At 43.4% G+C, this 72,089-nt stretch overlaps 1 long non-coding RNA gene across 1 annotated transcript; it reads left to right on the top strand.

Annotated features, from left to right (window-relative positions):
- Nucleotides 1–13,380: 13,380 nt before the first annotated feature.
- LOC110340286 lies at nucleotides 13,381–28,965 on the top strand. Its single transcript, XR_002382067.2, has 3 exons — nucleotides 13,381–13,488; nucleotides 25,201–25,281; nucleotides 28,361–28,965. It is a non-coding gene; the product is annotated as an uncharacterized LOC110340286 (long non-coding RNA).
- The last annotated feature ends 43,124 nt before the right edge of the window (nucleotides 28,966–72,089 follow it).

Consider the following 72,089-nt stretch of genomic DNA (forward strand, 5'->3'; position numbering starts at 1 on the left):
TCATACACTAGGAGTTCCACGTCTGGGCCTTAACTTGCAGAAGGGAAATACGAACACTGGCAGTATGCCTTTTCTCTGTCAGATAGTTAAAATGAGTAAAATCTGGTTCCAGTAGGAATGGCAATCTTAAAAGGCAACTATTTGATAAATGTTGTTATGTTCATCTACTTTTAAGGCCCCTCCCTGGGACCGGGAATATATTTTTGAATGAATTATAAGGAAAGAAGGGGCGGCTACTGTGGCGTCTGAGAAAATCATTGGGGCATCTGGAAAGCATTCTAGGTGCCCCAATGGCAACCCCATCCCCTCTGCTGCCAACACTTGAAAGGAATTTCAAGTGAGCGAAGCAAAATGTTCTATGTGAATCCCATGGTGAAGGCTACAGAAGCCTACTGTATTAGGGTTTCTGTTGCTGAGATAAAACACCATGACCAAAAGTGGTTGGGGAGGAAAGGGTTTGTTTGACTTACACTCATGTTCATCATGAAAGAAAGTCAGGATAGGAACTTAAATGGGGCAGGAACCTAGAGGCAGGAGCTGATGCAGAGGCCATGGAGGAGTGTTTCTTATTGGCTTGCTCTGCATGTCTTGCTCAACCTGCTTTCTTAAAGAACCCAGGACCAGCAGCCCAGGGACAGCACCTCCTACAATGGCTGGGCCCTCCGCCATCAATCACTAATTAAGAAAATGCACTACAGGCTTGCCCACAGCCCGATCTTGTGGAGACCTTTTCTCAATTGAGGCTCCCTCCACATTAACACAGAACTACCTGTCACACCCACCTGTGGATTGCTTAAGGGAACTGTAACATCTCAGATATTCTGAAAACCTCCAGCACTTTTTAGGACTGCAGGGAAATGGGGTTCAGAATGCCCATGGCCTTTGCAACACATGCCTACCCCGAAGTCTGTCTCCATCTTGACTTCTTTGATCTTCTGCATCTGCTCTTGTTTTGCAGGCTGAGCATCTGCAATGAGAAAGCCTCAGCGCTGAAGAACCCCTGTTATAATTTGGATCTGGAGTGTCTCCCAACACCCCACATGCTGTGTCTCCCGTGTGCAGGGCTATTAGAAGGCAGTGGAACCTTTCAGGGGGGTAAGGCCTACTGGAAGGAAGTTAGGTAACTGGAGGTATGCTTTTGAAAAAGATGTTGGGACCCTGGCTCCTTTTACTCTTTCTCTGCTTCCTGGAGATTATGGGGTGAACAAAACTCCGTTACCAGTCTCTCCTGCCAACATACACCATGACACCACAGTCCCAACCTGTCAGGGTCAAGCAACCATGGACTGAAAATTTTAAAACCATGAGCCAAAATAAGTCTTTCTTCTTTATAGGTTAATTACTGAAGGTATTGGAAATCTGACTAGCCTAGCTCCATATTATGCAATTTCTTGAGAACCAACATGACACCACAAATAGAAGATCTCAGTAAGTGGGGTATCTATAACACCCTGTATGAGGCTCACGGATCGTTGCAGAAGGAATTGGGGAGCTAGAGGAAGGGGAGGAGTGCTGGGAAAAGTTGTCTCTAGATGGATGTAGCTATTGCATCCAGAAATTCACAACCGAAGTGGTAACCTGTTCAGGTCTGGACAAGTCAACATTATATCGTAGATGGAGGAAGGACTGGCCAAGCTCCACCCCTTCCTGGGGAGCCATTGGCAGTTAACTATTTCTGGGGGAGGAGATGTCATATTCTTCAGTGTTGCAGACAATGGGTAAGTTGCCTTTGTTCAAGTAACTACCACCCTCACCCATTCTCATGCGAGTAACCTTAATTAAACACAGCAGGGGCACAGAAAAAAAAAGAGAAGAAGATGTTAAAAGAAAAAAGGGTTTGGGGGAGATAAGACAGGATAATGGGAGGGGAAAATTATCAAAGTTTTATATATAATTATAAATTAAATGCATAAACTTATAAAGGAATACTTTTTTTAAAAATTCAAATTTTGAACTACTCCAGGTTTCTCAAACATTTCAGATGAAAGACATTCAGCCTAAAGTCGCTTTCCTCATGTGTGGGCATATCCTTCCTTGTTCAGCAGCGACCACCACCAGCCCAATGTGATCTGTACCACAGAGAGAGTAACACTTGGTATAAGATGAGGCCAATACGGTGCAGCGTGAGCTGGCATATAATTGAGGCTATCTTCAGACTTCTGACCAGAAGGAAATAGCCAGAAATATAATGGTCTTTGGCTACCTACAGTTGCTAGTGGTTGGGGACACTCTCATCATGGTTCTAAAACTTGCTTTAGCTTCTCCTTTTGTTCCCTATTTTAGGATCTGTGTTCACTCTTGAGCCTTAAAAGTAAATAACCACTTTCTGTTTTAGACTTGTCTTGCTAATTTGACTGGTCCGCTTTCAGAAGGGAGCCTAGCTGAAGCTCTACGATAGAAAGGGGTTTTCTTCTCATCTTTGTAATCGAGTTGCACTTTTCTCTCACCTGTCCCTTTATATTTGTGTGGCATGTTGTCATCTTCATAGTGATTGTACTTAGTGACTCAGGTAGAAAAGTAGAACCAGCCAGCCCACACACCCCCTACCTAGGCAGGTCTGAGGAGTCTTCAGGCATCTAAACACTGTCCTTACCTCTCCAGGGACACAGAAGGCACGTTATAAGCATGGTTTATCTTGGGTTAATAGGAAGGTTGATGTGAGCCTGGGCTTCTGAGGTTTAAAGGCTGTTGATGCTCTGCTCAGGAGGGGCTTAGAAGCTGCTATAGAAGATGCCTGGTTGGGTAATGCAGTCCCCTCTGTTCTTCCATCGGCGTCCCTCTCCTTGTTTACAACTCTTCCGTCTCACCTGCTTGCTGTATTCTCTTAAGACTTGGCCTCTAATCACTATTAGGTCTCCTGGCACTTGGCTTTCTGCTCTCGTTGATTCAGTGCACCAAGCTGGTACCACCCCAGTTCAGTCCTCGGACTCATTCCATATCAGACCCAGACACCCTAAGTTGTAAGCAAATGATCTTCAAAGGCATCTGAGCATTTGTGGATCACCCCTTCATCAACCTAAGTGTTTTGGGAGCATTTGGGGATCATTTCTGTGTAGATGGAGTTCTGGAAATACTGCAATATTCATCCTGCATCTCATAGGATGGTGACCGTTATCTGCTGTAGAGCTGCTCCTTGCTTCTACATCCCGAAAGAATCACTTATAGCTGAAAATGTGTTAATGGTCCAGCGAGGCCAAAAGCAATGTTTGTAACAATTTCTAGATAAGTGGCAATAGGGAAGATCCACCTCTCAGGAAACCAGCTTGACGCTTCCAGATCAGTCTCTAAGATCAGAGAGTAGATAACCCACTTACTCTTAATTTCATTTTCTTTCTAAAAATTAGTGCAATGAAAACCAGAAAAATCACTTATACCTATTTTCTCAAGAGAACTGAAATTAGCTTACTTCTGGTTTCAAGCCCCTTCCTTTTCTCCAGTAATGCATAGTTTTAGACCCTTTATTCCTGTATTAACACAGGGAACATGAAGCCCATTATGACATTTAGCAGACGTAATTTTAGGCAAGTACAACTTCTTATCGAATAAGCCTGCAATAAGAATTTGATGAACAGTGTTCTCCAATATAACTTCCAACACTAATTTAATGAGAACTATCAAATGAATTTTTTTATTCTGATATCACCCATGAGACAAATGATACTTCACAGACCTATTTTTAACAAATGAATTATTGACTTAAACTGGCACAATTAATCACAATATAATGGGGCTGAGGGGATCTTAGAGGCTCATTCATCACAGCTGGTGATGAGCACTGAGTCTTCCGAGAAATGAAACTCTTTAATCACTCCTAGATTAACAGTTACACACTTTCAAATTTCAATCATAGGAAGCAGGCAATGTGTTAGGAGAAACCAGTGCTAGAGGAGAAAGTGAGAGGGGAGTGTGTGGTCCGCTGTCTACATTCAAGAATCCAGCTCTTGCCTGTAGTCCTGGCCAACGACAGAAACAGGATTCGTCAGAAATGCGTGTATGGTAATAATTGAGAACATGGCTAGCAATGAAAAACCTTAAAATCCAGGCTTATATCCTTCATTCAAAGTTTGTGGGGCCCCAGACAGTTTGTTGGAGACTTCTCTGAACGTCATCTGAAAGACAGTTATGGTACAGTCTCACAAATAAACCTCTTGTGAAGATGAGAGGAGGTGAAGCGTGCCCTCCTGCTTTGAACAATTAGCAGAGTTCATTTTCATGCAATCCTTGTAACTCTTCAGAGGATGTTTGTTTTCTGCCACCACAACTGATACCTGTTAGGCACTTTGGACTAATTGGGGGGGAAAGATACATAATGAAATGTGAAAGGCAAGTAAGGAATTATGAAGATGTTCTCTTTGCTAATTAAACAATTGTGCTGTGTCTGTCTTATGCCCCACTGGCATAAACAGATGACTGAAACAGGACTCTGCCTCTAAGGCATTTAGAAACATACTGGGTAAGGTAGTGACATCATTTATTGGGGAGATGGGTAAAGCAGTGACATCATTTGTTGGGGAGATGGGTAAGGCGGTGACATCATTTGTTGGGGAGATGGATAAGGCAATGATACCATTTGAACAAAGAAAGAAGAGCTAAGGTAATGTGAATGGTTGTTTTCTTTCTTTCTGAGTCACATCAGTGGGAATACATAGGGGAAAGTCACAGATACAGAAATTCTGAGCTCTGTCCCCCTCCTGTATGGCCACTGAAATTATCTGCATGTTGTTGCCTCCAAGACTCATGTGAGAGTCAAGTTCTGTACCTCCTTGCAGGATCGCTGCCGATCCTGAGGCATGATTTTTAGGTTGTCTTCATTAAAATATAGTTATGTATTTAATTACAGTTGAAATAGACATGTGTGGATGGCATAGTGATGGGAGGTCAGACTTCCCATCGTTGGTCATCGTTTTCCTTACCATTCCCAACTCCTCATTTGAGTTAATGATGGAAAAGTGGTCTTTCCGTGAAATTCGGAACTTGAAAGTTTGTGGTAGTTCATAAGGGCAGTTTCTGGGAGGCCAACTTGCCTTTGAGTCCTTCTATTTCATGTCTAGCTTTTCCTGTCCACTCCCTGTCTATGTCCAGCTTCCACTGGCTCATAGCTAGACTTGTGACTCAGGGTACAGATGTGATCCATGTGTTCTTCTCCTGGTAGCCACACACAGTGATGTCTCTGACATTCTAAGTCTTCAGGACTACAGTCCCCAGCTTTCCCCACAGAAGAGGAACATCTGATAGTAAAAATAAAGCCATATTTGTAACTCACAGATATCCTGCTTATCTGATTGACACAGACAATGGGTTTTAGAAAATGGAGAAGAAATGAACAGAATTGGAATGGTAGTAGAAGCCTCAAACACACACTTCTACATCTGTTGTAGATCAAATAGAAAAATAAACCAATTATGAAACTGCTGAATAATATAATTAATAAAGCTCTATGTGCAAATGTGTATGTATTGATCTTTTTATTCTATAGAGAATATCCTTTATTTTCACCATCGATAAAACATTTATGAAATATTGATCTACATTATGTCCCAAAGATAAATTTAAAAATAATTTTAAAAAGCATGAAACTGGATCAATGGATAATCCATGAGTATTTGTAATAAATATCACAGCTTATGATATTTTATACCAGAGAAGATATAAAAGACAGAAATTAGTATGACAAAATAAGCACTTGTTTAATGCTATGACCTAGGTATTGTGCTAGGAGGAAGGGTCTTGGGAAGGTAAATATGGAGTGACCATATTTCCCTGAAGCTTACATTCTAACACTGGAGAACAGGCGACTCATCAGCGTAGTCTATAAAGCACAGAGGTGTGTTGGAGTTGAAGACAAGCATTGCCTATCCCCATTCACAGTACCGGCTGGTGAAGATGGCTTAAAGAGAATGATGGGAATAAGATCACTTCCATGTGAAGGAACTTGATAGTGAGAAGCCTGAAAGTGATGGAATTGTGTCCAGCTCAAAATGGGGGCTGTTATGGCTTTGAGACATTTAGCAACAGATAGGGCAGACTGGGGTGGGTAGCAGGGCTGCAAGTATTTTAGAACATGCGGTTTCACTACAGAGAACAGCAGGGTTAGGTTAGCAGCAGCAGAAGCAGAAAGGTCAGTATGCAAGCACTATTTCCAAACCTGGAACCTCTTTGAGATGGAGGGAGGGATCCAACGAACAGCAATTTAAGACCTAGATGACAGTTAGAAGTTTCTGCATTGACAGAAATGGGTTATGTAGTGTTTTATAGTTTCTAAAGTATGGTTTTTAACTTTCAAGCAAGATGGAAACTTAAAGACATGCATGTAACCTCCAGAGATACAGCTCAGGAGCAGAACTTTCAATGTGAAATGTCCTGGATTCTGTCTCCAGCACTGCAGAATGATAACTGGATAAAATATATTAAAATGAAACAGGAAAAACTCAGAAAAAGTGAGACCTATAGACTAACCTTGAATAAGCAAACTATGACATTATAGAGGACCACATTAAAGAATTTTCAAACATAAAATACTTCTAATCTAGACACCATGTAGGCCGCCAGAGGAGTAAGAGATCTGTACACTTTTCTCTGGTAAGAGAAATACTTAGATGAACAATTATGGATTAAATACTTAAGTCAGAGATAGCCATTAAGAAACCAAGCAAACAGCTAACAGCTTTATAATTAATATAGTATCCTGTGTGTTATTCGGGGGGTTCAGACAGGTGACTGGCGGGGGGGGGGGACACTACACTACATATGGTGTCAGGAGTGAGATATGAATTTCCACATAGAAGGACAAAAGCTTAAAAAGGATTTTAGAAACAAAAGATCAGAGAGAAGCACGCCTTCTTGGTAGCAGCATTTTTCTCAGGTGGGCTCTGTTTTGCTAGAGGCAAGCAGAGACTCTCCTGGTTCACTTAAGAGAGTCTTCCTGACTCAGTATAAGCAAAAAAAAAAAAAAGGTTCTTTTAAGAGGCCCTGCTAACAATTGAATGGTATGCATGAGCATTTGGTGGTGGCAGTGACCACATCTTGCCGGCACCATGCTGCTGGATGTCGGCAGCGAGCTGGAGTCAAACTTATGCCTGCCATATTGGAAAGCCAGCAGCTGTTTCCGCTTTAATTTTAGCAATGTTCTTTAGTCTACATAAGACATGTGGCCAGAAAAACATAAAGTTTTACAGTAAAGTCAGATTCAGATGAAGAAAAATATAGGTAGACTAGGGAGAGTAAAAGAAACAAAATATTGGAAAAAATAAAAATAAAGTAGCTGCCTTTAATCCCAGCACTGGGGAGGAAAACATAAGCAAAGAGAGTAGTGGCACACGCCTTTAATCCCAGCACTCCAGGGCAGAGGCAGGTAGATTTCCAAAGAGATACCCTGTCTCAGAGAAAAAATAAAAAGTAAAAGAAATAGAGTAATATAAACCACATGAATATGGAAAATACACAAAAAGTCTGGATACTATATACATATTGTGTTTTTCATTGTTCAGTGGCTAAGGAAGGAACAACTGCAGAAATATGCTTGATTGTAAATGCTGCTGAATTAATCCAACTTATATATCTCAAAAATGCTTTGACTTCTAACTTTAAATATAAGGGCAGGTTACTTGGGAAAAGAGTTTTTGTTTATGTTCCACAGAAAATGAAAAGCCGTGGATTTCTTCCAGGCTTCTGTGGTTTCATGAATCAAGCCCCCACCCCCAAGAAGTGGGCCAGATGTTCTAACATCTAAGGCAGCTGAGATGATACAACCTTAAGGACTCCAAAAAAAAAAGGACTTAGCCATGATTCTGAGTTTTGTCATGAACCCATGGTATGGACAGCACCCCCTATCAGCAGGAAGCAGTTTGGAATGAGCGACGTCCAAATTCCCAAATATTATTTATAAATCTTTGTTTTCATTTATATGGGGTTGCTTATAATTGGCTAATGATCACAACCAATCTCTTTTTAAAGGTGAAAGGGGAATATGGTATGGAAATGAATACTTTGTATTGGTATGGTTTTTCATTTATTGATACAAATTCAAGGTCAATTTTGTGATATGTGTATTTCTCCTCTTGTTTATGCATTATGTTTTAAAATGTAATGCATAATTAAATACAGATTATAGATAGTTATTTATAGTAGAATTTATAGTTAGGTGAGTTAGGTTTTCTATATATAGAGATATATTTGAGATAGATAGTCTTCAAACCTTTCAAAGACCTTCAGAAAATTGCATTTAAAATGGTTTAGGGTTTTTCTTGACAATGAAAAATGTCTGCTCCTGGCAGCACCAATTACGTCTGAGAAGAAGATTGGCATCGAAGAGACTCGTTATGAAGTTTGCTTTCAACATGGCGAGATTAGCCATTTGGGCAAGAAATTGCTCTTGGCTAGACTGTTTGACTGTTGCTGTATAAACTGGACATTCAGGACCCACAGGAAAGTGACTGCTGAACTCAAAAAGTCCTACAGGGTCCTTGCTTCGTGGAAGAATCTGCCAGACTTTGTGCAGAACACAGAAAAATGACTGACAGACTGCCAAAGCAGACAGACAGTTTGAAATTCTTGCTTTGCTGAGAAGTCTTCCAGACACACTTACTAAATGTTAATGAACTAAATACTGTAACTATAATTCTTACTTGATAACTGTTCTGTTATATATAATTTGGCTATGTTAAAGTTAAAACCTTTCTTTTATTTTAGACAGAAAAGAGGAGATATTGGGAGATGGCGTTCTGTAAATATGTGTCTGATTGGTCTGAATAAAGCACTGTTGACCAATATGGAAGCAAGATAGGTGGGACTAGAAGTTGAGAAGGATTCTGGGAAAGAGAAACACAGGCAGACACCATGTAGGCCGCCAGAGGAGTAAGAGGTCCGTACCCTCTTTTCTGGTAAGAGAAATACTTAGATTAATAATTATGGGTTAAATACTTAAGTCAGAGCTAGTCAGTAAGAAACCAAGCAAACGGCCAACAGCTTTATAATTTAAAAAAAAAACTTCCAATCTATATTTATCCAAAAACCACACGCAAATTTAAAAGTTTATTCTAAGTTGGAGAATTACTTGCACCACGTAGATAGACAAAGCTTTAACTGTATAAACGCAAACTATAAATGTACTTGAACAATCCAGAAGAAAAAAATAAATTTCATAAGGAAAAGATGAGCAGCATAACCAACAAGCATTTTCAACACAGAAATGTAGTGATCCCTAGATACATGCAGAGAGAGACAGTCTAATTGCTGTATCTATTGCATGCCATCTTGGCTGCTTAAAACAACAGACATGCCTTCTCTCACAGCTCTGGAGTCCAAGTTCAGAATCAGTTTCATTGGCCAACATCAAGGTGGAGACGGGGTCAACACTCCCCTGAAGGCTTGGGAAAAGACTCTTCTTCGGATGCCTCTGGAATATGGTGACTTCGGCCCTCTCAACTACTGGTCACATCACCTCCATCTCTCTGCCTCTGTGTGTGTCTATTATTCTCTGCCTCTCCCTTGTAAGGATGCCTGTGATCAACTTTCTCTTCACCCCTAAGTCCTTCACAATTATACCTGCAAAGTCCATTTTCCAAATAAGACAACATTTCAATGTTTTTGGGGTTGTGACAGACATTTGAAGGGGTCATTATACAGTAATCACAATTAGTAATCAGGTAGATTTTAAACTATTGAGTGTTATTTTCTTTATTGAGAGATTATAGATAACCAAACCAGCGTTTTCAGGAACTAATTGGTGGACTGTTTGAATTATTTTTAGAAAGTAATTTGACAGCACACATCAAACTGCTTGGAATTTGTTCAAGCTTTTTTGCTGTTTACATGTTTTCCAAATGGAGGTGATTAAAGCTGTGAGGAATATAAGAATCATGATATTGCTATAGTACCATGTGTAATAAACACTGCAAGTAACCTGAAGACATGGAATTTCTTTAAAGACACAGTGTACCAATCGTATATTAAAATCATCTCTGAGGGAGGAGTAAACGGTTGTAGCCTAACCTGGTCTTCTAGCAAGTTCCCAGTCAGCCAGGGCTACATAGTGGAACCATGTCTCAAAGAGAAAAGGAAAATCATCTCAGAAAAACTGCCAAATAATAATTAAAAGTCCATGTGAAGAAACACTAGGCATGCAAACAAAAATGTTAAAACACAACTCCAATCTTACTCATTAGGTTTAAAAACAAGTAAATGCCCCCTCAGACATGAAATAGGAAAAACAGACTCCTTCAAATTAGGAGACGCTGGGGGCTGGAGGGATGACTCGGCAGTTAAGAGCACCAGCTGCTTGTGCAAAGGATCCAGGTTCAGTTCTCAGCTCCCACAAGCAGCTCACAACCATCTGTAACTCCAGCTCCAGAGGATTCAATACACTCTTCTGGCCTCCTCGGACACCATGCATACAGGTAATGAACACGCATACCTGAGTGCAAAACCCTGACAGACAACATAAAACAGGCAGATCTTGGTGAGACTTTATTTAAAAGGGTTAGTCGTAGTGGTTCCGGCTTACAAAGCTCTAAGTGATGTTAATTTTCCTCCCTGAAAAGTGTTTCTCGTCCATTCATATCTCTGCAGTGAGCTTCTCTTGCTGCCCCTTAATCCTTGTGTTCTTGCTTTGTTGAGGTTTTTATGATCTGTTCTCCAAGTCACTTGACCAAAGAAGAATTTGCAACGTGGGCAGCCTTGAGAGAATAGAGAACACATGGTCACTAGTATTTTCTCTAAAGTTGTGATGGGACATAAGCATTGGATTTTCTAAACTGCGGGGTCTTGGTAATAGAGTAAATAAACACAACCATGTCTGCAGCTGTACTTGGTAAAACCCTCCATGAGCCTTCTTAGCTTTCTGGCATTGTGGGAAACAAACCCAACAGCTGTTTCTTCAGACTGCTATTCAATGTCTTTCTTGATTCCTCATCCCATGTGTGCTATGAACACTGCCATAACTCATGCCTGAGATGTGGCATTAATATATTCAGATATATATTGCCTAGTAAACAAAATACTTCAAATTATCACTCTGTTTATATTTCCATTTGTTCTTTTGAATTTCGTAGAATTCCCAGGGAGTGCAACCTTTCGCTACCACCTGTCCCTCAATAGTAGAAACTAAATGTCGGAGCCCTCTGTACTTTTTATCTCTTTTAGCATGAAGAGACATACTCAAGTATGACCTCATGTCAGTGAAGAGCACAGTATAAGAAGTGGTCATCCCAAGAGCCATGGGCCACAGAAATCTGAACTACTAGGTTGGAGAGAGACTTGCATTTGGCCTCCAGGAACCCAAGTCTTCCTTCTCTCCTAAATGAAACACCGACTGGACTACAGTTATTCTGCAATAACTGCCACATGGACTATTGTCCTGGGGTGTGCAGGGGCGGGGGTAACAAGCATATAGAAGGTAGCAGATGCCTGAGGACCTGGGGCTGAGGAGGTAGCACAGCACCAAAAAGATAACTCCCACAGAAATTCTTAGCAGCCAAAAGGAATTGGAAAGAGCAGAATTCGAAATGAAGCTAGGAGAATGAGACAGAAACCTAAAGATACATGTGGATAGAGATTTGCTTAACATACCAAGCATTGACCAGGAGCAAAGCAAAGAGAGAATGGGCAGTTCCATGGGTGCTCCTCTACCGGAGAACATCAGGGTCCAAATGTACCAGGATCCAGATGTCTCAGTATTGTCTGGTCTCCATATTGCTTGATTTTGATATTGGTGTCCCTCATTTCTGGATACCGCCTTGAACTTTGGTGAAGCCCTAGACAGAACAGGGGCAGGAAGGTTGACATGACATAACTCACATTGAGTTTCTGCCTTCCTAGTGGAAAAGAAACTTGATTGCTCTCCAACTAAATGTATGGGCTGGAGCCATCCTTGATAAAGCAATACTGAATGGGTGTGTCCATCTGCTGGGCCGCTTCCCATGGTAAGGAGGACAGAGCAGCTGGGGAGAAGGCAGTGGGGTGGGCCTGGGAGGAGTGACCGTGCCGTCTTCCTGAGCACTGCTTGGTGTTCATTGCTGTCTGCCCACCCTGCGGAGGAAGGAGAGCCATGGGCATTGCTGTTGATGCTCAAGCGGCAACGCTTAGCCTTTGACTCTGGCATTGAGCCTCGTCCTGAATAATTCAGAAGAATCTCGTAGCCAAAACGGCTTTTAGTTATGGACACATGAGAAAGTCGGACTGGAAGGGTGAGGCCTGGATTTGCAGAGAAGGAGGAATCCAGAGACTCCAGTGTGGAGCCAGCTTGTGTTTTTCTTCACTGGCCCTATTTAACAGCTCCTCTCAGCATATGTAGCTTACATTACGGGATCCGGCGCATGTAGACTTTGGCTGGGATTTATCCTCCTGGGATCACAGTTTACGGTTGTGCAAATAGACGTGGAAAGGAAGAGCAGACATATAGGCATAGCAAGAGAAAGAAGCCTTTATTGCATTTCTTCTGGGTCATCTTAACTCTGTCCTCTTTGTCTCAAGGAGGAGGCTAAGCAGGAAGAGACGGCATGAGATTCTGCTCTGGAGGAGGGAAACAGCTCCTCAGTGTGCACTGGGAGCTCCCGGGATGCTAAGAGAGAATGGAGGCTATGGGTCCCTTTCTGGCTCTAAGATGCTATCATACCTAGGCAAGAAATACACCACGGTCCATAAATGAGCCCTTCCTCTAAAATGATTTTTTTGTGGCCAAACTCAAAAATGCTCCTTTCCACTCAACAGAACATAGATTTGGGTATGGGCTATGAACATGTTCGATTTTGCTAGTGACCACTGTAAAGAAAATATGTTTAGGGATGGGTTTAGTTACTGTGAAATGATTGGTAGTATGAAATGTTCTAAGTAAACCCAGACTGAGGAAAAATAAAATGGAAATAGCAACAGGATACTGTGAGTTGTTATTTTCAACACTCACTTGGACAGCACATGCAAATTAAGTTACGGATACGTGCAGTTTCCTCCTGTGTGTCTGGTTTTTATTCCATCAACATGTAATAGTGTGGACATACTATCCATCGTACAATATCTGTGTCCCTTCTGCATTTTTCACCATTGGAAAAAAGAAGAGGCAACGGTGATTAATGTTTAATTTTACTACCTGTCATTGGCCACAAACTGTCTAATCTCTGGGGCATCCCCACTTTACAGAGGAGGACAGTGAAGGCAAGCATCTCCCCCAAGGTCACATATGAGAAGAGAGCTTGGGCCTGAGTGACAGCCTCTGATCCCTGTGGTAGTTTGAATATAATTGGCCCCCATAATCTCATAGGGAATGGCACTATTAGGAGGTGTGGCTTTGTAGGAGCAGGTATGGCCTTGTTGGAGGAAGTATGTCACTGTGGGAATGGGCTTTGAGGTTTCCTATGCTCGGGATACTGCCAGGTGTCTCAGTTGATTTCCTGTTGCCTACAAGATATAGGATTCTCAGCTGCTCCTCCATCACCTCGTCTGCCTGCATGCCGCCATGCTCCAGCCATAAACGACAATGGCTAAACCCCTGAAACTGTAAGTGAGCACCCTCCACTAAGAGTTGTCATGGTGTCTCTTCACAGCGACATTAACCCAAACTAACTAACTAACTAACTAACTAACTAACTAACTAACTAACTAAGACAGGTCCCATCTCATCAACTCCACCGAGCTCCCTGCTTGCCTCTTCAGTGTATCGCTGCTGGTGGAGTCACCAAAAGTACCTTTGAAATTTGCTCAGTCTGTCTGTGGGATTGCATGCTGTTGACCTTTCACCCCTTTCCTCAGCCCCTTTCTTCCTGAGGCAGTGACTCTTCTGAAGGTGTGCCAGTTCTGACTTCATTCCACCTAACAGGGTAGAACAAATAATGATCTCGTTAGCATTTTGCGAGGCGTTTCCTCCATCCCAAGGCCTGGATGTTGGCTTCCATTTAGAATCTGAAGCTTCTTCTGCGGGTATCACTGTTAACTCTTCCATTTAAAATCTGAAGCTTCTTCTGCGGGTATCACTGTTAACTCTAAGTGGCAGGTGAGAAAGCTAATGCTTGAATTCATTTACTGAATGGAATAAAGTGACAGCCACCAAACCGCATGGGCACTTGAAATACAGAAGTCTGTCGGGTTCAGGTGCACACTGCTGAAGCCCAGCCATGGGGCATCCTTCAGTCTCCTACACTCTGAGAACATTCCTTGAATAGCTTTATTCCAAGTCTTGCATTCATCTACCTCTAGAACCCAGGTGATTTCTGGGTCCCTCTTTAGCTGTAGATCATTATGTTCAGCTGAGGCTTTCCCATCCCTGGTCTCTTTCCTGCTTTACACAGTGTATTACCTTCAAGCCTACTTTATGCATCTCATAACAGCTGAAGGATTCACTTCATTTCTCCCCTCTTGTTCCCTTCCTCCTCTTCCTCTTCCTCCTTTCCTCTGCTCTCTGTAGTATTGATGATGAAATCCAGGACCTTACACATCCTAGGCAAGTCTTGAATTGAGCTATAGTCTTAGCCCTTGCTGTGTAGTCAGGACCTCAACCTGATGGGCCTCTTTTCTCAGCTTTCCCTGTTCTAGGTATGTGCCACTAAGACCAGCAGGGTTCTTCTTCCTCAAAAATATCTCTTATGTCCCCATCCCAAGTCTCACAGTGTGGCCTGAGTCTATGTTCTCTGAGCCACTCCTTTGAATATAGAATCTATTGTCCAGTCAGTTGACTTGGGAATGGGCACCAAAGGAACCACATGAAGACTGGGCATCTGCCACATGAGAGTCTCGGTCTACTTGAGGACCATTCTTGGAACAGTGTATGCTGACTTTTTTACTATAAAACATTTCTATCTGCAATATATGGATGGTCCATGTGGGATGCTACCCAGGGCCTCCACACCAGCAACCATCTCACTTCAACAACTGCATCTCTAAATCGACTACACACTTTGCCTGAACTGGGGGTTTCATTAGAAATGAAACCCGTGCTTCCAATGAAAACCTTGGGTCAACACTGTTTAGTTTCTGTTGGAACAATTGCATGCATTTTTCGAACATGAAAACAGAAATAACATTTGTATCCAAGACCTCATTTCACAGAAGGACTCACAAAAAACTCATGGCTATCCATGTTACAGTTCATCAGCTGTCACTTTGGAACAGAAGCTTTGTTGGAAGTTAACTTCTGAAGGTATTTTAGTAGTTTTGATTTAAGACCAAGAACTATGGGAATGAAACAGGTTTAAGGAAGGTTTGCACATTCCTGAGAAAGAGAAATAAATTTATGTGCCTATTCTAGCCAGGCAGTATGTTAGGCGTCTCACATTTTCTTTATCTTGTCTAATTCTGACAACAGCTTTCCAAGGTATTTTATTCTTACTTTGCAAATGAGAAATTAGAGGCTTAAAGTCACACAGCAAGTTAGAAAAGAGCCAGTTTTGAAACAAAGTGCTGTCAAATTATAAAGTTATTTCTTCTGCATACGGATGCCTTCCTTCTCCAGCTACTTCTTATAATGAACATTGCTTTTCCATAAATGCATGTAATGTTTAAACAAGCTCTCTGTGGTGTCTATAAGTCATCCTTGAACAAGATGATCTTGCCACATGGTATGACCCAGACACCCCTGGATGAGTTTCCATCGTCTTGGTGGAAGTAGAGTGTGTTGCCATCATACTTATTTTGCTCATGGCTCTGACAAAAATCAGCTTAAATGAGGGATTTATTTTGTCTCAAAGTTTGAGAGTGCAATCCCCATGACAGGGTAGGCATGGCAGTGAAAATATGAGGTAGCAGGTCACATTGCGTACAGAATCAAGAAGCACAAAGAGATGATTGACAGCATCTGTCACATCTCTCTTTTCAGTCAGTCTAAACCCCGTCCCACGATATGGTGTTGCCTGCATTTAGGGTGGGTCTTCCCACTGCAATTAGCCCAGAAACTCCCTCACAGATATATCCAGAGTTTGGTTTCCATGACAACTCTAAATCCATCAAGTTGATATAGGCATCTTAACTGCCTTTGCTTTTAGAATTCCCCAGTCTGCCAGGTAAATTATGTAAGCACCTCTCCAAACTTTTAGACCACCCAATTCAGAACTTCCTGGCAGGACAGTGGTTCTCAACCTTCCTGATGCTGTAACCCTCTAATACAGTTCCTCATGTTGTGGTGACCCCCCCATTATAAAATTATTTTCGTTGCTACTTCATAACTGTAATTTTGCTACTGTTATGAATTGTAATGTAAATGTTTGTGTTTCCCAATTGTCTTTGGTGACCCCTGTGAAAGGGTCATGATCCGGAAGCTGAGAACCACTGCTCCAGAAGCAATTGTTCTCCAGCTTCAATCCGATCTTTGCAGGCTTTATTCGTTGAAACAATTGAAAATATAATAACGTGGAGCAAATTAAACTGAAAGGAAGGGTAACTCTCGTGTGCACACTAAGAACCTCGAGAACTTTAAACCACAAAGTAGGACCTGGGCCGCCTCGTTGCTTTCGGGAGTTCTTCATGTGACACACTTTCATCCCGATGTCCCCATTCTCTGTCACTCGGCTTAAGCTCTCAGCTTCTGGAGCCATCTTGGTCTTCAGAGATGTAAAAGGAAAATCCAAATGGGGTCCTTACACCATAGACTCAGCAAGACAATAAAAGTTGATCTGAGTTCAGTGAACAGATTGGCTGAACATTTTTCCAGTTGTTCCTTTGGAGAACTCGATTTAAACTGTGTTGTGCTAGACACACTGATATGAGATACACATATCTTTTTAAAATGTGTGAATATATAAATTGTGTATATATACCACACACATTGTGTGTGTGTGTGTGTGTGTGTGTGTGTGTGTGTGTGTGTATACAGGCACATGTGCACACACCCACACAAACAGATCATGGTGAAAAGCAGTTCTCTTGTAATGCTGGAAGTTGGCAGGCAAAGCTTCTGTGCATTTCAAATAAGAAAGAAGTTGATTCTCTAAGCTCCAAACAAAATTAACATGCCTTATATCCATATGTATGTGTGTGTATGTATATATGTATGCATGCATGTATGTATATATATTCATAGTGATCCATGAACTTCCCTTTGATGACAAAACATTTTCCCATTTAGGATGCTCCAGGAGTGATGACAGAAAGGCTAACCTGTCTTTTGCTTTAGTAAGCCTGACCACCACGAAAACACAAATCTGGAGATAAAGGCTCCAAATATGGGCTAAGCAATGCCCCGAAGCCACCCCATCCTTCCCTGTCACTGGCTCGCCTTATAAAGGCAGACATTCCTCATCTGTGTGTAATGTTCTCATGAGAGTCCACTTCCTGTGCTGCACTTGCTAATTGAATTCCCCAGTGGGATGAACGCATTTCTTTGCCAGCTTGAGAACGCATAAACTGTAAATATTGATGACAACAGACTCTCATTCCTCCTGTTGTTATTTACTTTAAGATGTTTGCTAGGGCAGTAGTTTTGCATTTGACATTTATATAGGTCACAATGAGCTAATAGCCACCTGCCATTTGGGATGCCTTTATAATGAACGTTATTGAAGTTTGTGGAGAAATTCTCTGGCATTTCTGATTTGCATACTAGCTGGGACAGGGTTGGTTTTCACAATAGTGAAGCTATTTCAGTTTACATTAGTTATATTGTAAAACTAAGTGCTTGATCAGATTCACACGAGGACCCAGTGGCCAGGACCTTGGCTGGGCTGAGCTAAAGCTAATGTCTTCATCACCCTCAGATATACCCTCGGATACATCATCAGGCACTGAAGATGAGCCCTAACCTTTAAGTCAGGGCTTCTAGGAATCTCAGCGTGAATGGCATCTAGGCACAGTAGTAGGATTTCCATGAACACTAACAACCATGTAACAGTTTATTTTCAATTGTTCTCCAAATATCTATGAGTTAAAGGTTTGGTCACCAGCCTGTGACACTATTGGGATGTTGTGGAACCTTTATGAAGTAGGGTATAGTAGGAGAAAGGGAGATCACTTGAGTATATGCCCTCAAAGGGACATTGGCAGCCTACTAGTTCCATATCTCTTCCTACCTCTCAGTCACCTTGAGTGAACACCGTGTTCTACTGCACACTTGCTGCCCCACTACGAGGTGCTGCCCCAATACGCACCAACTGACTGTGATCTGAAACTATGATCCCAGCTAACCCTTCCCTCCTCACAACTGACCACCTCAGATATTTTGTCATATTAACAGAAAGCTAACTGTTTACCATATGTGTTCATTTATTAAAGATTTTTTGATATTTTTAAATTATGTATAGGTGGGGGTGTACATGCATGCAGGAGCCCACAGAGGCTAGGAGAGGGTAAAGGATGTCTTTGACCTAGAGCTAGTTATAAGTAGCAGTGAGCTGCCAGATGTGGATGCAGAGAGCCTGGTCCCACCGGAAAAGCACATACTATCTGTCTGGATGAGCCCATTCAAATCTAGGCTTGCAGATGAATCCTGCATCGTCATATTTTTAAACCTATGAAATGGAAATAAGATATTTGTTATACAAGTCCCATGCATTTATAAATATGTAAGGTCTGATACAACACTTTAAATACCATCTCTCCAAAATTGTTCACTTTACTTCCATGTTTCTTTATTAGCTACTGAAATTAGCTGTAAGGCGTAAAAATGAGGCCAGCACCAGGGTGATGCTTTTTGAGTATAACTTCCCATGTAGTTGATTTTCGGGTAATACTGTGTGGTGTTGACTTTGGTTTAGAGGAGGGCTCTTGATGGTTGGGCAGACTGTCCTGTAACGTATTTGCCTTAAACTCATGATCCTGAAACTGGGATTATAGACATGTTCCACCATGCCAGGTGAGTCACATTTTTTCTGTAGTTTTAAAAATGAAAAGCTAAGAAAGATGAGTGTAAGGAATAACACTATTTAGAAACATCAGAATACACTATTTTGTTTCAGTAGAGTTTTTTTTTATTTTTATTTTCCAGTTTAAATTTAGATAAGAAGCAAGGTTGCTTCACAAGTCAGTTCCAGGTCCCTCTCCCATTCCCTCCCTTCCTCCCGTGCCCTCCCCCCCCCGTTATCCCCTCATTTCCCCAGGGAGGGTGAGGCCCTCCATGGGGGTGTGCATAGTCTGTCATTTCATATAGGGCAGGGCCTAGACCCTTCCCCAAGAGTTCAGGGTGAGAGTGCACCTCACATTGTTCTATGGGAGTCCAAAGTCCGTGTGTATACTTGGGATGGGTACTGATCTGCTGCCCAAGGCTCAATAGATTCCCTAGGCCTCTTCACTGACACCCAGATTCAGGGGGTCTTGATCAGTCCCATGCTGGATTCCCAGGCTAATGCCTGGGATTCAAGAGTTAACCTTTGTCTGGTCAGCTGTTTCTGGGGGTTAAACCAGCCCAGTCTTAATCCCTTTGATCACCAGTCCTCCCTCTCTGTTACTGGCTTTCTTGAGTTCAGCTCAGTACTTAACCAAGGGAGTGTGCCTCTTCTTCGATCAGCCACTAAATAAAGTTTCTGTTTCCCAGACTCTCTAGCCATAGGATTGTAGGCTGGCACTCCCCAGATCTATGTCTAAAATCCATATATGAGAGAGTACATGCCATGTTTCTCTTTTTGTGACTGGGTTACCTCACTCAGGATGGTTTCTTCTAGTGTCATCCATTTGCCTGCAAATCTCAGGATTCCATTATTTTTTTCTGCTGAATAGTACTCCATTGTGTAGATGTACCACATTTTCTCTATCCACTCTTCAGGTGAGGGACATCTAGGTTGCTTCCAAGTTCTGGCAATTACAAATAAAGCTGCTATGAACATAGTGGAACAGACATCTTTGTTGTATGAATGGGCATCTTTTGGATATATGCCTAAGAGTGGAGTTGCTGGGTCTTGTGGTAGGTTTATTCCCATTTTTCTGAGGAATCTCCATACTGATTTCCAAAGTGGCTGAACCAGTTGGCACTCCCACCAGCAATGGAGGAGTGTCCCCCTTTCACCACATCCTCTCCAGCATAAATTGTCATTGGTGTTTTTGATTTTAGCCATTCTGACAGGAGTGAGATGGTATCTGAGAGTTGTTTTGATTTGCATTTCCCGGATGGCTAAGGATGTTGAGCACTTTCTCAAGTGCCTCTCAGCCATTTTAGACTCCTCTATTGAAAACTCTCTATTTAGTTCTGCAGCCCACTTTTTAATAGGGTCCTTTGGTGTTTTGGAGACTTGCTTCTTGAGTTCTTTGTAAATTTTGGAGATCAACCCTCTGTCAGATGTGGGATTAGTGAATATTTTTTCCCATTCTGTGGGCTGCCTTTTTGTCTTGCTGACTGTGTCCTTTGCCTTACAGAAGCTTCTCAGTTTCAGTAGGTCCCATTTATTAATTGTTGATCTCACTGTCTGTGCTACTGGTGTTATGTTCAGGAAGCTGTCTCCTGTACCAATTCGTTCAAGGGTACCACCCACTTTCTCTTCTAAGAGGTTCAGTGTGGCTTCCAAGCCACACAAAGATGCAACTAAGAAAGAGAACTTCAGACCAATATCCCTCATGAACATTGATGCAAAAATACTCAATAAAATACTGGCAAATCGGATCCAAGAACACATCAAAACAATCATTCACCACAATCAAGTAGGTTTCATCCCAGGGATGCAGGGATGGTTCAACATACGAAAATCCATCAACGTAATCCACCATATAAACAAGCTGAAAAACAAAAATCACATGATCATCTCACTAGATGCTGAAAAAGCCTTTGACAAAATCCAACACCCCTTCATGATAAAGGTCTTGGAGAGATCTGGGATAACAGGGACATACTTAAACATAATAAAAGCTATATACAGTAAACCAACAGCCAACATCAAACTAAATGGACAGAAACTCAACGCAATTCCTTTAAAATCAGGAACAAAACAAGGCTGTCCACTCTCTCCATACCTTTTCAACATGGTACTTGAAGTTCTAGCTATTGCCATACTACAACAAAGGGGGATCAAGGGGATACAAATTGGGAAGGAAGAGGTCAAACTTTCACTGTTTGCAGACGATATGATAGTTTACATCAATGACCTAAAGAACTCTACCAGGGAACTCTTACAGCTGATTAACACCTTCAGCAAAGTGGCAGGCTACAAGATCAACTCAAGAAAATCAGTAGAGTTTTATACCCACATCAAAGGGAAGAATAACACCACTAGATAATTTTACAACATAGCTCTGTGACAGTGTGTACTGTCTGAAGAAAAAAAATGCAAGTTTTACTCATGTCTGTCACTTTTTATAATAATATTATTGTAGCCACTTCTAAATTTCCTTTTTGTGAATTTTTTGGCTTGAGAAAACTAGCACATCATTTGATTTTTTGTGGGCTATGGTTCTCACTCTGAAAGTAGAAAGATACATATATTAAGTAAGAAAAGCCAGAAGTATCACTGAGGACTGAGACTAAAGGTGTATAATCCACTGAAACAGATTATTGCAAAAATACTGTGTTGATCAAGTCTACCTCCCCAGAGTCCATTAACTCTGAACCATCATAACAACAGAAAACATCAGGACCTTGGTTTCTTAAAAATATCCCTTCATGTGAAAATACACAAACATACACACACACACACACACACACACACACACACACACACACACACACCAAGAGTAACCAAGAAAAAACTGATTTTAGGAGTATGACAAAATGGAAGGAAACCCTGGAACATTTTTTTGTACTTCTGAAACAGACATTTTTTTTATTTAAATTAGAAACAAACTTGCTTCACAGGTCAATTCTAGCTCCCTCTCCCTCCCCTCCTCCCCTGCCCCCTCTAACTTCCCAACTCCCCACCCCATCACCCCTCCACTCCCCAGGGAGGGCGAGGCCCTCCATGGGGGATCTCCAAAGTCTGTCATCTCATCCCAGGCAGGGCCTAGACCCTCACTCATGTGTCCAGGCTGAGAGAGCATCCTTCCATGTGGAATGAACTCCCAAAGTCCATTCGTACACCAGGGATAAATACTGATCTACTACCTGAGGTCCCACAGATTGCCAAGGCCTCCTCACTGACACACAGGGGTGTCTCGATCAGTCCCATGCTGGCCTCTTAGTCACCAGTCTGGGGTCCATGAGCTTCCCCTTGTTCAGGTCAGCTGTTTCAGTGAGTTTCTCCAGACTGGTATTGACCCCTTTGCTCATCACTCCTCCCTCTCTGCAACTGGGTTCCAGGAGTTCAGTTCAGTGTTTAGCTGTGGATGTCTGTCTCTGCTTCCATCAGACACTGGGTGAAGGCTCTAGGATGGCATATAAGGTAGTCATCAATCTCATTATCAGGGGAGAGCATTTAAGGTAGCCTCTCCAATATTTGTTAGATTACCAGTTGGTGTCATCATTGTAGATCTCTGAAAATCTCACTAGTGCCAGATCTTTCCTCAAACCTATTATGATATCTCTCATCCTGCCCTCCTCTATTCTTCCCCTGATTCAACCTTCCTGCCCCCCATGTCCTCCTCTCCCCTCCACTTCTCCCCCTCTCTTTCTCCCAGATCCCTCTTCCCTCCCCCCATACCCCTAATCCACTCAGGAGATCCTGTCCCATTCCCCTTCTCTGGGGTACCACACAAATCTCTCTTAGGGTCCTCTCTGTTTCCCAGACTCTCTGGCAGTGGGATTGTAGGCTGGCAATCCCCTGTTCCATGTCTAAAATCCACATATGAATGGGTATATACCATATTTGGGGGGGGTTGTGTGTGTAACTGGGTTACCTGACTCAGGATGGTTTCTTCTAGTGCAGTCCATTTGCTTGCAAATTTCAAGATTCCATTGTTTTTTCCCACTAGTAGTAGTCCATTGTGTAAATGTACCACATTTTCTCTATCCACTCTTAAGCTGAGGGGCATCTAGGTTGATTCCATGTCCTGGTTATTAAAAATAATGCTGCTATGAACATAGTTGAATAGATGTCATTGTTGTATGCATGCACATCTTTTGGGTATAAGCCTAAGAGTGGAATTGCTGGACATTGTGGTAGACTGATTTCCATTTTCCTGAGGAATCTCCATACTGATTTCCAAACTGGCTGTACAAGTTGGCACTCCCACCAGCAGTGGAGGGGTGTTCCCCTTTCTGCACATCCTCTCCATCATAAACTGTCACAAAAATAGACAGGTAGATCAATGGAATCTAATTGAAGACCCTGATATTAACCCACACACCTATAAGCACCTGATCTTTGACAAAGAAGCTAAAACTATACAATGGAAAAAAGAAGGCATCTTCAACAAATGGTGATGGCATAACTGGATGCTGGCATGTAGAAGACTGCAGATAGATCCATGTCTATCACCATGCACAAAATTTAAGTCCAAATGGATCAAAGACCTCAACATAAATCCAGCCATACTGAACCTCTTAGAAGAGAAAGTGGGAAGTACCCTTGAAAAAATTGGTACAGGGGATGGCTTCCTGAACATAACACCAGTAGCATAGATACTGAGATTGACAATTAATAAATGGGACCTCCTGAAACTGAGAAGCTTCTGTAAGACAAAGGACACAGTCAACAAGACAAAAAGGCAGCCCACAGGATAGGAAAAGATATTCACTAACCCCATATCTGACTGAGGGCTGATCTCCAAAATTTACAAAGAACTCAAGAAGCAAGTCTCCAAAACACCAAATAATCCAAGTAAAAAGTGGGGTACAGAACTAATAGAGAATTATCAATAGAGGAGTCTAAAATGGCTGAGAGACACTTGAGAAAGTCAACATCCTTAGTGATCAGGAAACTGCAAATCAAAACAACTCTGAGATACCACTTACTCCTGTCAGAATGGCTAAAATCAAAAACCCTGGAACATCTTAAGCTACCAAAAAGTGAGAAATAACTTGTCAAAGTGCCAGAAGACAAAGGAGAACGTGAGGGCATATTTCCAGTCAACTCTAAGACATCTTGAACAACAAGCAAGGATATCTGAGTTCGATTCCCAGCACCATTGTAAGAGCAGAGCACTGTGGGGCATGCTTGCAATCCTACAGTCTCAGTGCTCAGGAGAGAGACAGGAGGATCCCCAGATCTCACTGTTCAGACCATGCAGCTAAGTCGTTTTGCTCCAGGTTCAGGGAGAGACTCACTCAAAAAGATAAGATAGTCTGATGTTGACTTCTGACCTCACGGGCTGGTGCTCTCCCACATACACACTAACCCAGGGGATAAAAGGGAAAATTCACTGGCTACTAAATCTCTATGTTCCTTGTAAATTACTCACTAATTACAAAAGGAAAGACAGTGATAATAAGGCAGAAAAGCCACAAGTCAGAATTACCAACATCACTAAGGGCAAGGAGTCTTCCTGCATCCCAGAAGTGGTACCCTAAGAACACAACACCTCTCAGACTGTGATTCAGCTAAAGATGCACAGCCTCCATCCTGCTGCCTGAAAACACCAGGCCAATAAAACAGGAGAGCCGTTTAGCTTATCCTGTTGTCTGAGGTTGGGTCTGAGATCATCCAGCAATGGCTAGATTCTGTCGAGCTAATGCGTAGCCATCATAATGATCTTGAACTCCTGACCCTCCTGCCTCCACCTTCCGTGTCCTGAGATTCTGTGTCCTGTGCCATGTTACTCTGTGGAGTGCCACAGAGGGGCGTCATTTTGTAAAAGCTAAACATGAGCTGTGTATTAGAAAGAAGTCAGCAAAAATGTAAACTTTCCTGGATTTGCAGAAGTAAGCAGAGACAGATTCAAAGAAATCTATTCACTTCACATAAGGCTAAAAGTCATGGTATATGTGTGTATACATGCAGATACAGAGAGATCATAAATATGGCAAATATTCAAACACTTATTAATGTAGGGGGTAGGGTATAACTCAGTGACAGAAAGCTTGCTGGACAGATGCAAGGATGCCACTACCGGTACCCTTCTCCCCCCCCCCCAAAAAATCCAAACAACCAAAACTAAATAAAAGCAACCAAAAGAAAAAAATATTCGAATCCACAAAAAAAGAGGAAGGATGAAGGGTGAGTCTTTGTGCTATCCCTATGTCTCTATGAATATGAAAGTATTTCCAAATAGAACATTAAAAAGGTCAGACTTTCCTTGTGGGGAGTTGCCAGAAGGCAGTGCAAATACCGGGCCGTTTTTAATCCCACTGAGAGCCACCTTGAGCCTTCTTTCTCGCAGCTTGCATTATTTACCCTGTGCCAGGGACTGGTCCCAGATCTACTGACTGCTGCTTCATACCTGTTCCACCCAGTACAGTCAAAATGACACAGAACAATTCTTACCTCCTTTTAGAGGCCAAGATGTCCCCGCAACACACCCTCCTCGTTTATATAATGTACACAATGAACTAGATGACTCCGAGCTCTAACATAGGTGAGTGCCTCTTACTCTTATTGTTTTCTTTTCTTGGGGTTTGCTTTTTCTGGAACGCTCTATGTCTTGACTGGAACTGCATGAACACATTCTGGGTACTTCTACAGTGAAATCGAAGAGGCAAACACTGGCTTCTAACGTATAAAGATAGCTGGTATCTGTTCAAAGAGGTTTAGGCTGACAAAGTCCCCGTCCTATGGCTAAACTGTTGTTTCTCTGAGCATCCTATGCCTCTGCAGGTAGCAGTCTCCTGACTACAGGCCAGACTTGTTATTTTTAGGCATTGGGATTCTATGCTTCTGATTGCCCATGCTTGTTCCAGGTTTGGGGAACTGAACTTCTCAGGTCATGCTAAGAATCACACCTCTTTACCACTGCAGGTAGGGAGCTGGGACCCAGGAGCTCTGGAATATTTTCCAGGCTTGTAATGAAAATGACAAAATAAAACCAAAACAACCCTACCCAGAAAGAAATTGGCATATTCAATTTTATTTCTTTTATTCTAATTTTAAGAGTTGATTGCTGTTTTTGATGAAGAAAAAGGGCTTTAAGGAGAAACATGGCAGACAGTCTTCATGACTGGTGACAAAAGTCCCTAGGTTTCAGAGGCCAGCAATGACTCGTGCTAGAACCCTCCACCAGCTTCTTTCTGCTTTATGCAAGGAATAGAGGCCTCAAACCTTAAATATAAATTAGCTGGCCATATTGAGTCTGAGATGAGACATTCTTTTCCTAGGCTTGACAGTCAACCTGGGCTTGATTAGCACTCCACATACAAGTACAGGGGGGCGATAGAACCAGGTAAGTTTCTGGAGATGGGAAATGATTGTGGATGGAGACTCTCTGACCAGTTTGTGGAGATCAGCAGAGATCTGGGAAATGGTTGTGGATGGAGGACAGCTAGCCAGCTTGTGGGGACCAGCAGGGTAAAGTTAGGACTTACAGCATGATGCTATCATTCATTCATTTTACATTTTAAATGTTCATTGAGAACCTTCTACATCTCACATGTGGTTTCCGGGGTTAGGGACACAGTGGTCAAATAAGACCCCAAGCAATCTATGGGACAGGCTGTCAAATAGTCAGGTAACAATCATGCGGTGGGTGTCTCTTTGAAGTCCGGTGGAAATGCAGCAAAGAAAGAAATCACCTTTAGTGAAGCTGGGACTTGGTGAGGTGACAATCTTTGTTAGGGGGATAATGGTACCGGATCTAAAAAGACAAGTACACACTTATAGGAAGAAGGAGAAAGGACATTTCAAGTGGGCGTAAAGTTAGCATGAAACACAGTGCATATATTCAACTGGTCTGAATTATATAGGATTTGATGCAATGAGGTTACATTGTGATATAGGAAATGGGGATTGAATCATGATTTCAGATGTCCTCATGTACTGTGTTAAGGAGTCAGTCCTAATCGTCCTCAAAAGTGATGGGATACTTGGAAGGATATAAACTGGGAAGCTATGAAGTCAACTGTGCAGGGACCTTGAAGGAGTGGGTTATAGAGGCTGTAAAGAGAAGGTATGAGGTTCTAAATGAGTGCAGTTTACCTGGGAAGGGAAACATTGTTGTTTAAATATGTACAACTAGTGATGAATTAGACATTAAAGAAAGCACAGGGAGCCTAGCATGGCTTCATAGTTTTTTGTTGTTGTTGTTGTTGTTGTTATTTTTGTTTTTTGTTTTTGTTTTTTTTTGGTTTTTACGAGACAGGGTTTCTCTGTATTGTTTTGGAGGCTGTCGGTCCAGCCTGGCCTCGAACTCACAGAGATCCGCCTGCCTCTGCCTCCTAAGTGCTGGGATTAAAGGCGTGCGCCACCACCGCCTGGTGGCTTCATAGTTTATATTTCAGTTTCCACACGGGGGTTGAGGCACTCCATAGAGACAGAGAAGGTTGGATGGAACCAGCTTGGAAGACAGAATGGGAAACTTGTTAACACAATACAGGGAAAACCCAAAGACCTCAGCTATGGCATGGAGGCAGAAAACACCATACAGTATCCCTCTCCCTGTCATTCATGGGGTATGTGTTCCAAGAGGATGCTGAACCCTGTGTGTGCTTGTTTATTCCATCCATTCAGAGGTATGTTTGGCTTATAAATTAATAAAAGGCTAATTTTAAAACTACTAACATAAAAGTAATAAAATGGAACCATTATAACAATGTACTGTAACAAGAATTAGTTGATAGCAACATCTTTTTTAAATTGTATTATTGTACTTCCAACTTTTCAATTAAAAGAATCATTTTATAGATTCTCCCAAATTCCTAGTATCACTACACCTTTTGGGACCACCTACTAGGCAAAATAAGGGTTATTTGAACACAATCATATGCCATCCTGATTCAGTCTAGTAACTGAAAGGGCCACTAAGTTACATGGATACTCTGGACAAAGAGATGATTTCATGTTGAAGGAAAAATAATGCAACAATACACAATAGCATCGTGTTACTCAGCACATCCAACAAACGTTAAAGGTACTATTTCCTTTTAGAGTTTACCACATAAGGCTTTGGAACAGTACTTGGCTCTGTGTAACAGAAACTGCAGAGAGCAAAACTGTGGGTCAGGATCTGTGTGCACGTGCCTGTGGCCAGAGGTGAGTCAGCTATTGGTCCCAGCTCTTCCTTTCATTAGGACTTCATAGGGTCACTTCAGAGATCAGAGGAAAAATGACTGTAAAACAGATTGCTCCTCATCCCTGCAATTCTGAACCCGTGGTACCCAATCCAATGGTTCCAGAACACTGTAGCTGGTCCAAAGCATCTAGCCCACCCTAGATGGCCACAGGAGCAGCTTCCACAACATCCTTTCCCACCCTGGGATGGGAAGGGCTTTGGAAGAGTTCAGAAATCGGTTTCTACCCCAATGTGTTCGCCCCAGAATCTCTCTGTTGACCTTGCTTAGCGCCGATGCACTGAGATTTCACAGTCTGTAAGGAATGACCTCCACTTAGACAAACCAAAACAGGCATGCTCAAAAGCCAAGATGGTGTGAAAGCTGTTCATTTCGCATCGTAAGTGATTTCCCACACGTTGCCTATAAATTGCTTCTTGTGCCTTATTTTTGAAGGAGGCGGCCACTGTCTGCAGATCTGGCTTCCAGATTATTCACCATGTGGCGACACACCTCGGCCCTCACAAACGCCGATTTCCCTGCCCTGACGACGACCCTCGGGGAGGCATCCAAATGCAGGAACACGGTGCAGCGACTTTAGGCTCAAAGAACCGTTTGTATCTTGAAGATCCTTCTATGGTTGTAAAGCACCGCGCACATCTGTTTCGTGACCTCTCCCTGAGGCCCTTGTGCTGTGCACTGCCAACCATTTCCACATCTGCCCTTCCTGTACTGCAAGGTCCTTTACCATAATTTCTTCTTGTCCGAGCACTAGCTGATGTCATGACTTTTTACACACTGGATTTTCATCAAGTGGGACTCATTTAAACTGAGATGATTCTCCTCCAGTAAACTCCGGAACACCACAGAAAGGTACTTGGTCGCTTCTGTTGCCCAGTGGGCATGGAAGCCAGGACACACAAGAAAAAGCCCTCAGATACTGAGCTTCCTACAGCCTAGTGAGTGTTTACACTGAGTAGAGTTCAGAAAATTGCTTTGTGTAATTTGGTCTTCCAACTCCTTTATTTTATTTCTAAATTATATTCTTAGTATGAAAACAATACATGGCCATGATAACTGTGATCCCTCTGTAGGTTACTATCCAGAGGTCAGTACTGCCAAACCTTTTCTATACCCTTTCAGAAATGGATTTAAATAAGTATATATGCCATAAAAAGTAGATTTTATTGCACACATCCAGAGGCAGTATGCTTTCCCTCCTTGGACCACATGCCCTTATGCCTTTCGCCTTGCTAGAGATGGATACCGTAGGAGGTTGCTCCTCTGTTGTGAACATCTCAAGCCGTCACTTCAGTGGCGCACATGTGTAGACACCACTAGCGCTCTGGGTCAGGAAGGAGTGTGGCGGAAGCGGGGAGATATGCCTGGAACTGAGGTGGGCTTTGGAAGGTCCATGTGAGAATGAGACAGGCAGCTCTGCAGGATTCCTTCCTGATGTTCCTTGCCCTCTGAAAGATCAATGTTAGGCAATGGGGCAATCTACGTACCCAAACCACTACCAACTCTTTGCCATCCTGGCTATCAGAAAACACTGGTAGAAGGCCAGCCACATTCGCTGGGCTGTGTATGCAGAATCTCAAGTGCCACAAGGTAGCAGTCACATTTCACAAAGATGGAACTCAGAGAGGTTAGGCGATTGGCCTGAAGGCTTGATTCCCATCCCAGACAAAGCCTGAATCAAACACCCTCTAGAATCCATCTCTTTTGTGCCGTACTACTTCAGCTTCCTTACTGGCAGCACGCTTTTTAAATTAAAATTGGAAACTTTGCAAGGACATAAATATGCAGAGAAAAAAAGAAGGAAAAGCACTATTAGAAATGTCTGGGCATGGTGGTACACACCTTTAACCCAACATTCAGGGGCAGAGGCAGGCAGATCTTTGTGAGTTTGAGGCCAATCTGGTCTACAGAGCTAGTTCCAAGACAGCCAGGACTGTTAAACAGAGAAACCCTGTCTCAAAACAAAGGAAGGGAGGGAGGAAGGGAGGGAGGAAGGGTGGGAGGAAGGGAGGGAGGGAGGGAGGGAGGGAGGGAGGGAGGGAGGGAGGGAGGGAGGGAGGGAAGGAAGGAAAAAAGAAAAGAAACCTCAGCTAAGAATGACACTTTATCAGGGCTTTGAAGCCCAGTCAGATGATTGCTAGCTTTTCGTGTGCAGGGGCTTTAACAATCTAAGACATGAAGGCAGAGACGCGATCACACAAGCCCACTGCAGAAAGGAAGTCTAGAAGCCTCGCTATGTGGAGTTTTAGTTTTAGCATGTCTTGGAAGGTTTGTTTTAATAGAAGACTCTTGAGACGCGATTCAGATTAAAATGGAGATTGGTAAACACAAGAGTCTCATCTTCCCAATCTATGCAATTTGACATTCTCCTGTCCGGGTTTTGATTTATCCCATTTCAGCGCATCCTTAGCATTTAACTGCTGGAGTTGTTTGTCAAGAGGATGTGGTCATATTTTAATATCTAAGGGAAACACATGCTGCTTTAATGTCATAACTCATGAAACAGCCCAGGAGATTTTTTTCTCGAGAAAGCAATATGTACATATGCACACAATCTCCGTGGCCAGGTTGATTTGTGCAAGTATAGCCCCGCTGAGTGGAGATGGCACATCTTCGCTTCTGCTGTGTGGTGGCTCTGCTTCCTGAGGCCCTAGTGGAATGATGGGGACTCCCGACAGTCAGTGTTAGTGCACAGATTTCAGAGATCAAGTGAGTACACTCACAACAAGGAGGGCATTTGGCTGGAGCACCTGACATTTCTCAGCAGCTCCAGTATGATAATGGGCTAGCCCAACAGTGAATAAGCTAATCAAGCCATTAAAGGCAACAGAAGCCCTCTGCCCTGTTTGATTTCTTCCTATAATGATATAAAGTGCAAGTTTAATGAAGTCAATGGGTCCTGAACCTCTCAGCGTGTCCAGGCCTTTGGAGGCAGCAGTATTGAGTCTGTTCATGGTATTCATTATCCAGTTACTGCTGTCCACCCTGGCCAGTGGACCCTGCTTGCAAACGACATTGTAACTGGGACTTTATGGGGGCAGTTCTGGTTGCTATGGCCCCGCCTGCATTTTGTCTACATAAATTAGACCTTGTGTAGCATATTGGCCTGTCAGGGGACTAGGAGGAAGCTGTATATTGTTTCTGGCATCCCTGAGCCCTTCTGCCCCTGACATCTGCTGTGCCTGTGACAGGGAATACATTCTTGACTCATTATCCGAGCAAGTGGAATCCCACCCTGACAGGACCATTAATCAGAATCAAGCAGTCCAGAGAGAGAGAGAGAGAGAGAGAGAGAGAGAGAGAGAGAGAGAGAGAGAGAGAGAGAGAGAGAGAGAGAGAGAGAGGGAGAGAGAGAGAGAGAACATGCAAAGAAGTGAGGCACTTTCTAACTTTGGCTTTTGGTGTCATTCATGGTCTGGACAACTAACAATCCATCTTTCTGAGTGACAGCCCTGATGGATGGCATTATTTGTGCTTTTGTGTATTAAAAGACAGCTCTGGCACCGGCTTGTCATTTTCCCAGAGGTTTACAAAAAGTTGAAATTTAATTTGGAAGGAAAGGAGGGCAGAGATCAGAGGAGGCTGGTGAGCTGACAGTCCCCGGAGACAAGAGAGGGACCAATGGCATATGAGTGAGAGGGTCTACGGGGTTGAGGGTGGATGCTGCACTCTGGGAAGGTGTGGGGGGCAGCTGCTGCTGTTTCTCATGTGCGTGGCTACATTAGGGATGCTTGAGGCTTCCATATTAAATTAAGTATGTGTTGATCACTGTATTGAGATGGGTTGTTGAAGAAGAGATGAAAATTAAAAATGTGTTGGAGTGTTTAGGACCAAGATGCTACACGGGTGTGAAGGAACAATAAGTGGTTATTTCCATGACCAGAGCATTGCCTGAAATTGCAATTTTGTAAGTGTAACTGGCGGTGCTGTTGCCTAGTACATGTCAAGTATTAAACAACAAGTGAAGGTAACATTTCTTCACATTGATTAAACTGTTGCTATGGGCTTGTGAACGTGTGTGGCATGACCAAGAGTATTAGGTAAGAAAGAGATGGGAATACATAGCAAACATTTCTCGTGCTCTGTCCCTCCGACCTAGAGTAGGACACAGGAGGGAGAGGGATAAAGTAAACAACTAAGATACAGCAGCAATGCACATTTATAACCTTTATTCATAACTCTACGCTTTTGAATGAACTTACACTTCTACAGACATCTGCTTCCGGGCCCAACAGCCAAAATGCATCATTTGCTTTAAATTAATAACACAGAGAAAAAGAAACCCTTCTTACCCTTGCTTTGCTCTCTTCTATCCTGGCCGTGCTGATGTAATCACACCTTCTCCCCAAGGGTGTGCCCTCCTTGAGCACCCTGGGCTGCTGGAGCACTGTGCCATTCCCTGGCAAGACAGCAGAGCCAAGGCCCTCTCTTGCTCATCAGCTATGGAGGGGATCTAGCCTGCTGCTCATGTGGACATCAAGCCCAATATGCATTCCTATTCCTTTCTGGGACTCTCCCCCTTTCTTGGAAAGGGTATATTGAATTTTACTTAGCAGTCTGTTTTTCTGCAGCCCCATAGGTAGTATTAGCTCTAGATCACGACCTTGGAAGATGGTAAGGAGGCAAGATGAACATTAATCAAACCCAAGAATCCGCATGTGGCATGGCACCAGACTGCAATTATCCAATAGCATACTCTATTCTAAGTCAGGGTGAGATTAGTCTTAAAGAGAGCTGCTAGACTAGGATAACCAAGCATTTATGATGGCGTCACATTCTCCTCACCAGAATGCATCCAATGTCTAGATAATCAACAGTGACCAGGAAGTAGCCAAGTTACGAGGTTGATGCCAGCTGCCAAGTGAAGCAGAATAAGTGTGACAAAGAATTCTCTTGGAGGCGCTGGTGGGTTTTCTTGGCTGGAGTTTAGACCTCCTAAGCTACCCCATCTACTCGCTTTGTTGTCAGCACTGGGCTTTAATGTCAGCTCCATTTCTTGTAGCTTTTCAAGTGTCGGTGTTCTTATCAATTAAAAAAGGATAGTTATAATTACTCATTCGAGTTGTGAAGATTAAATGTGATGACATATGTAAATTACATCATGAAAATTCTGGCACATAGAGATACTCAAAGAACATCTCAACCTTATAGGATCCACGGCTTTAAAAAAAATCCCTGCTAGGGTTTTTCAAAAATATCATTAGTTCTCTGTGCCTACCCAAGAAATAAGACCTTTGAAAAGATCCTTGATCTTTCATTTATCTGCCTAGAGTATCATGTGGCGTTATAGACCACATCTCAGTTTAAGACTAGAAGATCAAGTATTGGAAGAACTGAGAAAAAGGAAGGTCCTTCAGGAAGATATGAAAACCAAAGACACAGTGGAGGCTTTTCCTCCATCAGAAAGCCTCTACTCTTATTATTCATTAGGTCAAACAAGGGGGGAGGGCATGAGATAGGACAGAGTGGCTGAGAATGGGGCATGGTTTTCTGTCTCCTGCAGGAGATTGAAAGCCAGCCCTTCTCTCTAGGACAGCAAATGCTGTAGGGGTGCCCTGCAGATGTTTAGGTGTGACTGTCCCAGGCACCTCAGTTTCCTCCTAACTGGAGGTGATCATATCTCCTTCAGAGGGCCATCAGATTCCAGATCTCACATGGAAGGTGCCTAATCCAGAATGGTGCCTGGAGAGCAGGACGTCTACTGTTAGTGGCATAATCTGGTGCTTGGGAAACATGTTTGCACAAATGGATGCAACACTGACTGGGTGGGGGTTGGCGGATCTACCCAAATGTCCTGTAAGAAAATCCTGGTTCAGGTTGGATTTACTCTCCCATACTTTCTCTGCATCAGGGTGTTCTCATTTGAGTGTACTGAGAGTTTCAGTCACTCTGAACAAAGATTTTCAAAGAAAGAGGAAAGTGCTGGTTTGAGAGGGGGAAATAGTGGACATAAAGTAGAACAGATAATAGTGAACATAAGTAGAGCAGATAATAGTAAGATTTGCATAGCACTGCTTTACAAGAAAAGGGAACAGAGACAGACCAACTTGGCCCTGGCGCACATTCTTGTGCTCGTGGCAAAGAGGGAGGTAGGACTTGAGAAAGGGCAGGATCAGGTCATCATGTTCTGCTAAAGACTTGTATGAACTCACCTAGGGTGGGGCAAGGCTGCAGTGAGTGAGTGGCCTAGAAAGCCTCAGTTGTTCCAGTGCAGGAGTCCAAGTTCTGCTTCATCTCTAACTCCATGGTGGGGCTCACAGGGAGGGAGGGGCCCAGGAGTAGACAGCCAGTCACTGAGTCACCCTAGTCTGTATTTGGACATCTGGATGGAAGAACAGTCACAGAGAGGGGTAAAGGGAGAACCTCTCTTGGTGTCCACATTAGAAGATGGTGATTAGGAGGCATTTGTATGTATCTCGGTGTAGCTGAGAAGGCTAAAGACAATCCAGCATGGTGGAGAGGGGCAGCTCGGGTAAATTCCACTGTAGAGCGGTCAATTGTAATATTTAAGCATCTGCAAATGGCTTTTCAATAATCTCTTTAGAGAACTGTCTTCATTATTTTAGCAAATCCAAAACTTCACTTAGAGCTCTCTATTTATGCTTTGTCCCTCTTATTTAATCTTCCTTGTGATATTTTTCACCTCTCATTTGTAAATTCTTCTACTATGTGGATATTTTGGTTTGAGTGGGAAATATTATAGACATCTATCTTTGTTTTTTCCTGGTAGACTAAGTGAGTATCTTCCTGTTAGCCATGTGACCCCATTGTTGGTGAACTAGACAGCTGTGTTACCAGCTAGCCTCTATTCTGTTTCTGGATCTTCTCTGGTCCACTCCTAGTATCCCAAACATGGCTGGTAAGTTCCTTACCCCTGAAGCATCCGGATATGGGGCTGGGGTATAGCTCAGTAGTAGAATGTTTTAGACTCTTTAGACTCAATCCCCAGAACCACAAAGAAAGAAAGGAAAGAAAGGAGGAAGAGAGGGAGGTAGGGAGAAATAAAGAGAGGGAGGAAGGGAAGGAAGGAAAGAAGGAAGGTGAAGGGAAATTTTCAAGTCCTCGTATATGTTGAAAATGTATGTAAAGTGACAGTCATAAATGACAATACATTCCTGTGGGAGCATTGATCCAGTACAAGGAGAGCAAGGTCTAAAGTGGTTACACAGTGCTTGATGAAAAGTGAGAGAAAAATCCACATGATGCTGGAAAATGAAGCCAACCAACTCAGGAAGACATTCTACCAGAAGGTATGCCCAGACAACAGCTACCTCCTTTCTTGACAAGCTCTAGAGATAAAGGCGATAAGAAACACCTTGGTCCCACCCTCCAGCAAAGAAAGATGCATGCAGAACCCAGGTGTTGGTGCAGACACAAGAGAAAAGAGTCTACAAAAGGCCGCTCCATAGGAAACCTCTTGTGTCTCTTAGCTGCCCCCATGTGGCCAGCTCTCTGGACAACTACGAGAGTCACAGGCCTTTGCCATCAAAGGAACCCTGCTTTCAGTTCAAATACTCTATATCCTTGGTGGCCCCCTAGGACCAACCTCAATTAGGCAAGCAGTTTGTTTCTGGGTCCCTGAAGTTCATTTGGTGGACTCAGCTGTTTATTGAACCTCGGGGAGTTATTCAGTAACATCAGTAAGAAATGCCTGACAAACATCTGGCTTGTTGGGGGTTGGGCTTGGTTAATTCTACTTGGAACAGCACCAATATTAGTTCTGCTTGGATTAGCACCAGCACTAATGATGACATAAGACATTTACTTCATTAGCCTGATGAAGGGAAAATTTTGCATGTTCAGCCTAAGCCAAAAAATAGAGCCCCGGTCCAACATTCAGGAACTGAACCTATGGAGTGAATCAAGCTAACTGTACAGAGGTGACCCAAAGCGGGGGTAGACTGCAATGGTGTGCCACAAGGAGGACTCCGAGATGAGACAGGTGAGGACTACACCTACGTGTTCCTGGAGGTTGAAGGGGGGAAAGCTGCTGTTTTGTCCTAAAGGGCAATTAAAACAACTAGAGAAATGTTTCCACATTAATACTGCAATTTCTCAAAAGCCTGATGGAAGCATGGGGTGATGTCTCAGAAGTTAAGAGAACTTGCTGCTCTTTCAGAGGACCTGGGTTCAATTTCTAGTACCCACGTGGTGGTCCACAGCTGTCTGTAACCCCAATTTCAGGGATACAACACTCTCTCCTGGTCTCTGTGGATACCAGGCATACAAGTGGTACACAGACATGCATGCATGCCAAGCAAAATACCACTATGTGCAAAATGCCAGTAAATGCAAAATTTAAAATGAGTAATCTTAAAGTATATTATAATAAAGAGTTAGCTAGTACCTAATGTGGAATTTTCACCAGAGAATACTGCTTGGGCATGGGTTTAAGTCAACAAAAAGTCTTTATTAGCCAGCCTAAACTACACTGATACTTCCATTATGGAGTCAGTTGTGCTAAGGTAGGGGCTCTGTTACAGGACCCAGAGAATGAAACTACCTGTCTCTGATATGGAGTGTCTTCCCTTCTCAATTCCTATCATTGGCCTCAAGCACACATATGTTAGTTCTCTGTTGCCTACCCAGACTGCAAATACTTGTACTAAAAGGTACCAGGATACAGCAGAGGATAGATAAGCATGATTTCTGAGTTTCACAGTCTCTCTGACAAAAGCAAGTTGGAGGATGGGATACAGATGGAATTGCACTTCCTTCAGAAGTTGCGAGGGAAACTGGGTAGGCAAGAAGACCCTCATGGTTGGATGAGCAGTAGTGGGTAGTAGATTGAGTCTGAGGGGAGATGGGCTCTGGTGGAAAGCATAGCTACTCAAGAGCCTTTGGGAGAGAAGGCCCAGAAGACGAAGCAGCTGGAGATCACCAGTTCCAATGAAAACTAGAATATAGAAAGCATAGAGCAACAGGAAGAGCCTCAGTTTGTGCCAACTGTGGGGAGGAGTTTGATGGTATAATGGTTCTTGAATTGTCTAACCTAGAATCATGGACCAGAAGTTCACAACAGGCAAAACAATGGGATGTCCTACGGGTCAACATGTCCCCACCCCTCCTCCGGTGTTAAAGATGCTTCATTAAGCTTGTGTCTCTGTGGCCTTTCAGATTCCTCTGCACGTCCCTGTTCCTTTCCACAAGCATTGACAGCAGTGATTATGTTTCTCCCCTCATTCTGACTGGTACATGTCTAGGACACCAGTCAGTGGCTGTCACTCCAAGAAGGCCACCAGTCCAGAGAGCACCTTTGGGTTAGGAAATCCTGAGAAGAGACAAGGGGATCACTAGAAACAAAGCTTCTTTTTTCTTTTGATTTCATCTAATCCTCAACTACCCATCGCTGCCCAAGGCAGCCCCAGTGCAATGCTCTTTCATCTCAGCTATTTGAGAAAAGCTGAGGTCTCCGTTGCGTGTTTATGTAAATATACATGTGTCTGTTTAGGCACAGCCTGCACCAACAAACTTGCTCTATCTTGTTGGATGCCTTTAAGAATGCCACCACCTTTGCCTCAGAAGGTGTTTGCCCTGGTGTTTACTTATGGGATTAGGCCAGAACTGGTGATAAATGCATGCATGGGCCCCACCCAGGCAGCATCACTCCAGATCTCTAGCATCTAGTGGAACTCGTTAGAATAGTAAGACTCTACAGTCTTATTCCAAAACCAAACCTCTGATGAGGCAGGCTTTGAAGGCTACAACTTAATTTCCATAAATAAACAGAAAATAACCCACTGGTGTAACACGGTTGAATTTATTACAATTGACAATATTAAAATTAAAAGAAAAAAACTGTTCTCCTCTGGTCCTGCTCTTCAGTGACCTAATGAGATGGAAAGGGACAGTTGGCAAAACCAGTGATCTTGCTGTGTTTTTCTCTTCGTGCTGGAAGCTGAGCTTAGAGGCCCACTGTGGCCTGTTAGCTCTGCTTGTTCCTTGGCAGCAAGAAAGGTTGGCGGGAGGGGTGGGCAGAGCAGCCACAGGGTAAATTCTGGGCTCTTAAGTTTCCCCATTTTCCCTGCTTCTGCTATGCCAGCAGTCCCTAACAGGATGTGTGAGCTCCCTGTTTGAATGGCTACTGGCTTTCTGCAAATATAAAAGTTTGATAGAAACATTAAATGGAGAGGGTATGTGATCCGGTGTTAAATCTGGGATTTCTTGGCAGCCAGAAAAATATGTTCTGTGAGGTGTAGTTCATGATGCGAACGGTAAGCTCAGATCTGCATCAGGAGCAAGAGGTTTGAAGGAAGTGCTTGCAGATGACTAAAGCCAGCAGAGTCGATTCTGAGTTCTTCATCATGGAAGACCATCCTGGGATCAGATGCACTCTGCAGGATATCCATGCCAATATGACTGCTCTCAGTGGGCTTTAGCATTGATCGGGCGTCTCGATATTGAATGGACTGAATCATTCATTCACTTAGTTCCCACACTGTAGGGTACTCGCCAGCTCTTCTTGAGGAAGGGGAAAATGCTAACAAGAGAGTGAGTGTCAAGTTGCTCCAGGGTAGGATTCCGTCTGAATCCTGGGCTTGCTCACTTTCTACTCAGTATCCCCAAGAACACAGGCAAGCAAACTTGGAGAACACTTGTCTCCCATGTAATCTGTGAAAAATGACTCATGTTATTTTTGAGCACAATGTCAAAGCATCAACCTTACAGTCTCTTCCACTAGATCACTTGTTTTGAATAGAACTCCCTCCCCACAGTCCCTGTCATACCCCTACTCTACAAGCTATGGAGGGTTAATACCCTTCCTATTGTAGACACTTCCTCAACCACCCTGGAGTGCGTTCATACACATACACACCCATACTAGATGGCTCAGGTGTTTTTCACTCAGAGATACCGGCCTCAGTGTAGCACAGAGGTGGACTTAGGATGGGACTCAGGAATTGAAGGCCTGATAGACAGATGTTCACGCTTCCTTTTGTGTAGGAAACAGTCAAGCTTCACTGTTCAGGTCCTAGATGTCTGACTTGAACATGTCCTGAGCTTCCAGGGGATGAGACAGAAGAATGCACACTCCTCCCCCAAGGATAAATGCATCGCCTGATTGAGTTTTAAATGCTCTCTCTCTCTCTCTCTCTCACACACACACACACACACACACACACACACACACCTTCCTACCGACCCTTAACACTATGCCTCCTTTGGAAATCATTAATCCTAGTGTTTACTGTCTTACTGTGAATCTGATATCTTTCCTTTTCTGTCCAGCCTTGTTGCTGCACAAGAGAAAATACAAACTTCTGTGTCTAAGACAGATGGAAGTGGAGTAGGGCAGAGGATCTTTTTCTAGATTGTAGTTCATTTTAACCTCGTGTGTGTGTGTGTGTGTGTGTGTGTGTGTGTGTGTGTATTAGTTGAGTCTCATTGTGCAAGGATAAGTCCACTGCCAAAAGAACTTTGTTACGTCTGCATAAAGTAAGTCTCCTTCTTACTCATTTAATTTTGACCTTATTGTGCTAAAAGCACAGTTATCTGCAAGCCTTGCTATACACTGCATATTGCATTTCAAATTCCCTTTTTGCTAATCTGCATTGTTCAGGTTCCTGCACATCTCTCCTAGTTGCTGAAGGGTATGTAATATCAGAGGCTGCATGTGGATGTACGTTCCTACCTGAAGGAGGAGGGCAGGGCTGTGGAGACCAGAGTTTCATTATATTCAAAGCCTCCAGAGCGTTGTGGTTACTTGGTAGTCCATTGTTAACTGTCGCAGCTTCCAAACAGACCTGGAACTGCTCTACCCTCCCTTACAATTTCACTGTGCGGCCCAACTTGAAATCGTCGTCTGAGTCTGATGTCCATTTGGTCTTGCATCCTGGATGGTCTTGCTCCCTCCGCAACCTGGACACTGGCAAGGCTAGGGTTCCCAGGGTTTGTTCATCAGCTAACTATCAGCTCTGACTTAAAGTCAGCTGCCTATAGTTGATGTGCAAATGATAACCTTGGTAGCTTGAAACACCAGATATGTATTCTCTCAGAATGCTGAAGGCCAGAAGTCAGTGCTTCGGGAGTCTGGCTTTGCCCCACCCTATCGGTTCTAAGGAAGAGGCCATCCGGTGTCTCCTCCAGCTTCTGGGAGCTGCCATCTTGGCTGGGCTCGCCACCCTTGTGTCCCTTCTTCTTCACATTGCTCTCTCTTCTGAGCACCTGTCTCAGAACTGCCGGGCTCTTGCTTACACATACGTTTACATTTAGGGAATCCCCAAATAACCCAGGACACCGTTTCCTAACAAGATCCTTGAATGAGAGGACTATTTAACAGGTTCTGAGGATTAGGACCTAGTGGGGCCACCATTCAGTCACGATCCCATCTCTGCTTGCCCTGCGTTATCCATCCATGCCTCTGTTTCCATCCCCCTAGTAAGACTTGCTGTTTCTTCTTGATTGAATCACTAAAGGAACTTGTGATTTTTCTGTTGCCAACGTATCTTTAGCTACAATTGATTCCACACATTTGCCTGACAGTAGCTGTGTTCCCCACCCCCCCCTCTGCTAGTCAAACAGCTACTGGATTCCAATGAAGAATATTAGAGCTTTTTAAATGTGTGGCTTTTTAAAAAGCTTTTTCAGTCTTGTGGCTCTGACATCCTCTTAGGATGTTGTTCTATCCACTCCAGCCTTGTGGGCAAAAGAGAGTCTAGAGTCACGTGGGCGGTTAGAGGCTGGTCCTAGAAGTAGTGTGCAAGCCTTCTGCCTACACCTAATGGCCTGAACTCAATCCATGGCCCTACTTGGCTTTCAGACAAGTGGGAGATGCAACCTAGCCGTATAGTCAGCATGCAAATGAAAAGCTTACACGTGGGTGAGCTGCAGCAACCCTGTCAAAACAGAATCCTTTGGGTTGATTTAGAGGCATTTAAACTGGGATCAATTTTCCTTGGTTCATAGCCAGAGACAAAGGACTAAATCTAAGAGATATTAGGCATTACTCAAAGTAAGTGTGTAAGTGTGTATGTGTGTGTGTGTGTGAATGTGTGTGTTTGAGAGTATGTAAGTGTGTGACTGTGTATGACTCTTTCTGTGTGTGTGTGTGTGTGTGTGTGTGTACATGCCTTATGAATGAGTGAGGTCCTTAAGTTTTAGGTGTGACTCAGTTTTGGGGTTTTCTTGTTTGGTGGATTGGCTTGGGGGGGGTTCCTGGAGTTTAAATGCATTTCTTACAAAACCATAGGCAGCTCTTGAAGGGCTAAGAGGCCCAAATGTTAATGACAGGTCTTACCCTTCCAGGTTCCCTCTCCCTTCATACAAACTATTAGATTACATTTCTAAAGCTAGCCTCCAAGATCCATTCCCTTATTTGGCCACTGACTCATTCCTGAGACCAAACACCAATGTCCAACAATCAAAAGTCACTATTTGGCTACTCTGTCCAATCAGGTCTCACCCTAGCACAGACTTCCCCTTTTCTCCTTGAAAACCCACTCCTACAGAAATACCTGTGGTGAGAACTTTGTGTCTGAGTCAGTCCTGAACTGACTCTGATGGACCCCACCCCCAAGCCCTTACAAGTGTAAGCACAGTAATTCAGACACAAAGCTTGAAGTCATCTGGGGGTAGTATAACCCTCAACTCATCGTTTGCAGGCTCACCAGCCTTGAGAAAGCTACTTCAACCACTGATTTTCAAAATTTTGAATAAGAAAATATGCACGACAAAAACCATAATTTGTATACATGTTGATGTGTTTATAAGTATACACCATGTATATACATGCATGTGCATATATGTGTTCCATATACATAGACAGATTGAGAGCAACTTAATTTTCTACCCAGTAAGAGGCCATGGCCTTCAGTTTGCAATCATTGACTTAAGCTCTCTGTGGTCTGTTTCCTCAAAAGAAAAACAGGCTTATTGTAAGGATCAATTAAACTAATTTGCATAAAACCACCTGTGCACTGACTATCTCATGCATGTTAGTTATTAATAATGTCAATGTTATTGTTATAATGCAATTTAAAACCATGACTTGTAAAATTTTCACAGTTAGTAAGACACAGAGATAAAATTCAAACAAGGGATTATTCTTTCCATCTTCACACAGTAGGATCATTTCGATATATAATTAACGTTCTTTCTTCACTCAATCACATAAGAGACATTTAAGTGGGAAAACGTGTGGCAGGCACTGTGCCGGCACTGGGGATACAGGCTGAATGAATTAGGCTGTCGTCTTCATGCGGCTTGATTATATAGAACTGAGCTTGCAATCCATGTGTGGCCATCTGAACTTACATTTGAAATTATTAAAATGAAATAAAAGTTAAAATTTACATTTTCTATCACGCTAGTTCAACAGCCACAGATGTAGCTCAGATGTGGAACTTTTCTATAAGCATAGAAAGTTCTAGAGCAAAAAGAAAAAAAAGACCTTTATAGGATGGATACTTGTGCTTAAAATCTAGTTGAAGATGAGAGGAACTCAGATAAGGTGGTCTCCCCATTTGGAATAGTATTTCACGTACTTAAGCAATGTCACCCACTGGCCTAGCTAAAAACTTTTTCCTTCCTTCACACACAGGTAGGGATCCATTGGCATCCCAATCTCTTCTTGTGTTTTTGGTTGTGAGCCTAGCCTTTAACACACGAGACATCTCTGCAGCCCACCCCTACCTATTCTTTATGCTAAAGTATCCTTTACCATTCTAAGTAACTATAGAGATATCGGGGGGGGGGGAGGACAGAATGTAATATGTATTCACAAGGAAACTAAGGAAGAACTGACTCCAAAGGCAGACTTCAGCCCCGTCTGACCCTTGCATTCCCTTTCTACAAAACCAGTGGAGGTAAGACATGACAGGTCCCTGGGGTATTTTGTCACAGGAGTGGAGTCTGGGCAGCAGTGTCTACAGGAAAAGTGGTAGTGTCCCACTGGGGGAGCCTGGCCCTAACCTGTTGAGCTACAGTCTTCTTTTCCCCTGATGGGCTTATATTTTCAGCAGACAGTTGAGATGTAAGGGAATGTGGAAGGCCTGCTTGGAGGAAGTAGATTGCTGTAGTTGTCCCTGGAAGCTCTATTTTACCCTCGCTCCTTCCTGTTACTCCCTTTCTGCTGTTACCTGCTCCCGTGACCTGAGATTCTCCATCATACTACTTCTGTCGTGGGGGGGGGGGGGGTAAAACCCTCTGCAGCCACCAACTGAAACAATCCTTCCTCACATGGCTCATCTCAGTTATCTCAGGCAGCGTGGAGTCTTCTCAAACAGTGTAAAGCGTAGAGTCTCACACTCTCGCCTTGGCCACCTTCCCATCTAAAGCTGCCCTCCGTGGGGACTTCCTCCTGCCCGTGATCTTCAGAGAACAAGGGGAAATGTCCAAAGGAAGACTGACGCTAGGCCCAGTTGAGAAGGGATTGATGTAGCATTCTCTGGTTGAGTTGGATGGAAGCCTTGAACTGGGTTAAGATAGATGGTGCTTTTCATCCCTAAGGGTAAAAACAAGCTCCATGGGACTGGGGGAGAAGGGCTTTTTTCCTGGGGAAGCAGATTGTGGGAAAGGAGCAGTAAACCATTATACAGACTTCTTGATTACAACCCTGTATAGAGCCTCTGTGCAGACATGAAGAGCAGCGTGAACTCCGTTCTGAGTGGCAAATGTGGGAGGATTATCATCAGATGCGTTCCTGGGGTCACACTGGCCCTTGTTTAGGTTTTCATACCCCCCCAAGCCATCTAATATTGACATAAGCTACTCCAGGAGTGCTCTCCCCTCCCTCCTCCCCATTGCTACAGAACAATCCTTTTCTACACTATGAATATGCATGACTCTCATTAGTTAATAAAAAGCTGACAGGCCAGTGGCTAGGCAGGAAGTTAGGTGGTAAAGGCAAACTGAGGAAGATGGGAAGGAGGGCAGAGTCAGGGGAAACACCAGCCAGCCACTTGGGAAGCAAGACATGCCAGAGGACAGGTAAAACCATGGGCTGCATGCCAATACATAGAAATGGGTTAATTTAAATGTAAGAGTTAACTAGTAAAAAGCCTGAGCTATCAGCCGAGCATTTATAATTAATATAAGCTTCTGTGTCATGATTTGGGAAGCAGCTGCCAGGTATTTGGGATCAGGCAATCGGGACAGGAAACCTCCATTTATACCCTCCAGCTTCTGGTCAGTTCCTACTAAACAGTCATTTCTCAACTGTCAGTGTGGCCATCCCTGACATCCCAATATAAGCCTTGTCCCTTGTCCATTCTTATTTGTTACTATATGTTCCTCAGTCATAACTCTTAGCAATATGGAGTTGTGAGTAAACATTTCCTTGAATGTTTGCTTATGAATATTGTCTCCCGAAGAAGACTACAAACTCCTTGAGGGAAGCAACCAGGACCAATGTTTTTCCTCCAGTGCATAACATCAAACCCAGTACCACTGGCATTGGTTGTTTCCTGGAATTGTAGCCCTTGATAGCAGCCAGGCTGTGGTCCAGATGTACATTTTCCCCCCACTCACATTCTTCTGGACCTAGCTCAATAAATCTTTGTTGACAGAATGGCAAGGGTTTAGATAGCATCAAATTAAAACAAAAGTAGGAATTAACAGCACAGAAGCAGCCAACAGGATAACAAGGAAAGAATTAAAGATTAAAGATTAGATTCTTCCCAGACTAAGAATCTGTGACGTTTCCAGCTATGCTTTATATTTCTACAAACAGTGTTGCAGGGAGAAAGACCCTGGGCAATCAAGACACACCCCCTCCCAGGTAAAGGAGGAACTGCAAAATGGGAGGTGTCTTCCACTAAGTGGGGGAACCCTATGTAGGTGTAACTCTGGCTCAATTACCCCAGTCCATTATGAGGGACAAGAACAGACTTCACTGGGCGTAAGGAAGGATGCAATGGAAGTATAGGAGATATGTCTGAAGATAAATGTTCTAACCCCTTCTCCCCAGAGACATTTACTTGGTATTAGCATGTCCAGAGATGTTCTTGTTCTGCAGAAAGTATGAAGAAAGTGACATTTAAAATGTGTAACTGCCAAATTCCCCTTAAAACTCCTTTGAGACACAAAGAAGAAAACTTCTCCCTCGTCCTTCAAAACCCATTTCGACTCCTTGGCCCTCTTCTCAAAGTACACTAAATAAGGTGCTCTCCTCTCCTTTGACCTCTTGAGTCCTCATTGGCTCTTAGTTACACATGACCTTAGGACGTTGCTCTTGCCTGGGTTGAGTAGCACTGGCCACGGTACATGCCTCTTGAGACAAACGCCCCAGATAATCCCAAAAAGTGCTCCTTGAATGACATCCAGGTCATTATCCCTAGTACCTGAGCACCCGTGGCCTGACAATTATGTCAGGGGTCTAGAGAGGGGAACTTATCTATCCTATGTAGTTTAGCTGGCCTTGATACAGTCACACAGGCCAACGATCAATGTAAGGAGGGAAAGTGTGGCAATGGAAGAAGATGTTGAAAATGTGCTTGAATGATTGAGAAGGGTGCTAGTACATGTTGGAAGCTTCTAGAAGCTGGAAAAGGTAAGAAACACATAGTCCCTAGAACTTCCAGTTTTTCAATCACCCAAGTTATAGCCCACGTGACTCACTGTGGATTTCTGACCTCTAAGAGTGTAAAGCTGAGAAAAAAGGTTTCCTGTTTTATGTTAAGCCATGTCAGTTGTGGGTAGTTTTATAGCCACAAGAAGCAACTGATTAGACATGTTCAGAAAAAATCTTTTGTCTGTGTGAAGGTTTGGTGGTACATTCTGCAGGCTGATAGAATTTTGATCCTGTATGGAACAAAATGGCCATGGGAAAGGGATAGTTAGATGAGGGCAGGCCTAGAGTCTGGGGACACAATCCCAGCCCTCCCTAAAGCTAAGGAAGAGGTGTCAGTTCTCCTCCTACTGCCAGGGAGATGTATTCACCCTTGGCAGGGTGATTCTCAGAGAGCCTCTCTGGCTGCCAGGTTTTCTTCAAGTGCACTGTTTTTAATTAGGCTTAACTTGGGCACAGTTTCTGCTGCTGACCTCGCGTGGTCCTGCCCTACCAAGCATAGCAATGCCCTCTCCTTCATAGATACTCTTTCTGCCCCCGCGGAGGAAAGAATCCTATGCTGTTGGCTTCATGACTGAGATGTGAGACTCAGGCAGATTGCCTCAGTGTCAAGGAACCTCAAGTCCACCAGAGCAGTCAAATTAAAACAGGAAGGCAGAGGAAGTGTACCTTCAAAGCAGGCTGGCACAGCCCCTGCTCTGCTGGTTTTAATTGGTGTGAATTTCCACCCACCTCCTCATGCTGCCAACGGGGTGGGGGAGTTGGGGGGGCAGGGGGTGATATAGATTAAAGATTTTAACGTTTGTTTCTGGTTTGGTTGGTCAGGAGTCCAGGTTCAGAAAAACATTGCAGGAAACCCTCATTTCCCAGAACTAAGCATTTCATTCAAAAACTGCTGAGCTCCCATGATTCATGTTGGGACCATCTGCAGCTCTGTCTTTGTAAGGGCAGGGCAGGCAGCTTGCTTCTGTCTCTGTGGTATTCTTAGTTTCTGTCTGCCATGGTTATAATTCTATTTATACATCCTCACTTCCATTGGGATTTTTTGAGGCACTTTTCCACAAGATGTTGTTACCTGTACTTCTATTTTTGCAAGTTTTAGTTTCAGATTTAAAAAAAAAGTTTTTTCTTTGGTTAATTATTTAAAGCATAAATTAAATTTATTTTAACATAAAATAATAACAATTGCATCTGCTCAAGGATCATGTGAATTTTGAGATGTGTATACACTGTTATTTAATTATTAAACAAGTGAATATATGCCCTTTGTTATCATCAATTTTGTGTGTTTGCAGTTTTGAAACTTATTTGGTAGCAATTTCCCTGCTTACTCTTCAAGTCTGAGAAAATCCTCATTCAAGCTTGGCTTTCCCATGTAAATGTGTGGTTCTCCTTATTTTTGTCTACTCCTTTTCAAATCAAATGCTATTTAGACCTGTTTTTGTTTAGTTAATGGTATAGATAGTTGAAGGCTATGAGCCTTCTCTTATGCACTTGGTTTGCATTCCTGAAGTTTGATTCTTATTGACTACAGTAGTTGTGACTTTGACATTCTCCTTGATCTTTGATTAGAGTTTAAAACATTTCAGGTTATCAGTTATTCAGATAGCTGTTATTTATTTCTTTTACCATTGTGCTGTAGTGGCAAAAGTGTATGAGGGTTATGTTTCTTTTATTGAAATGTACTTAAAACGCCCTCACATTTTACATAGTCGGCTTTTAAAAGAATGTAGCTATTGCACATGTAAAGTATATATCCATGCCTGGTGTTGTGGCGGAGCCATGCTGTTACCAGGAGTGGCCTACCCATGGCCATGTTCGTTTTGGTTAGGATTGCTTGGGAGAGTCATGCAATCTGGTTTCAAGATTGCTTTTTCTAGTTCTGTTGTTTCAATAGAAATGTTGAAATTGTGACGAGGATTGCATTGACTATGTAGATTATTTTGGGTAGTATAGCTATGTCCTCAGCATTAATTCTGTCAAAGCTGGACTATAAAGGGCTTGTCAGATATGCAGATATTCTGGTGGGCCTAAGTGAAGAGCTAGAGCTAGGAGCAAGAGACTCAGTATTCTCCAAGGACAAAGTCCCTGATAGGTCATCCAGTCGCAAGTGGTCCATCCTAAACACATAAATACAAACAATACTAAATGCATCCATCAGTTTGTGTGTCTGTGTGTTTACACATACATGTATGTGTCTAGGTATGATGTATGTTTAAATACATTTTTATAATTATAAATATGTTATATAGGCTATGTTGGATATATTAAATATATTTTATATAAATATACTACATAGGCTATTTAATATGTATTAAATATTATAAATAAAGGAAAGACCATGAATTTGAGGGAGTGGAGGGCACTAGAGGAATTGGAGGGTAGAGTTGGAGTTATGTAAATACATCTATTTATTTATGTACATATAAATTTATAAACATATTAATATTCATGTATAAAAGTCTCAAAAATTAAAAAAGCTTTCTAGTGGATTTCCTAGTCTTTCAAGTATGGAATCATGTTTTCTGCAAATAGGGATAGTTTGTCTTCTTCCTGTCTATCTATATGCCCTGTATAGCTAGGACCTTGAGCACTATATTGAAGAAATGTGGAGAGAGTTGGACATGGGTTTGTCAGATCACCTTATTATGTTCAGGTATGTCCCATCAGAGTCCTAGTTTCATCAAGGTGTTTGTCACGGAGGCAGGTTGAACGTCGCAAATCCCTTTTCTGCCCTTTTCAAGCTGGACTGGGGTTTCTGTTCTCAGGTCTACTTATATCATATGTTATGTTTATTAATTTGCTCTGTTGAACCAGCCTAGGACGACACCTATTCAGTCATGATGGTGTTGAATTCAGTTTTCAAATACACTAGTACATCTTATTTCAAGTGATAAATGTCATTTAAGATGGTAAAGTTAATGCACTGCTGTCTCTGTGTTTACGTTTTTGACTGCAGAATTACTGACAAAACCCAGGCTTTCTGTGGTGATGGTTTTCTTACCCACTGCTTTCCAGGAACAGAGATCTTATTCTGTTTTCCCAACTCAAGTGGGTTCCCTTTTTCTAAGTTTCAGTTTCTGTGTATGCTGTTTAAAATGCTCTCTACAGCCTATACATTTTATGTTGTGACATGGAAGGTGGGTTGGAATAATCCAAGACGTTCAGTAGTCAGTAAGGGCTAGCTTGGGTGTCACCGCTAAGCCACTAAGTAGTCACGTCGGAGGAAATAACAAAAGTATGGCAAGTCAATGCAATTGGTGTCCTAACTGTTGAGTTGACACTTTTGATCTCAGTGAAGCAAGATAGTCAGAGGAGGGGTTTGCTTTCTCCCTGTGGTCTGTTTATATGCCCAGTTTTCATCTTAATAAGTTTAAATTAGAAGGGCTGGAGGGGTGGTACAGCAGTTAAGAGAACCTACCCTTCTTGCACAGCACATGAGTTTGGCTCCCAGCACACACATGCTCACAACCAACTAGTTCCAGGGGATCCAATGTCATCTTCTGGCCTCTGTGAGCACCACACACACATACACACACACACACACACACACACACACACACACACAATTAAAATTAAAAATTCTTAAATCTGAATTAGAGTCTTTTAAACACCATTGCCCAGATTTTCTCTATGCACCCCCCAGCGCTATGCTGCTCTCTGGGTAGCAAATACCAGTTGCCAGCCTTTTACATTTACTGTAAGTTGCTTCTCTGAGTTTAGATATAAACATAATGACCATCCCTGAGTCCAGGTGCCCAAAGTTGGTTTCTCTCCACTCGTTCTCCTTCATTTCTTCTGTCAGAGTGTAGGGGGAGAAGCTGCCCATCTTCTCCTAGTTAGTCGCATCTTACCCAGAAGTTCCCCGGTCACTCTGCTAAGCAGCGATTAGCCCAGGAGTCCTCAAAATCCTCTTCTCTATCCCACAGCATGCTTTTCCTGGAGTTATCACTGCCTCTCTGTCTTCTGAGCTTAACGTAACACGGAGATCTTGCTAGGGTCTCACCAACCAGGTGAACTCTTTGTTGACTCTCAACCAAGGTAATGCCTCCCTCCCCGAGACATTTTACACTGTCCTCGGGCACACCGTTTGCCCTCCCCCACCCGCCCCTCCCCAAGCATCCAAAGTGTAATGTTTCCGTGTGCTCCGTACTTTATCTGCCTCAAACTCTGTTTTTATCACCCAGTATATTATTCTGCACATAACAGGTTGCTATAACTTTTTGATGGTCTTTTAAAGAGAGGAAAAGAAAAACTAGCATTTCCCACCCCAGCAATGACTACAAACCTACTTTTACCCTGGCCACCTGGAGTGGAGTCTAAAATGTATTTTGCTCCATTTTCATTGCTCAAAGGTTTATTTGGTTTTAAAATTTTTCTCCAAAATCTTAATTTTAAAAGGTCATCAGCAGGCCAACTGTTTAAATATCCTAAGCATCTTCATGGGCAACACACACAGTGAGTCAAATTGCCTAATCACTCGGGAGCCCTCCAGTGCCTTCCACACGTTCACTACTCCCTCCCCTGCCCCTTTTATTGTTCACACTCATTTTATCCCTTTGGCAAGGAAAGTTAAGTGAGACTGGGGAAAAGCGCAGCTGATTAAGGCAGATGAATGAGCATGGGGATCTATCTTCCTGAGCCCAATCAAGTCCATGAGACAGGTCAGTTTCCTATTCCAGCGACAGCCTGGTGCCTGATGTGTGAGTGGCTAAATCCTCATTTGTTTGCACTTTCTGGAGAGATAGATAGATAGGTAGGTAGGTAGGTAGGTAGGTAGGTAGGTAGATAGATAGATAGATAGATAGATAGATAGATAGATAGATAGACAAATAAATGGAGTCGGGAAGAAGGAGGAGTACATTTCTGAGAGCATTCATATTTTCCTAGATTTTTTTTTTGCCTCCCTTAAAAGATCTCTCTGTAAATCATTTGCATGGGGTTGCTTGATGTGGCACCATGGTGAGGAAGGTGACAATTCATCACATAATCAGTGGGAAGGGGATTGGAGCTGCCAGGTCTAGCTCTACTCTTGGTCTGCCGCAGATGCACCCAGAACAGTGGGGTGAACACCTCCAAGAAGGCCAATCCTTGCTTTGGTTGCCACACCTGGGGTCATTTTGGAGAGTGCAAGCACCTGCTATTCCTCTTGGACAAAATAGAGAAAAGAAAGATCTTTAGGAATCAATATCCTTTTCCACCTCTTATCTTAGTTTCTGTCTGCCGAGAGCCTGAATTAGGGCCTGGCACCCTTTGAAAGGAGATGTGCCCAGGATTTTGAGCAACACTCGTTTCAGGTGAGAGAAGGGGCAGAGAGAACAGATGGGATCCGTGGTTGATAGAGCCTGTGGGTAGAGATGAGACTCGTGGGCTTTTGGCGGGGGTAGCAGGAAAGCTTCCAGCCCTTTGGACAGAGTATGCAGGGGGTAGGAGAGGAAGGCAAGCATCGACCACCCAGCAGCACTCAGGGACTGCCTCATGCAAGGCAGTGGACTGAAGTCCATGGAAGCTCATTGGCCAGGGGAGAGAAGATGTACAAATCTAACCAGAGAAACAGAGAGGCAATAATAAGTGAAGCCTGTTCAAGACAGTGTGGAAAGTCACGTTGGAAAGGGGAAAAATGAGAAACAAATAGAGAAAGCAAGCCTGAATATCAAAGTGTGAGACTCCTCCAACCAGGACATGTAGTTGTCCTCCCTGAGCGGAGGCTAGAGGCTTCTGACTTATTATCACTGGATGTCCCACGAAAGGAAGCTGTCATGATTAGGGTGCTCCGCAGAGATGACAAAGGAAGCTGAGCTCCCCGTCCCCCAGCCCAGGTGACTAATGTCAAGCGTATTGCAGGGACGAACCAGATTATGACACTCTCCCCATCAGCACCTCACCCACCAGGGGAAACCTGAGCCAAGTAACTGAAGCAGGTCATAGGCCACCAGTCCCCCGTGGGGCTGCAGATGACGCAGCAGAGGGAGGAAGAGGCCAGATCTTAGCAATTTGAGGGATGAAGTGTGGGCTTTGTCAAGCAGGTCATGTCACAGTGACACCCAGACTCTGGAGCACTAGCATCTGGGTTACACCGCGCGCCAAGATGTCCTAGAACACTATGAGACTGTTGCAGAGACACAGTGGGCGGGCTACAGGTTCTGAGTTGCAAGGTTTCCATCCGCGTGTTTTAAAACTATTACTGTGACTTCTATTCTCTGCCACTTACTTCATTTAACTGTTAATTGCACACTTATCATTTCTAGCCTCTTTTAAAATTTTCCCTCTTGTTCCGTTTGCTTGGAATTGCCATTACTGGGTGTGGTTCCTAGCAAAGCCATCCCCCGGGGAGCATTTCAAACTGCAGTCTCTCTGGTCCCACCTCAGACATACCAAACAAGACATTCCAGGGATTAAGCTGTCTGTTTCACACAGGTTCTGATAGATGCTGAATTCTGAAAACCACTTGCCACACGCTAGGGTTCTCCCGGGCGATAGAATCAGTGACTGTTCTCGGGAAAGGAAGCAGGCCTGAAGGAGTTGTCAGTGAACATTTCAGTATCTGGCTAGTACTCCTTGTAGTAAAGGTCGATGGTTGCTTTTGAAAATATCCAATCATGGAAGAGGGGACAGAAAGAACGGCGATCCAGGTGACATGGAGAAGGGCTGCAGAACTGTCTTCTAGGGGACACTCGGCCATTGTATCTTGAGCCCACAACCCCTGCAACTAGGCCAGCCAACAGTTAATTAAAGATGGAGGAGGGTTTCACGGGTCCCTGCCTTTCCCTGGGGAAGAATTGGCTGTTGAAGGATGCCAGGAGAAAAAGTGCCATTGGCTTTTGTTGTGTACCCATGGTGAGCCGACCAGGCTCCAGAGGATGGGTCTACAACCATGGTCATTTGAATAGCCCTTTCTAAGTGAGCCACATCACAAAACAAAAGCACGGGAAGGGGACCTGTAGGAAAGGGATTCTTGGAGGTCGGATGAAGACAAGAAGGGATAAAGTGGGCTGGAGAGATGGATCAGAGGTTAAAAGCACTGACTGTTCTTCCAGAGTTCAATTCCCAGCAACCATATGGTGACTCACAACCGTCTATAATGAGATTTAGTGCCTTCTTGCCTGCAGTGCAGACATACATGCAGGCAGAATACTATATACATAATAAATACATAAACCTTAAAAAAAAGAAGGGATGGGAAATAAAAATAATCAGAATACATAAATTTATATGTGTGTGCATATATATTTATTATTTTAGTTTTCCCGTTCTCAAAGGTAACTTGAAACTTAATGCATTATCCTCCAACTAAACCCTCAATTTCCTGCCTCTAAGTGTGGCTGTGCATTTCTGTTTTGACTGATGGGGTACAAGTAGGGTGACCGTGTTCTCTTAGCTTTCTTTGTTTTGCTACTAGGAAATGAATGTGACAGCCGCAGTCATGGCAACTGCCTTGAACCAAGGGAGCAAGGGAAGTTGGAAGAAGGGGCTTGGTTCCATGCTGACAGCTTCTGAACTCCCACGTAAGTCCTGGATTTTTCCACTCTCACCTCTTCGTACATAAAAGAGCATTTCACCTCACTTGGAGGAAAATCACTGTCTTCTGGGTCCCTGTTAGATACAACTCTAATTCTAGATAACCTGATCTCACTACGTTTGCAAAACAATGCTCCTTGTATTTCTACCTCCCCCAGTACTTAACAATCCAGCCTCTTCTTTTGTATCGCTTAGTCTACTTATTCATATATAATTACATTCATCTATTTTGTGTGTGTGTGTTCACATGTACATGTGCATACCACAACACGTGTGTGTAAGACAGAAAACAACTTGAGAGTCAGTTCCAGGAATCAAATTCAGGTTGCCAGACTTGGCAGCAAGAGCCTTTACCCACTGAGCCATCTGGCCAGCCCGAGGATCTAGCCATTTTCTTAAGAAGAGGAGGGGTTTCCATCACATTATATGTTAGTGGTCTCTCAGGAATTCAGAGCGTTTGCTAGAAAATTGCCTAATGCATCCAAATAGTTTAGATCTAGCTTATTGGCTGCTAAATGAAGCAGTGTATAAAAGGTAAAGACAATTTCCCCATGGGTTACTTTCCTACTGCAATGCAGCAGGGCCACAATGACACCAGTTTGGAACTATTTTCCCTCTCAGAGGGACAGAGAGAGCTCTCTGACTGACAGATGAGCAAGTGGAGCTAAACACAGGGGACAGGGAAGTCACTTTTCTTTGGATCATGCAATTGCTCTGTAAGCTCTTTGAAGGTAACATCTATGTCCTTCCTGTATGCCCGCTAAAAACACAAGGCACAGCAAGTCTTCAGTGAGTTCTGTTAAGCAGTTAATTAGATGAGAGAGAACGCGGAAAAAATAGAACATCCCTCTCAGTGGATCTGTCTCAGTGAAATCAATCAACTGGAGATAAGTTCTGGGTCTTGGGTGATTTATTTTTCTGGCTCAATTTTAGCTGTAACTTTAAGAGGGAATGTTCGAGAACAGGCATGTAGAAAGGGATACTAGTAAGTGTAATTTCTGAGAGGAAATTAGTCTTTTTATTCGCACCCCCCCAAACGTTCTTATGACAGCTGAAGATCCCTTTGTGGTACTAATTTTGCCCACGACAAGCTCTGAGAATTGAGCTGATTCAAGAAAGTCAGTCACGATTTCACATTCCTCTGGAGGTGTGGAAGGCTCATATGGTAGTTCTATTACTAGATTTTTGAGGAACCTCCACACTGATTTCCATCCAGTCTACAGTCCACCAACAGTGAAAGAGGGTTGCCTTCCTTTCCCCATAATCTTCACCAGCATCTACTCTCACTTGAGTTTTATACATATATATATTTATACATATACCATATTTATATATATGGTATGAGATGGAATCTTGAGTGATTTCAATGTGCATTTCCTTGATCAATAAGGATGTTGGATATTTTAAAGATGTTTATTAGCCATTAGTTAGTCCTTGTTTTGAATATTAATTAATTTTAGATACAAAAATAAAATAAACCCATACTAATAAAATAGGATTTAGCAACAAAATAAGATAATATTAAATTATAACTTAAATTTTAAAATAGACACCCATGATTCCAACTGATATAAATGAGTAACTGAATTAATACATGCTCAGGGGAGATGAGGCAAATCACCATTTAAGGAGATATTCCAGTCAGTATATGTAGGTAATCCATTCAAAACATAGAGTTTAACCTCCCCATAGTTGAAAGGGTGATGTATTTAATGATGAAATATAGCAATCTTACAGTGGATAAACCTGGCCCAAGACTTCAGCCAAGGGATGAACACCAAGTCAGGTGGGTAAAAAGGGGGGATATGATAGGAGTGGAAGGGGATCAATATGATCAAAATGCATCATACGCAATTCTCAAAGAACTAAAAATTTTTTTTGAAACAGGGTTTCTCTGTGTAAGCCTGGTTGTCCCAGAACTGACTCTGTAGACCAAGCTAGCCTTGAACTCAGAGACCTGCCTGCCTATGCCTCTCAAGTGCTGAGACTAAAGGCGTGTGCCACTACCACCCAGCTAAAAAATAATAATAATTCAAAAACTTATTTTCATTGTAAGAAAGTCTTAAAAGCCAGCTTAAGATGACAGAGAGTGAATAGAACTGAGTATAAAGTACCTATCCAATAGGTAGAACAGAGAAAATGAACACACAGAGTAGCATTTGAATGATAGTTGAAACAATAGCAAAAGATCTTAATAAAATTAAGGAACCCAAAGATAAGAAAATGGAGAGGGGGGGAAATGAATCCATAATAAGACATTGTAATGTAAATTTAAATTAGGAAGCCGAGTAACCCACGCTCCTAGGAATATATATAAAAACATAGCAAACAAAAATAAGCATATTTTACATTTCAATTGCTGAAATCAAAGGAAGAGAGAAAATACTGATAAAAGAGGCAATGTTACTGTCCCAGAGCGCCAGCTTGCGGAATCCCGCTGTGGTTGGTGATGGAGCTGAGGGACAGGATGAGCACAGTCATGGAGCACCTCAGCACAGCCCCGCATCACCATGTTGTCTTGCTGCACAATTGTAAGTGCTCAGTGCTCATCAGGTATTATAGAGAGAAGCCTTGCCACCAGCCTGGTCCCAGAGCCGCATCAGCCTCAAATGAACACACAGGACGCTATATTAGTATGAAGCTGTTGGCCTTACTTGTTTCTTACTGGCTAGTTCTGACTTAAGTATTTACTCCATAATTGTTAATCTAAGTATTTCTCTTACCGGAAAAAAGGGTCCGGACTTCTTACCCCTATGGCAGCTACATGATGACTCCCTGTGTTTCTCCTCCCCAGTGTCCTGCTCGACTCCTAGTCCCATCTATCTTGCTTCCCTATTGGCCAACAGTGCTTTATTCAACAACCAGTAAGAGACAGATTTACAGAATGGCATCTCCCATCAAGGTATCAGGAGGGAAAGCAAGAATTCAGAGGCTGAGAGTAATAATATCCAAGGGCTTCACCAGTGCCCTGGAAACTGAGTTTATCCTTTCATAAGGATCCTGGGCATATAGGAGATACTGTCAAATTAGCCTCAGGCCAGGAGTCTAAGCTCTGGCAATATGCCACATGACTCCAAATCTTTAATCTGTGTGTCACCAGGAAGCTCACTCCACTGTTCCTTGTGGTCTTGACCCCCTCAAACCATCAGTTCTCCAAATGTTTTTCCTATCAACATCAGTTTCCCACATGACTACAGGGTGTTGCACTGCTATCCCTTAGTAGGCTGGGAAGGCTCTAAGATACCAGGAGGGTGTCTGGCAGTAGACTGACCATGGCAAGCCAGAGATACAGGCCAGGCAGCCAGTGGAGTGTGAGAGGAAGAAAAGAGAGAGGGGAAAAAGAGAGAGGAATTCCTGGTTTTGCTTACGCATTCTTATCATCAGTGAGTATTAGAGTCAAAGCTTGGCTTTTTGACTATGTCTGTCATCAATTCCATCTCTCAGTGTTGTAATGACAGATTTGTCAGCCCTTGGCCATTGGCTGTTGGGGCTTGTGTGGGAGAGGAGACCTTTCACCAAGGGGGCATGCCCCTGCCAGTTGGACTCCACCTCCCTGTGCAGACCACTTCCCTCAGACGCAGCTGCGCGTTCTTGCTTCTCTTCCCGGCTTGTCTGGCCCACCCCTCTCCCGTCCAGTGACTCTTATTCCCCCACCCAGACCCTGATGAAAGCATCTTTCTCTCAACAAAGGAATTGCCCCAACATTGTAAACTTGATGAAAGCTTTATGAGTCAATCTTGTGTGAACTCACAGAGAGAGAGAGAGAGAGAGAGAGAGAGAGAGAGAGAGAGAGAGAGAGAGAGAGAGAGAGAGAGAGAGAGAGCACGCAGGGACAGAAGTTACAACAGCTAAAAAAGAGCTGCTAAAATTTTTTGTTACAAACTAAGAGATGTGCGGAGCAATAAATCACTCCGGTGTCTGCCATGAAGACTAGAAAACACTGCTGGTGTTCAGGACGAACTGGACATGTGTGCTCCTCCTTTGAACTTGAAGTAGGCCAAGGCATGGCCGCCCACTTTATACTTTTGCTACTTTTTTCTCTTTTCTCAACCCCCCCAAAAAGACAAATAAAGTCACTTAGAAGGGTGAAATAAAAGAAAAAGTCATTGATAGCCCGGGGTTGTGCCTCTTGGCTCTGCCCCTCCTGCAGAGGGAAGGTAAAGAAATTAGACACTGGAACAAGCTTTCCCCATTGGATGTATTTTTTTTATTTTAAACTCTGTGTGTGTTTGTGTGTGTTTGTGTGTGTGCATGTGTATCTCTGTGTGTGCATGTGTGTGTGTTAGTATGTGCATGTATCTGTGTGTGTACATTCATGTGTCTCTGTGTGTGTGTGCTTGCGTGTATGTCTGTATATGGGAGTATGTGTATGTGGGTGTGTTTGTCTGTGTGTGTGTGTGTGCGTGTGTGTGCATATGCACGAGTGTGCATGCATGTGTGTGGTTCTCCTTTAGTTCTTTATTTTTTTAAGTAAAGTTTAAAATGCTTTGCCTTTACATAGTAAGAACCCCTTTCAAAGAAAATGTATGTTCTTCAAGAAGAGCATAGACTGTAAGGAGAATATGCCAAAAATCAAGCCTATTCCAACACACTGGTACCACTGTGTCGCCACAAGATGTGCCTATCATAGTTATAATGTTTACAACTCCGGTGCAATTGCAATTATTTTTATTCAGTCTCACAGAACTATGACCATTCCTTCCTCTGCCATTTTGATGCTCTCTAGAGATGTTTTTTAAAAGTAAGGAGCTCCATGGAGACTAAGAGTGAATGATTCTTCATGCGGATGATTCCAAAGGTGACAGGAGAGTTTGTTTGGTTTTGAAAATGGCATTTGCTACGGTGACTGGAACACTCTTAACTCAGCCAGCTCCACAGAGAGGGTACTTCAAGGAGAAGAACTGTCAGACCAAGGACAATGCTGAACTTTTGGGAAAACATGGCCCATTTCCTTTTGAAAGAAAATTCGTATTGTTATTACCTGCCCCCAGCCCTGGATCTCCCTGTCAGCACGATACAAAGACAGTGTCTCTACTGGTTTGAAGTTGGGGAAAAGGTGACTTTAAGAACAGATTACAAGACCTCCTCAGGGCTTTGTGCAGAGCCAAAACTTGCCCATGTTCTTCTGTCTAGGGGCCGTTTCCTCCTTCTGTTTCTCCCTCTTAACTGCACTGACTTATGGCAGCTTCTACTCGCATTTACCTATTTCATCTCATTTGGTTCTTGTAACATTCTGTTGAGTGTGCATGCATTCCTTATCCTAAGCTCCAACTGGTGGGGGTGATAGATGGCATATTGCAGGGAGAGAAAGGGTGAGCCAATGACCTTCCATTTCCTGTCAAGGAAGACTCCTCCCCAGTGGTTTTTGTTTTCTGTTTGTTTGTCTTTTGTCTTTTGTCCTTTTTTTAGTAATACACTCGAACATAGCTCTCTACCAGATCTAAGTTAGGCCAATACTGTTAGAAGAATGCTCTTAACCTAAACTTTACATGCCCCCACCCCACCCTTGTCATTATCAGCATAGCCATATGGCCAAGCAAGCTATGGCTAATCAATGACCAGTGCTCCTCCCTGTTCCAGTGCGGACTGCTCTGCTTACAGCTGCCTACTCCTACTCTCAGGGGTGAGACTCTGTGGGACGCATTGTCCATCACCTTCCATCAGAGTAAGCCATTCACCTGCTCTGTGGAGTAGGGTGAAGTGTTGTGGAGTATTCCTTTACACTGTGTGAAGATGTGTCACTGGGCTTGGTTTGGTAAACAGCTGAATGGCCTTTAGCTAGGCAGGAAGAGGTTAGGCGGGACTTCTGGGGACAGAGAGCTCTGGGAAGAAAGAGTCACCACCAGCCAGAAGCAAAGCAAGCAGGATGGACAGTGCGGAGATGAGGTGATAAAACCGCAAGACAGAAAGCATATTAATAGAAATGGCTTAATTTAAGTTATAAGAGCTAGTTAGAAGCAAGGCAGAGCTTTCATAATTAACACAAGTCTCCGTGTCACTTTTCAAGAGCTGGCAGGACAGAGAAAAGCCAGACTATAGTGAAAAACTAAAGTCGATCCTGAACTTAGATGTGCCACAGTGCTAGCATTCAGAGAATCAGAGCAATTTTTCTTTTGAGTTGGAAGGGACCACAAAGATCGTTTCAACCTGCTAATTTGCATAATGGTGAAGTGGAGGAGGGGGAGAGGATAAAGAGGGAGGGGTGCTTAAATACTGAAATACCTATGGCTGTGCTGTTTTAGGTGATAGGTGAGCATTTGAGGTAGAAAGAATAAGGCAGATGTGTCATTTACCTAAAATGTTCCAGCTAAAATCTGAGTCCGTGATTCCCTGCAAAAGTGACGTTGAAAGGACTAGAACCCGAGGCACCTCATTCCTTGCTCATCGTCTATCAGTTTTCCTTGAGATAAATTGGGATTCATTCTTCAGCCCCGAGCCGGGAGTGGAAGTGTTCCTGAGTATCACACCACAAGTTTGACCTGTTTAATGATGCAATGCGGAGAGGGCACCCTTTTAACTCTCCCTCCTGAGACCTTGGAGGGCTACCTCCTCAGCATAAGTATCACCTGAGCCTTATTCTCCCTTTCTCTTTCAAACCAGCTTCTCAAGATCTTGAGACATTTAGAGCCACAGACATAACTCGGAGGCCTGAATAGTTCGCAACTTCTATGTGCGTGTGCGCATGCGCGTGTGCTTGCTTCCCAGAGGGTCTCTCGCTCCCAGCACCTTCTAAGTGCTTTCCATTGTAGCTGTTGTTGTTTTTCTGTTGGTTTACTTATCTTACCTGGATGAGTGCTTTGCCTACAAGTATGGAAGTGAACCATGTGCACGTCTGGTGCCGTCAGAGGTCAGAAGAAGGCTGGCCTGAGATTCCCTGGAACTGGAGTTACAGGTGGTTGTGAGCCACCGTGTGGGTGCAAGGGCAGCAAGTGCTCTAACCACTGAGAACCACCCCCCAGCTTCCCTTCGAAGTGATTTTCACAGTGCAGCTCACTCCTGCTGACGGAGCTCTAGCTCCAGGTTCTGGGTATCAACTGCTGAGGCGGCTGAGCCCGAAGGAAAGGGAAAGAGCACAGATCCGTTTCCTTACAGTCCTAGAGGCTGCAAGCCCGGTGCATATTTAGGTTTCTGCTGAGGCCCCTCCCCTTCACTTGGACACCATCGCCTTCTCCTCCTTGCATCGCTATGTGGTCCTTCTTCTGGGTGTGTACGGATCCCTTGTTCTCTAGTTGTCAAATGCTGCTTCACTTGGCCACAATGACCTCTCTAATGGGTGTATCTCTAAATGCAGTCAAATATGAGGTACTGGGAATCAGATTTAAACACAAATTTTAGACGTGCAGAATTCAACCCAAGCCACTTAATTGTTTTTAATCTTAATTGTGTAGAGAACTGAGTTGTAGAAAGACATGAGAGCTGACCTTGAGAATAAGATGCAGCCAGCTCTTGGATCCAACCAAAGCCAATATTCCTGCCCTCAATAGGTCTTTGGTAGCCTGTGGTAACCAACAAATAAAGTTGAGTCAACGACTACACATTGTAAATGTGTGATGCTGAAATGGGTCACGTCTTAGTTCCAGGAGGACCCTTTCTTCCATAAGGGCAATTGTGTGAAGAACTTCTGAAAGCCCTTGTCACACCACTGTGAGGCAGTGTGCAGTAACCTTCCCAACTGAGACTCCCGTTCCTCACCCCACGTACCTCCCTCCATGGCTGCCTCCTGGAGGTGAGCTGGTCAGCGTGGGTGAGGAGGGTGGGAAAGGAACATGGGGAGGAGTGAGGGACCTCAGCCCCCAGCTGGGGGCAGCGCCTCCCTTCCCTCTGAGCTGCTGACAGCTCCCTCCCTGATGCTGTAGCCTGATGTGAGGAACTTGTTGTCTGCTTTCACTTTCTGGGGTAATAAGCTTTCAGCCTCATGCCAGCTAACACTCCCAAACGAGGGCAGATTGCAGCTCAGCTGTGGATCACCTTTCAATAGCGGGTTGACAAGAAGAACAACGCATTTGTTTGCTGCTGTCATCCTGCGGTGACTGTCAAAGGGGTCCAGGCTCCCTGTGACTGTCAGAATAGAGGCAAGAGAAAGAGGAGTTCAAACCTGCAGCCATCTTCTCTCATGAGTTTCTGCAGAAAAAAAAACTTTGTTCTAGTTAAAAGAGGCTTTTAATTATTACATAGCATACAGCCAATTAGGGTTTTGTTTTCTTTTTTTTCCTGAAGAATAGTTGCCCTATACAACACACACACACACACACACACACACACACACACACATACACACACACACACACACACAAACACGTTTGCATAATGGAGGCAGAGGATCTGCCCCTCTTTATAGAAACCCACATTTACATCTAGTAGAACTTTGACTCCCCCCATCTCCACCCCCATTGATATTTTCTGGGCCAAAGGTGGTCCTGTGCTGCCCAGATAATTCAGTCCAGCTATTTGGGAGACAATATACAGCAGCATGCTGGTCTCTAGTGAAGCCAGTGTTCTATTAACAGATGCTGGTACCAGGTGGGAGGGTGGACAGAGGTCTCAGTTGCTAGGAATTCACCCTGAAGCACTAGTCACGACCACTGGCATGAGCAATCCTCTGTGTTTTTCAGGGGCTGGATAGATGGACTTGCAGGGAGCACTCGCCCCTGGACGCCTCCACCTCCAAGGTGACAAATTGACAGTGGCTGTGAAAGGCCCCGGGGAGGATGCTTGAAGTGCCTGTGACACTGCACAGAGGTTGAGTGCTAGGCCACCACCCCTGCTTTTAGGCTCCAGCTGTCAGATTTCTCTAGATCTTACTTTTTTACAAAGCAGTTGCCTTGAGTGTCTCTCTGTTCCTATCCAGCTTGACACATGCACCGTTTGGAACTCAGAAATAATGACACCCTAGAAAGAATGAAATTCAGAGAAAACAAAATGCCCCGTTAGAAGTCACTTCACAACACAGTTCCTTCTCTAAACCATCGTGAGTCTCCTGGATAAATTACCTTTGTCCTTCTGAGATAGCTTTCCTTTTGAGCTAAGAGATGCTCAGAACTCATGGATTAAAGAGTCTACGGTAGTAAAAGGTGAATAAAAACACACTCCAAATGTAGTAGCATCTTGCCTGTGAACCTGTAACAGTGGCCACGCCCTTTGGTTACAGGTGAGTGCTTGACCAGTTTAAGGTAGAGGAGCAGGGAAAGGAAGCCCCTTGGGTCTGGGAGAGCATTGGAGAGGCAGGGTCTGCATCCTTCAAGCAGGAATGCCGTGATAGTTACTTACTGTGTAAGTTCATCCCCATAAAACACCTATTTTTCATTCATCTTGGGTTTGCTGAACTGATTAATTCCTCGCCTTCACTCCAAGGATTTATTGGAGAGGCTGGAGAGATGGCTCAGTGGTTAAAAGCACTTTCTACTCTTTTTATTTTTATTAATTTTTAGAAGCACTCTTATTTACACACTTTCTACTCTTGTAGAGGAGGTGGTTTGGTTCCCAGGACCCTCACTGGGACTCACAACTGCCTGTAACTCCAGTTCCAGGGGATCTGGTGCCCCCCTCTGGTCTCCATAGGCATTGCATGTGCATTACAAACCCTTATAGGCATAAAATCAAGTAAGTAAACCTTTAACAGAAAAAAAAAGGCTTGTGGGAAAAGAAAGCACGCTGAACGATTAAAAAAGGCTCCTCTTTTGGTGACCTGCATTCCCACAGCCCAATCTAGAAGGTATTTATACTGACAAAATGCCCTAAAAATGGAGGTTTCTGTGGTTCCATTAGTCGAAGGCTGGAATTGTCCACATTTTACCTCTTCTAATAAAATAACAGAGTTATAACTCCCATTTTCCTCCTTCCATCCCCCCAAGGTAAGGTGAGTCAAGTAGCCCTTTGTTTTAAAACACAGTAAAGGGCACAACTTCCTTCTTTATGCAGTTGGGATAATATTCCTGTTACACTTGTACTCATGCTATATGTGTGTGCGTTCATACTTTCCACGGTGCTCACATGGAAGCCAGAGGACAACTGGGGAGTCTGTCTGTCCTTCCACTATGTGTCTTGGGTATCAAACTCAGGTCATCAGGCTTGACTGCAAGGCCCTTTTCCAGCTGACCCAGCCCACTGGTCCATTATTATTATTGTTATTGTTATTATTATTATTATAAAGGGGAATTACATTGAAAATAAAGAGACTTGCTTAGTCACCAACACACTCAATACAGACTGAAAATGTCTCCAGAACACCTATGTTGAAACTGATAGCTAATAGTTAAGAATTAGGGCATTTGAGAGGCGATGAGGCCATGTGGCCTCCACCATGACAAACAGAATATGAATTTCCTACAGAAAGGTCTGAAGGGCTGAGTTTACCCCTCCCCCGTTTCTGATCCTTCTAAAATATAAAGACTCCATGAGGTAGCACCATGTGCAGGAAGAGGTCTCCCCCAGTCCCTGAATCTACAAGCACCATAAATATGGACTTTCCAGTTGTTGGTACTATGAGAAACTAACGTGCATTGTTTATAAATATCTAAAGTATTTTGTTATTGCAGTTGGATGAGGCTAAGCTGTTACTGTAATGAATGAATTAAATGACTCAGTAATTTAAGTGGCTTTTTTCTTAGCATACAAACTCAGTTAATAGCCCCCTCTGACTAGCACAACCTGAGCCCTCTCTTTTGCTCAATTCCACTTTTGCCCTTTCCATTTGCCCAGTGAATGCACTCATAGAATCCTGCAAGGTTTCTCTACCTAGTCTCGTCTTTTCTGTTTGACCCATGCTACATGCTCTGTATTACCTGTTTATGTCTAAGTATCTGTCCTGCTGGACCATAACCCTGGTGGTTTCTGGAACCTTGGAGCTCTTCTGAACATGACTTTGGAGTGAGTGCTGTCACGGCTGGCCCTGTGAGGGCTGGTGTTGGTGGTTCATCCATTTTCATTCTCTGTGTCTGAGGCCAGCCTGATCTACAGAACAAGTCCCAGGGCAGCCAGGTATGCAGAGAAACCCTGTCTCAAAAACCTAGAGGGGGGGGGCGGAGAGAAAAAGTAGGAGGAAGAAGAGAAGGAAGAGGAGGAGAAAAGGCCTGTTTGTTAAATATTGTTGACTCGAGGCAGATATAAAAAAATGGGATCTATGTCATCTCTAAGCTGTCCATATCTCCTAGCGACAACAGTAACAGTGAAGGAAACCCCAGTTAACAGCCTGTGCCAACATCTGAGAGTGTAGGATGTTTACACCGCTTTCTGGAACTGCAGAGGGGCCTGCTGGGACCTGGTGAGCTTCCCTCCAGTGACTTGTGAAATCTGTGGCCTCGTCACTGCTCTCAAAATTATGCGGCCTGCCCCTGTGATGTGGCAGAGAACCCGTTTTCCACACTTTGAGTTTCAACTGAGGCTACAGTTTGTCTAGAAAATTTCTTGGGGAATTTTCTGATGTCCAGCTACTTTCCCTTTTGCATAAGAAATGTTAGGGGTGGTTGTTGTTTGTTTGTTTGTTTGTTTTTAGAGGACGCTGACTTTATTTTGTTTGTTTCTATTCAAAATGTATATAGCCACACACCAGAAGAGGACACCAGATCTCATTACAGATTGTTGTGAACCACCGTGTGGTTGCTGGGAATTGAACTCAGGACCTCTGAAAGAGCAGCCAGTGCTCTTAACCTCTAAGCCATCTCTCCAGTCCCAGAATTATTAGTTTTAATGGTTTGGCTGAGCCACTAAATTTTCTCTATAAAGATGAAAATAGCAAATAATTTAGACCTTCTGAGCCCACTGAGGTCCAAGAATGGTGGCGTAAAATGTAAACAAGTGGACCTGATTATACTCTTTAGTATCAATATGGCAATATAACAAAACCTTAAATATAGTCCACGGATGCTAAATTTTTATAATATTCCCATGTGCCAAATAATACAAAATAGTCTTACAATTTTCTAAGTTATTTTAAAGTATAAAAGCACTCCTTAAAGCTCATTGGCTGTATCAAGCTTGAGTGACAGGCCAGGTTTAGCTTCTGTCCACCGCTTGCTGACTGACCGCTACTACGAAACAAAACTGTTCTCTGGACATCTGCAGCCTGCCTCCAGTGGCGCTCACTCTGACAGCTTGATTAGGGTGTCTCGTCAAATCTGTGAAGTGAAATAAATGAGGGCAGGTCCGTCTCTGCATCTCCGTGCAGTGTGTGGACCAGGATGTTACTTCATGTATCAGATTCCGCTGCGGAAAACGCTGTCGGCCGTTAATAATTTTCAAGGGAACGCCTTTGAGACTCGACTGGCTGCAGGCGTGCTGCAAATGGGCTCTAATGGCTTTTATTCCTCATTCTTGTCACCTCAGATCTAATCAGCTGTTTTGTCATTTTTAATTCCGATTTGGCAGGATTCTCCAACTTCCCCCCAGCCTTTTTAGATACAGGCCAAACCCTGGGCCTTTGGGGACCGAGAAAAGCCTGGGGCAGAGTAAAGGGGCTGACGTGGACTTTGGCTTAAATGGTAAGGACTGAGGAGCCACAGTGACACCAAATGACTCGCCGATGGTGTGAAACTGTCTGCTCTGGACACAGGATCTTTTGTCCTTCTTTAAAAATGAGCTGCAAAATGCTTCTCATTCTCTGTGGCCTTGGAAGAGGAAAAGCACTCCCTCCTAAGATGGAGGGATTTCTTTCCCATGCTGAGCAGCTGTACTCTGACCTGGTTCCTCTAGTCTGGGACATCCAACCATGTGTCTGGGACGACCAACCCAAGTGTCTGGGAGAAAACGAAACACCTGCCTTTGAATACAGCCCCACCTGCTGAAGTAATTGTAACCAGCAAATGAGTCTATTAAATAAATAGAAGACTATGCTCAAATCCCAGAATCTTCTAAATAAATGACCATTGAAGTTAGTGAGAACTCCAGCGACTGTCAGTGTTTCCACACTGAGCGTCTCAGGTGAATCCCTAGCTCAGGATGTTACAGTTTACCTCTTCTATCTGTGTGAAGAGGCTTCGCAGACAGCCACAGTTTACAAGTGCAGACAGGCCTGGCTTCAACTCCTGGTATCTTAACTACCCATTAGGTGGTTCCCTGTCTTCGCCCATCACTTTACCTCTGAGAGCCTCAATGCCCTCGGCTTGCAAACAAAGCTTAAGACTGTAAAACCCCCTCCTTCCTCTCTAGTGCAAACCCCAAAATATCTTCACTTCCCCACTTCCAGGAAGAGAAAACACTTACAAAAGTCCGTAAGTAACTTAGTAGGGGGAAAGAACCCTAAATTTCCAGGGTTTGGATTTAGCGGGTTTACTTGTGTCTTAGAGCTCCCTATGTCTCCCTTTCTACACAACCTGGAAATGTTTCAGAGATGGAGGCAAAGCCCACGGCTCTCAGTGTGCTTGGTAGGGGCCCCACCCCTGAGCTACCAATCCAGCCCTGCCATATTTCCTTTTCATACCCCAGAGTGCAAGGGTACAGCAACCGATAATCAGCCCGCGGGCTCCAGCCACTAGACATGGCACAGACATAATGAGGGCCTGCTTTGAGCATGCTTTGCAGAAAGCCTGTAAACTCTCTCACCGGGTTGGTATAAATCAAAGTAAAGAACTTTTATCACTCAAAAAACAAGATCCTGAATTATTAAGAAACCATTATACATATTACACTTGATTTATTAAGACAAAAACAAAAATTTTCAGCAAGATTAGAGTTCCACGTACCTGGGGATTTAGGGGAATGTCTTTAATGCACTGCTTGATACGGAGGACTTCTATTTAATTTTGTAACTGAAAATAACCCGTTAGCTGACACCTCCCCTCATTCTTGCTATGATCAGAGACTTAGCAACAGAGACAGAGGGGCTGGAATTGTGAAATCCAATGTTCTATCTAGAACATTTCCAAACTGAACACACACACACACACTCTAAATGAATAAATAAATAGATCCCACCACTGGAACAATGTCTTCCCATCCAATCAAAACCAGAAACCTAAGACCTACCCCAGTAGAAGCATGAGGAATTGAGGAACAATAAAAATTTCTACATGAAACCCAGTCCTGGAAACCCAGTAATATTATCCAATCAGTTCAAGTGGAAAGACCATTGCCCCCATACAAACTGTAGCTTTGAGAGAGAGAGACAGAGAGAGAGAGACAGACAAACAGACAGACAGACAGACAGACAGACAGACAGACAGACAGAGAGACAGAGACAGAGAGGCAGAGAGAGACAGAGACAGAGAAATCAAGAGCAAAGACAAGGTAAGAAACATATTGCCTTCCTGCCTTCCAGGCTCCAGCTGAATAACCTGCTCCCAGGTTCACTTCTATGTGTCCATGTCTCTCAAAACATTGGCTGTTGGAACACTCCTCAGAAGAAATCTATTGGAGGACCTTTAAGTTGAGGTTCACAAATGAGGCATACCTGATACATTTATAACAGGATGCAAATGTAGACATCCCCCCCCCAGTCCTCATTTCCTTCTACCTAAGTATCTCTTTATTCATTACTTTAATTACCTAATTGTATATTTCTTTAGGGGGTTACTTAGAAAGAAAATTAGCATCAAAGCTTGGCAGTAAAACCAGGGGCTTTTGGAGACAGTCCAAGCTGTTTCACCTGTGATTAATTAGACGCTTTTTTTTTTCTTTAAGTGCCAGAAGGCTGTTGAGGTCTTTACGCAGTTACATGACTGCTGGCGGTGCTGCAATTATGATTGATGAGTGTGTCTGGAGTCATAAGGCTACCTCCCAGCTTTTGTGGGGTGACGTGGAGTGTGTGTGTGTGTATATGTAGGACAGACTTTGAGAGCAAAACTCCAAGGGTTTTTGAAGACACAAAAAGAAGCCTCTTTAGTATTTTTAAGGTTTATTATGAATACAGTGTTCTGCCTGCATGTACACCAGAAGAGGGCACCAGATCTCATTACAGATGGTTGGGAGCCAACATGTGGTTGCTGGGAATTGAACTCAGAACCTCTGAGTGAGTAGTCAGTGTTCTTAACCTCTGAGCCATCTCTCCAGCCCCTCTTTAATATTCTTATATGTATATACCTATGGGATACAAATCCGGAACTCCTATCAAGATATTTCAGTCATGTTGGTTTAGCAAACATCTTCCTCTTTAAAAAAAAAAAAAAAAAGGTAGAACCTATGTCTCTGACATTACACACTGGTGGGAAAATAAAGTAGTTATTTCAAGTACATCGTTAGGCGTAAAACTATCCCCAGTGTATGTAAGTAAAATGAAGGCAATCTGTTGGTATATTTAGAAGTGTTAATACTCCTGGTCACAATTAAGCTTCCAAGCATGTCCAGGAGAAAACTGATGACTGCTTTCTTACTTAATGCCCGCTTGTCATTTTTCTTCACTGTTGGAAATAGATTGAAAGGATAATTTATCATTGGACTCATAGGAGGAAATTGAAAGTTTATGCCAGCCTCCCCTAAAGTCCGAGTCGCCTTCTGAGTTCCTACAGTTGAGATCATTATCAGGAAACATCCATTAACTCCTGGATCTACAATATCTGTGAAAATACCCAGACAAGTTAAATATCCGGTGCACACTGTCCTCCAGAACTAACAGAAATACCACGGAACTTCTCCACAGGCTACAGTCCGGGTCCTCAAAACTTATTCTGTAAAGAGCCATTAGGTCACCCTTGCAACATCTCCGCTCTGCTATTGTAGAAAAGGGACAGTTGTGACAAGAGACACATGCACGGATTGGCTGCCTCCACAGAAAGCGCTCTATGGCTGCTGGGATGTCCCGGGCATGGGAAACACCTGGGGAATCTTGTGCCTCTTAGATTCTGATTCTGCAGACTCAGCAGTAGTCGGGCCGCTCTTTGCATTCCAATAAACAGACTAGCAGAGAATGTGTCTGCTGCTAGTCGGTGGGCCTCACTTTGAAAGCCAGGAGCTACAGGGTCTCCTTGTCCTTCCGTTCCAAGGGATCTTCAGAAGAGGCTGGAAGACTAGAAACCGGCCCTTCGTTAGTTGGGTATATTACTGGAGTCTAAGTGTAAACCCTTGAAGAAGATCACTTTCAAAGACTCCACCCCTTTGGGGAAGGCCAGACTCAGGTCTCCCAAACATTGTTACCGTCTTTTCACCTTGAGGGCACATGCTCCTCACCGGACACACGGCTTCCCTGCGGTGCAGCTGCAGGCGGCTCAACATCAGTGTGGTTCTGCAGTCCCGCTACCAGCTGGTGCCTCTTTTTAGCCTGGGCTCTAACCACAGCTCCTCCAGCCCTCTGGCCCCTGCCTAATTGGTTGCAGCGCAAGAGCTAATGTAGGTTGAGAGACCAATTAACAGAGCTTGTTTCTACCAACGCTGCATCTGAACATCAATTATGCTAACAACGCTCTAAATTAAGACGTTTGCCTGCCACTGTCATTTGCTATGGGACACATCAGAGAGGAGCGGAAGGGAGCAGCTTGCTGAAGGTTCTTCTGTGCCCACTGCTACAGAGGGCTGGCAGAGAGCAGCTCCAGGACTAGGAAAAACACCGATCTAGGCAACAACACTAATTGGCTATTTTATACCAGGATTAAGACTCAAGCAGGTAAAGAATATGTTGATGGGAAGATGCTGGGAATCTCTTTGCAGGATCTGCTTATTGCACTGAGAAAAGGAAAACACCAGACACCGGGATATTAACTAAAAACTTCAGTCAAGCCGTCAATCACCAGAAATTACTGGACGAAGCAAGATAATTGGTGTATTCTTCTTTAGATTCTGCTCATTTTAAACTCACCTCAAAACATCCAGCCCATGTCAGGATCCATGACTTTTCCAGAAAAATTTTAGACTCTATGTAGCCAAACTTACTTTCATGCATCCCCTGTGAACTGAGCAAGTTGAGTAACCAAACTGAAGACACAATCCCTAACCTGGAGTCAACAGTGTAGCTGGAGAGAATGAACTAGTTCATACATTGAGTCACTTACTCAATCACTCGCCCATTCAACAAACATTTATTAATCAGGGGCTATTTCAGATGCCTTGCTGAGCTAAAGGTATTGTTCCTACTCTCAATTTGATAATAGCAATGCTATATGAGCTTTCTGGTCAGGCCTTTGATAACACAGCTACTGAGGAGGGACACAGAATATACCAAAAAGTCAGTGCTATAAAGTCGTGTGATGTATTACAGCCTCCAAATTAAAAGGTAATGTAGGGTTAGTGAGTTATTTACTTCCTAGCTATTCTGTCACAAGGACTCACTATGTTACCCGCGCTGGTCTGGAATGCCCTGTGTGACTCATAATGACTTCAAGTTCACTGTCCTCCTGCCTCACCCAAGGCATCTGCCACCACTCCCAGCTTATAATGTATGTTTAAAACAGAGTACTATGCGGCCCTCCACCATTTCCCATGCCACTTCTTTCAAGCTCCTGTCACCATGCCGTTTAGTTTTTACTGTCAACTTGACACAATCTAGAGTAACCTAGAATGAGGGACCCTCAGGTAAAGATCACGTGGGCCTGTGGGCATGTCTGTGAGGAAGTGTCTTGATTGATGACTGGTATGCAAGTGCCCAGCAGAACTATCCATAAGCAGCAGGGCCTGGCATACATAAGGAAGCCAGCTGAGCGTGAGCCAGCCAACCATCCAATAAGCAGTATTCTTCCACAGTTTCTGCTTCAGTTCCTGCTTGAGTCCCTGCCCTGACTCCCCTCGATGATGGATTGTGAACTTGAAGTGTAAGGTGAAATAAACTCTTTCTCCCCTGTGTTGTTTTTGGTCATGGCATTTATCACAGCCACAGAAACCTAACTGGAGCAACCACTCTTGTTGAATTGGTCAAGCTTCAAGAGAAAATAGAATGCTTTACTTCCATTTCTAGCAAATTAAAACCTACCCGTTTGTGTTACTTCTCTAGAGCTGTGATTAAACACGGTGGCCAAGATGGCTTAGACAGGGTGGTTGTTTTGTGCTTATGATTCCACGGGAACAAGAAGCATCACCGTCATGGTGGGGAAGCATGGCAGCAGGCGGACATGGCAGCTGGCACAGAAGCCGAAGGCTCATATCTTAAACCACAAAGCAGGAAGAAGGAACTGGAACTGGCCATGGCTTTGAAGCCTCCGAGCCCACCCCCAATGGCATCAATCTTCCATCGGGGCCAAACCTCCTAGACCTACCCAAACAGTGCCACTAACTGAGGACCAAGTATTCAGGATACTCTCATTCAAACCATCACATTCACCTCGTCATTCTTGGCCCAGTGTTTTACATGGAGTGCCAGTGATTCTCTCAATACACTGACTGATCTTCCAGAGCTCCTCCTACTGTGCCAACCAGTCTTTCTCCTGTCCTCTGCTGACTCTTTTTTCTTGTATGTCCTTAAAATACTGTATTTCCGATGTATGCTTCTGCAGTCTGTCTGCATGCTGACGCCTTCTAATGAACCACTGTCCAGTGTTGTGGAATATAACATTAACTATGTAAATATGTGTTACATTTGCTTATGTTGTGGAATATTACTTTACTATGTAAAGGTGTGTTACATTTGTTTGTGCTGCATTCGTTTAGCTAGGTAAACATATGTTATTTGTTAATGTTGCATTTGTTCAATTATGTAAAGATGTGTTGCTGTTTCTCCTTGCCTGTCTAACGCACCTGATTGGTCTAATAAAGAGCCGAACAGTCAGTAGCTAGGCAGTAGAGGAATAGGCAGGGCTGGCAGACAGAGAGAATAAATAGGAGGAATCTAGGCTTCAGGGAAGAGAGAACAAGAGAGAAAAAGAGGGAGATGCCCAGGGCCAGCCATCTAGACATGTAGCAGGACATACAGAATGAAAAGGCAAAAAGCCCCGAGGCAAAACATAGATGAAGAGAAACAGGTTAAATTCATTACAAACACTAGTGGGAGAAGCATAAGATAAGGCCGATCATCCATAATTAATGTCTCCATATCATGATTTGGGAGTTGGTTGGTGGCCCAAAAGAAAGCCTGCTACACTCCAGTTCCTTCCACTGACTTTCATAACGCACTTTGGTCCTCTCTGCTTCTTTAAGCCTTAGTCCCACCTATCTGGTACCCAGGCATCTCAACCTGCTCTAAGCTTAAATCAGCACTATTCCACCACAGCCTGGCACTCCTTCCGTAGGTCTCATCTTGGTGAATGACGAAATCATCTGAAATGTGAGCAGACTGTGCTTTTTCAGTCC

This window comes from Mesocricetus auratus, unplaced genomic scaffold (assembly GCF_017639785.1).
Source record: "Mesocricetus auratus isolate SY011 unplaced genomic scaffold, BCM_Maur_2.0 Super-Scaffold_100026, whole genome shotgun sequence".
NCBI classification, from domain to species: Eukaryota; Metazoa; Chordata; class Mammalia; order Rodentia; family Cricetidae; genus Mesocricetus; species Mesocricetus auratus.